Source organism: Chiloscyllium plagiosum, unplaced genomic scaffold (assembly GCF_037043375.1).
Source record: "Chiloscyllium plagiosum isolate Xiang-an unplaced genomic scaffold, Cpla_swu_hap1 HiC_scaffold_39, whole genome shotgun sequence".
Taxonomy (NCBI): Eukaryota; Metazoa; Chordata; class Chondrichthyes; order Orectolobiformes; family Hemiscylliidae; genus Chiloscyllium; species Chiloscyllium plagiosum.
This window is the reverse complement of record NW_028270177.1, coordinates 61,454,552-61,524,714: the sequence shown is the minus strand read 5'-3', so window position 1 is coordinate 61,524,714 and position 70,163 is coordinate 61,454,552. Positions and strand designations below refer to the sequence as shown.

Sequence of the window (70,163 nt, the reverse complement as noted above, 5' to 3'; positions counted from 1 at the left end):
GAATGTGCGGCAATTTGAAGGCGAGGGGGGTGAAGGCGAGGAGAGAAGGCGAAGAGAGAAGGCGAGGTTGGAGAAGAAGGGGATGAGATTGCGGGGGTGAAGGTGGGAGGAGAAGGCGAGGGTGGAGAATGTGGGGAGAGAAGGCGGGAGAGAAGGCGTGGGAGAAGGCAAGGGTGGAGAAGGCGGGGAAGACGGCAAGTGTGGAAAAGGCGGGGGAGAAGGCGAGGGTGGAGAAGGCGAAGGTGGAGAAAGCGGAGGAGAAGGCGAGGGAGAGAAGGTGTGGAGAGAAGGCGAGGGTGGAGAATGCGAGGGAGAGAAGGTGGGGAGAGAAGGCAGGGGGAGAAGTCCGTTGGTGAAGGCGGGCAGTCAAGGCAGGGCATGAAGGCGGAGATGAGAATGTGGCCGAGAAGGCGGTGGGGTTGAAGACAGGGAGTGAAGTCGACGGGAGAGAAGGGGGTGTTAAGGCGAGGGTGGAGAATGCCGTGGAGAGAAGGCGGGGGTGAAAGCGGGGATTGAAGCTGAGGGGGAGAAGGCGGGGTGAGAATTTGGGGAGAGAAGGCGAAGGAGAGAGAAGGCGAGGGGGATGACGGCAGGGAGAGAGAAGGCGAGGCTTGAAGGTGGGTGAGGGAGAAGACGAGGGGGTGTGTGAAGCCGAGAGTATGGTGAGGGCGAGGGGAGTGAAGGCAAGGGTGGTGTCGGCGGGGAAAGATTAAGACAAGGGAGAGAGAAGGCAGGGGAGAGTAGGTGGGATGGAGAAGGCGAGGGGTGAGAAGTCGAGGCCAAAGAAGATTGGGGAGAAGGCGAAGGGAGAGAAGGCAAGAGCGGAGATGGCGAATGGTGTGAAGGAGAGGGGTTGAAGTTGAGGTGGGTGAATGCGCGGGTATTTGAAGGCGAGGGGGTGAAGGCGAGTGGTGAGAAGGCGAGAAGGAAAGGCAAGGGAGCGTGAAGGCCATGGGGTTGAAGACAAGGGGGATTAAGGCGAGGGTGGCTGAAGGCAAGGTGGTGAAGGTGAGGACGTGATTTCGAGGGATGTGATGGCGTGGGGGGTTGAGGGCGAGAGGGTGTAGGCGAGGAGACGGTGAAGGTCAGGGGCAATGAAAGCGAGCGACGGTGAAGGCGAGCGGGATGAAGGTGAGGGGGTGAAGGTGTGGGCGTGAGGATCAGGGGGTGTGAAGGCAAGGGGGTTTAAAGAGGGCGTAAAGGTGAGGGGAGTGATGGCGAGGGGGGCGAAGGCGAGGATGGAGAAGGCGGGGATATAATGCGGAGTAGAAGGTGGGGGAGAAGGCGAGGGTGGGGAAAGCGGGATGAGAAGGCGAGGGTGGAGACTGTGGGGGTGATAATGCAGGGGTGAGGTGGGGGAACAAGGCGAGGGTGAAGAAGGCGTGGAGAGAAGACGGGAGCAAAGGCGGGGAGAGAAGACGAGGTGGGAGAAGGTGGGGGTGAGAAGGCCAGGGTGGAGAACTCGAGGGTAGAGAAGGTGAGGGGGAAGAAATTGGCGGGAGAATGCAGGGAGAGAAGATGAGGGTGGTGAAGCCGAGGGTGTAGATGGCGGGGGAGAAGGCAGGGAGAGAAGGCAATGGTGGAGAAGGCGAGAGTGGAGAAGGCGAGGGGAGAGATGCGAGGGTGGAGAAGGCGATAGAGAGAGAAGGCGAGTGTGGAGAAGACGAGGGGAGGGAAGGCAAGGGTGGAGAAGGAGAGGGGAGGGAAGGCGAGTTGGAGAAGCTGAGGCTGTGAGAAGGCGGTGGTGGAGAAGGCGAGGGTGGAGAAGGCGACGGTGGAGAAGGCGAGGGTGGACAGGCGGGGAGAAGGCGGGGAGTGTAGGCGATGGTGGAGAAGGCTTGGAGGGAATGCGAGAGAGAGAAGGCGGGGGTTGAAGGATTTGCGAGAATCTGGCAGAGAAGGCGGGGTGTGAAGGCGGGAAGTGAAGGAGAGGGGAGAGAAGGAGGTGGTTAAGGTGAGGTTGGAGAGCGCCGGGGAGAGAAGGCGGTGGGTGAAGCAGGGTGAAGCCGAGGGTGGAGAAGGCTGGGGGAGAAAAGGGAGGGAGAGAAGGCGGGGAGAGAAGGCGAGGGGAGAGACGTTTAGGGAAGAAGGCGAGGGGAGAGAAGGCGAGGATTGTGTGAAAGCGATGGGTTGAAGGTGAGGCGGGTGAATGCGAGGGTATTTGAAGGTGAGGGAGTGAAGGCGAGAGGTGTGAAGGCGAGAGGAAAAGGCAAGGGACCATGAAGGCGATGGGTTTGAAGACAAGGGGGATTAAGAGGAGGGTGGCTGAAGGCAATGTGGTGAAGGCGAGAAGGTGATTCCGAGGGGTGTGACGGCGTTGGGGGTTGAGGGCGAGAGGGTGTAGGTGAGGGGCGGTGAAGGTCAGGGGGAGTGAATGCGAGGGACGGTGAAGGTGAGCGGGGTTAAGGTGAGGGGGTGAAGGCGAGGACATGAGGGTCAGGGGGTGTGAAGGCAAGGGGGGTTAAAGAGGGTGTGAAGGTGAGGGGAGTGATGGCGATGGGAGCAAAGGCGAAGATGGAGAAGTTGGGGGTGATAATGGGGGGGAGAAAGTGGGGAAGAAGGCGAGGGTTGAGAAAGCAGGGTGAAAAGGCGAGCTTAGAGAAGGCGGGAGTGATAATGCGGGGGTGAAGGTAGGGGATCAAGGCGAAGGTGGGAGAAGGCGAGGGTGGAGAAGGCGAGTTGGAAGAACGTTGCGGGAGAATGCGGCGAGAGAAAACGAGGGTGGTGAAGCCGAGGGTGGAGGTGGCGGGAGAGAAGGTGGGGAGAGAAAGCAAGAGGGAGAAGGCTGGGGAGAAGGCGAGGGTGGGGAAGGCGAGAGGAGAGAAGGAGGGGGAGAAGGCGAGGGAGAGAAGGCGGGGAGAGAAGGCGAGGGAAAGAAGGCAGGGGGAGAAGTCGACTGGTGAAGGCGGGCAGAGAAGGCGGGGCGTGAAGATAGAGGTGAAAATGTGGCGGAGAAGGCAGTAGGGTTAAAGACAGGGAGTGAAGTCGACGGGAAAGAAGGAGGGGGTTAAGCCGAGGGTGGAGAATGCGGGGGAGAGAAGGAGGGGGTGAAAGCGGGGATTGAAGCCGAGGGGGAGAAGACTGGGAGAGAAGTTTGGGAGCGAATCTGAGAGAGAAGGCGAGGGGGATGACGGCGGGGAGAGAGAAGGCGAGGTGTGAAGGTGAGTGAGGGTGAAGGCGAGGGGGCGTGTAAAAGCGAGAGGATGGTGAGGGCGAGGGGAGTGAAGGCGAAGAAAGGTTAAGATGGGGAGAGAAGGCAGAGGAGAGTAGGTGGGACGGAGAAGGCAAGGGGAGAGAAGTCGAGGGCAAAGAACGTTAGGGGAGAAGACGAGGGGAGAGAAGGCAAGGGCGGAGAAGGTGAGGGGGTGAAGGCGAGGGGTTGAAGGCGAGGCGGGTAAATGCGACGGTATTTGAAGGCGAGGGGGGGTGAAGGAGAGAGGTGTGAAGGCGAGAGGGAAAGGCAAGAGAGCGTGAAGGCGATGGGGTTGAAGACAAGGGGGATTAAGGCGAGGGTGGCTGAAGGCAAGGTGGTGAAGGCGCTGGGGGTGAATTCGCGGGGTGTGATGGCGTGGGTGGTTGAGGGCCAGAGGGTGTAAGCAAGGGCTAGTGAAGGTCAGGGGGAGTGAAGGCGAAGGACGGTGAAGGCGAGCGGGCTGAAGCTGAGGAGGTGAAGGCGAGGGCGTGAGGGTCAGCGGGTGTGAAGACAAGGGGGTTTAAAGAGGGCGTGAAGGTGAGGGGAGGGATGGCGAGGGGAGTGAAAGCGAGGATGGAGAAGGCGGTGGTGATAATGTGGAGGAGAAGGTGGGGGAGAAGGCGAGGGTGGAGAAGGCGGGGGTGATAATGCGTGGGGAGAGGTGGGGGATCAAGGCGAGGGTGGAGAAGGCGGGGAGAGAAGGCAGGAGCAAAGGCGGGGAGAGAAGACGAGGTGGAAGAAAGTGGGGGAGAAGGCCATGGTGGAGAAGGCGAGTGTGGAGAAGGTGAGGGGGAAGAAATTGGCGGGAGAATGCGGGGAGAGACGATGAGGGTGGTGCAGCCGAGGGTGGAGATGGCGGGGGAGAAGACGGGGAGAGAAGACGAGGGTGGAGAAGGCGAGAGGAGAGAAGACGAGGGTGAAGAAGGCGAGGGAAAGAAGGCGAGGGTGGAGAAGGCGAGGGGGATGAAGGCAGGGGACAGAGAAGGCGATGGGTGTAAACGCAGAGCACGGTGAAGGCAAGAGGTCGGTTAAGGCGAGAGGGCAATGAGAATGAGGGGGTGAAGGCAAGGGTGGTGAAGGTGCGGGAGGGTGAATACGAGGGGAGAGAAGGCAGGGGAGAGAAGGTGAGTGGAGAGATGGCGAGGGGGTGTGAAGGCGAGGAGTTAAACGTGAGGGGTGGTGAAGGTGAGGGGGAGCCAAGACGAGGGAGATTGAAGGCGAGCGGGGTGAAGGTGAGGGGGTGAAGGTGAGGGGCTGAGGGTGTGGGGGTGTGAAGTCAAGGTAGGTTGAAGGCGAGGGTGTGAAGGTGAGCGGAGTGATGGCGAGGGGAGCGAAGGTGAGGGTGGAGAAGGCAGGCTGAGAATGCGGGGATGAAAGTGGGGGGAGATGGCAGGGAAAGAAGGCGGGGAGAGAAAGTAAATGGGGTGAAGGCGAGCGTGGAGAAGGCGGGGAGAGCAGGCGGGGAGAGAAGGTGAGGGTGGAGAATGTGGGGAGAAGGCGGGTTGTGAAGACGGGGAGAAGGCAGGGAAGGAAGGCGAGTGGGGTGAAGGCATGGACGGAGAAGGTGACGGGCATGAAAGCAGGGAAGAGAGAAGGCGATAGGTGAAGGAGGGGGAGGGTGAAGGTGAGGGTGTGTCTGAAGCTGAGAGGATGGTGAGGGGGAGTGAGGTGAAAGCGCAGTTGGTGAAGTTGGGGGCCGGTGAAAGCAAGTGGGAGAGAAGGCAGGGGAGAGAAGGCGGGGGAGTAGGTGGGGGTAGAAGGTGAGTGTGGAGAAGGCGGGGAGAAGACGAGGGTGCAGAAGACGAGGGTGGTAAGGGCGAGGGAGAGAGGGCGAGGGGGAGAAGGCGGGGAGAACATGAGGGTGGTGAAGGCTAGGGGGATGAATGCAGGGGAGAGAGAAGGCGATGGGTGTGATGTCACAGGACGGTGAAGGCAAGAGTGTTAAGGCGAGAGTGTGGTGAAAGTGAGAGGGGTGAAGGCGCGGGTGGTGAAGTCGGGGGAGGGTGAATACAAGGGGAGAGAAGGCAGGCGAGAGAAGTTGAGGGTAGAGAAGGTGAGGCTGTGTGAAGGCGAGGAGCTAAAGGCGAGGGGTGGTGAAAGTGAGCGGGACCAAGGCGAGGGAGGGTGAAAGCGAGAGGGGTGAAGGTGGGAGGAGAAGGCGAGGGTGGAGAATGTGGGGAGAGAAGGCGGGAGAGAAGGCGTGGGAGAAGGCAAGGGTGGAGAAGGCGGGGAAGACGGCAAGTGTGGAAAAGGCGGGGGAGAAGGCGAGGGTGGAGAAGGCGAAGGTGGAGAAAGCGGAGGAGAAGGCGAGGGAGAGAAGGTGTGGAGAGAAGGCGAGGGTGGAGAATGCGAGGGAGAGAAGGTGGGGAGAGAAGGCAGGGGGAGAAGTCCGTTGGTGAAGGCGGGCAGTCAAGGCAGGGCATGAAGGCGGAGATGAGAATGTGGCCGAGAAGGCGGTGGGGTTGAAGACAGGGAGTGAAGTCGACGGGAGAGAAGGGGGTGTTAAGGCGAGGGTGGAGAATGCCGTGGAGAGAAGGCGGGGGTGAAAGCGGGGATTGAAGCTGAGGGGGAGAAGGCGGGGTGAGAATTTGGGGAGAGAAGGCGAAGGAGAGAGAAGGCGAGGGGGATGACGGCAGGGAGAGAGAAGGCGAGGCTTGAAGGTGGGTGAGGGAGAAGACGAGGGGGTGTGTGAAGCCGAGAGGATGGTGAGGGCGAGGGGAGTGAAGGCAAGGGTGGTGTCGGCGGGGAAAGATTAAGACAAGGGAGAGAGAAGGCAGGGGAGAGTAGGTGGGATGGAGAAGGCGAGGGGTGAGAAGTCGAGGCCAAAGAAGATTGGGGAGAAGGCGAAGGGAGAGAAGGCAAGAGCGGAGATGGCGAATGGTGTGAAGGAGAGGGGTTGAAGTTGAGGTGGGTGAATGCGCGGGTATTTGAAGGCGAGGGGGTGAAGGCGAGTGGTGAGAAGGCGAGAAGGAAAGGCAAGGGAGCGTGAAGGCCATGGGGTTGAAGACAAGGGGGATTAAGGCGAGGGTGGCTGAAGGCAAGGTGGTGAAGGTGAGGACGTGATTTCGAGGGATGTGATGGCGTGGGGGGTTGAGGGCGAGAGGGTGTAGGCGAGGAGACGGTGAAGGTCAGGGGCAATGAAAGCGAGCGACGGTGAAGGCGAGCGGGATGAAGGTGAGGGGGTGAAGGTGTGGGCGTGAGGATCAGGGGGTGTGAAGGCAAGGGGGTTTAAAGAGGGCGTAAAGGTGAGGGGAGTGATGGCGAGGGGGCGAAGGCGAGGATGGAGAAGGCGGGGATATAATGCGGAGTAGAAGGTGGGGGAGAAGGCGAGGGTGGGGAAAGCGGGATGAGAAGGCGAGGGTGGAGACTGTGGGGGTGATAATGCAGGGGTGAGGTGGGGGAACAAGGCGAGGGTGAAGAAGGCGTGGAGAGAAGACGGGAGCAAAGGCGGGGAGAGAAGACGAGGTGGGAGAAGGTGGGGGTGAGAAGGCCAGGGTGGAGAACTCGAGGGTAGAGAAGGTGAGGGGGAAGAAATTGGCGGGAGAATGCAGGGAGAGAAGATGAGGGTGGTGAAGCCGAGGGTGTAGATGGCGGGGGAGAAGGCAGGGAGAGAAGGCAATGGTGGAGAAGGCGAGAGTGGAGAAGGCGAGGGGAGAGTTGCGAGGGTGGAGAAGGCGATAGAGAGAGAAGGCGAGTGTGGAGAAGACGAGGGGAGGGAAGGCAAGGGTGGAGAAGGAGAGGGGAGGGAAGGCGAGTTGGAGAAGCTGAGGCTGTGAGAAGGCGGTGGTGGAGAAGGCGAGGGTGGAGAAGGCGACGGTGGAGAAGGCGAGGGTGGACAGGCGGGGAGAAGGCGGGGAGTGTAGGCGATGGTGGAGAAGGCTTGGAGGGAATGCGAGAGAGAGAAGGCGGGGGTTGAAGGATTTGCGAGAATCTGGCAGAGAAGGCGGGGTGTGAAGGCGGGAAGTGAAGGAGAGGGGAGAGAAGGAGGTGGTTAAGGTGAGGTTGGAGAGCGCCGGGGAGAGAAGGCGGTGGGTGAAGCAGGGTGAAGCCGAGGGTGGAGAAGGCTGGGGGAGAAAAGGGAGGGAGAGAAGGCGGGGAGAGAAGGCGAGGGGAGAGACGTTTAGGGAAGAAGGCGAGGGGAGAGAAGGCGAGGATTGTGTGAAAGCGATGGGTTGAAGGTGAGGCGGGTGAATGCGAGGGTATTTGAAGGTGAGGGAGTGAAGGCGAGAGGTGTGAAGGCGAGAGGAAAAGGCAAGGGACCATGAAGGCGATGGGTTTGAAGACAAGGGGGATTAAGAGGAGGGTGGCTGAAGGCAATGTGGTGAAGGCGAGAAGGTGATTCCGAGGGGTGTGACGGCGTTGGGGGTTGAGGGCGAGAGGGTGTAGGTGAGGGGCGGTGAAGGTCAGGGGGAGTGAATGCGAGGGACGGTGAAGGTGAGCGGGGTTAAGGTGAGGGGGTGAAGGCGAGGACATGAGGGTCAGGGGGTGTGAAGGCAAGGGGGGTTAAAGAGGGCGTGAAGGTGAGGGGAGTGATGGCGATGGGAGCAAAGGCGAAGATGGAGAAGTTGGGGGTGATAATGGGGGGGAGAAAGTGGGGAAGAAGGCGAGGGTTGAGAAAGCAGGGTGAAAAGGCGAGCTTAGAGAAGGCGGGAGTGATAATGCGGGGGTGAAGGTAGGGGATCAAGGCGAAGGTGGGAGAAGGCGAGGGTGGAGAAGGCGAGTTGGAAGAACGTTGCGGGAGAATGCGGCGAGAGAAAACGAGGGTGGTGAAGCCGAGGGTGGAGGTGGCGGGAGAGAAGGTGGGGAGAGAAAGCAAGAGGGAGAAGGCTGGGGAGAAGGCGAGGGTGGGGAAGGCGAGAGGAGAGAAGGAGGGGGAGAAGGCGAGGGAGAGAAGGCGGGGAGAGAAGGCGAGGGAAAGAAGGCAGGGGGAGAAGTCGACTGGTGAAGGCGGGCAGAGAAGGCGGGGCGTGAAGATAGAGGTGAAAATGTGGCGGAGAAGGCAGTAGGGTTAAAGACAGGGAGTGAAGTCGACGGGAAAGAAGGAGGGGGTTAAGCCGAGGGTGGAGAATGCGGGGGAGAGAAGGAGGGGGTGAAAGCGGGGATTGAAGCCGAGGGGGAGAAGACTGGGAGAGAAGTTTGGGAGCGAATCTGAGAGAGAAGGCGAGGGGGATGACGGCGGGGAGAGAGAAGGCGAGGTGTGAAGGTGAGTGAGGGTGAAGGCGAGGGGGCGTGTAAAAGCGAGAGGATGGTGAGGGCGAGGGGAGTGAAGGCGAAGAAAGGTTAAGATGGGGAGAGAAGGCAGAGGAGAGTAGGTGGGACGGAGAAGGCAAGGGGAGAGAAGTCGAGGGCAAAGAACGTTAGGGGAGAAGACGAGGGGAGAGAAGGCAAGGGCGGAGAAGGTGAGGGGGTGAAGGCGAGGGGTTGAAGGCGAGGCGGGTAAATGCGACGGTATTTGAAGGCGAGGGGGGGTGAAGGAGAGAGGTGTGAAGGCGAGAGGGAAAGGCAAGAGAGCGTGAAGGCGATGGGGTTGAAGACAAGGGGGATTAAGGCGAGGGTGGCTGAAGGCAAGGTGGTGAAGGCGCTGGGGGTGAATTCGCGGGGTGTGATGGCGTGGGTGGTTGAGGGCCAGAGGGTGTAAGCAAGGGCTAGTGAAGGTCAGGGGGAGTGAAGGCGAAGGACGGTGAAGGCGAGCGGGCTGAAGCTGAGGAGGTGAAGGCGAGGGCGTGAGGGTCAGCGGGTGTGAAGACAAGGGGGTTTAAAGAGGGCGTGAAGGTGAGGGGAGGGATGGCGAGGGGAGTGAAAGCGAGGATGGAGAAGGCGGTGGTGATAATGTGGAGGAGAAGGTGGGGGAGAAGGCGAGGGTGGAGAAGGCGGGGGTGATAATGCGTGGGGAGAGGTGGGGGATCAAGGCGAGTGTGGAGAAGGCGGGGAGAGAAGGCAGGAGCAAAGGCGGGGAGAGAAGACGAGGTGGAAGAAAGTGGGGGAGAAGGCCATGGTGGAGAAGGCGAGTGTGGAGAAGGTGAGGGGGAAGAAATTGGCGGGAGAATGCGGGGAGAGACGATGAGGGTGGTGCAGCCGAGGGTGGAGATGGCGGGGGAGAAGACGGGGAGAGAAGACGAGGGTGGAGAAGGCGAGAGGAGAGAAGACGAGGGTGAAGAAGGCGAGGGAAAGAAGGCGAGGGTGGAGAAGGCGAGGGGGATGAAGGCAGGGGACAGAGAAGGCGATGGGTGTAAACGCAGAGCACGGTGAAGGCAAGAGGTCGGTTAAGGCGAGAGGGCAATGAGAATGAGGGGGTGAAGGCAAGGGTGGTGAAGGTGCGGGAGGGTGAATACGAGGGGAGAGAAGGCAGGGGAGAGAAGGTGAGTGGAGAGATGGCGAGGGGGTGTGAAGGCGAGGAGTTAAACGTGAGGGGTGGTGAAGGTGAGGGGGAGCCAAGACGAGGGAGATTGAAGGCGAGCGGGGTGAAGGTGAGGGGGTGAAGGTGAGGGGCTGAGGGTGTGGGGGTGTGAAGTCAAGGTAGGTTGAAGGCGAGGGTGTGAAGGTGAGCGGAGTGATGGCGAGGGGAGCGAAGGTGAGGGTGGAGAAGGCAGGCTGAGAATGCGGGGATGAAAGTGGGGGGAGATGGCAGGGAAAGAAGGCGGGGAGAGAAAGTAAATGGGGTGAAGGCGAGCGTGGAGAAGGCGGGGAGAGCAGGCGGGGAGAGAAGGTGAGGGTGGAGAATGTGGGGAGAAGGCGAGTTGTGAAGACGGGGAGAAGGCAGGGAAGGAAGGCGAGTGGGGTGAAGGCATGGACGGAGAAGGCGACGGGCATGAAAGCAGGGAAGAGAGAAGGCGATAGGTGAAGGAGGGGGAGGGTGAAGGTGAGGGTGTGTCTGAAGCTGAGAGGATGGTGAGGGGGAGTGGGGTGAAAGCGCAGTTGGTGAAGTTGGGGGCCGGTGAAAGCAAGTGGGAGAGACGGCAGGGGAGAGAAGGCGGGGGAGTAGGTGGGGGTAGAAGGTGAGTGTGGAGAAGGCGGGGAGAAGACGAGGGTGCAGAAGACGAGGGTGGTAAGGGCGAGGGAGAGAGGGCGAGGGGGAGAAGGCGGGGAGAACATGAGGGTGGTGAAGGCTAGGGGGATGAATGCAGGGGAGAGAGAAGGCGATGGGTGTGATGTCACAGGACGGTGAAGGCAAGAGTGTTAAGGCGAGAGTGTGGTGAAAGTGAGAGGGGTGAAGGCGCGGGTGGTGAAGTCGGGGGAGGGTGAATACGAGGGGAGAGAAGGCAGGCGAGAGAAGTTGAGGGTAGAGAAGGTGAGGCTGTGTGAAGGCGAGGAGCTAAAGGCGAGGGGTGGTGAAAGTGAGCGGGACCAAGGCGAGGGAGGGTGAAAGCGAGAGGGGTGAAGGTGAGGGGGAGAAGGCGAGGGTGGAGAAGGGAGGGTGAGAATGCGGGGATGCAGGTGAGGAGGGATGGCGGGGCAGGAGGCGGGGAGAGAAGGTGAGTGGAGTGAAGGCAAGGGAGCGAGCAGACGAGGGGGATTAACGCAAAGGTGGAGAAGACAGGGGAGAGAAGGCGGGGAGAGAAGGTGAGGGTGGAGAATATGGGGGAGATGGCGGGGAGGGAAGGCGAGTGGGGTGAAGGCAAGGGAGGGAGAAGGTGAGGGACATGAAGGCAGGGGAGAGAGAAGACGATGAGGTGAAGGAAAGGGAGGGTGGAGGCGAGGGTTTGTGTGAAGCTGAGAGGATGGTGAGGGCGAGAGGGTGAAGGCACAGTTGGTGAAGGCGGGGGCGGGTGAAAGCAAGTGGAAGAGAAGGCTGGGGAGAGATGGCGGGGATGGACAAGGTGGGGACAGAAGGTGGGGAGAGAAGGCGAGGGTGGAGAAGTCGGGGAGAGAAGGCGGGGAGAGAAGGCGAGGGTGGAAAACGCAGGGAAGAGAAGGCGGGGTGGTGAAGGCGGCAAGAAGGCGGAGAGAGATGGTGAGAGTGAAGTAGGCAGAGTGAAGGTGGGGGAGAGAAGATGAGGGGGAGAGAACGTGGGGAGAAGGCGAGGGAGAAAGCGAGTGTGGTGAAGGCGAGGGTGGAGAAGGCGACATTTGATGGGTTGGAAGGGGTTTGAAGGGTTTGAGGAAGGGGAAGGCGAGAGGAATGATGGCGAGGGGAGCGAAGGCGAGGGTGGAGAAGGCGGGGGAGAGGAGGCGAGGGTGGAGAAGGTGGTGGAGAGAAATTGGGGAGAGTAGGCGGGGAGAGATGGCGAGGGTGGAGAAGGTGGGGGAGAGAAATTGGGGAGAGTAGGCGGGGAGAGATGCCGAGGGTGGAGAAGGCGGGGGTGAGAATGCGCAGGTGAAGGTGGGTGGAGAAGTTGAAGGTGGAGAAGGCAAGGGTGCAGAAGGCGTGTGAGAGAAGATGGGGAGAGAAGGGGGTAGAAGCTGGGGAGAGAAGACAAGGGGCGAGAAAGCGAGGGTGGAGAAGGTGAGGGTGGAGAAGGCGGGGAGGGAAGGCGGGGAGAGAAGGCGGGGAGTAGGTGGCGGGTCGAGAGAGTGGGAGAGAAGTTGAGGGTGGAGAAGGCGGGGGAGAAGATGAGAGTGGTGAAGACGAGGGGATGAAGGCAGGGGACAGAGAAGGCGATGGGTGTAAAGGCAGAGCACGGTGAAGGCAAGTGTGTCGGTTAAGGCGAGAGGGCAATGAGAGTGAGGGGGTGAAGGCAAGGGTGGTGAAGGTGCGGGAGGGTGAATACGAGGGGAGAGATGGCAGGGGAGAGAAGGTGAGTGGAGAGATGGCGAGGGGGTGCGAGGAGTTAAACGCGAGGGGTGGTGAAGGTGAGGGGGAACCAAGACGAGGGAGATTGAAGGCGAGCGGGGAGAAGGTGAGGGGGTGGAGGTGAGGGGCTGAGGGTGTGCGGGTGTGAAGTCAAGGTGGGTTGAAGGCGAGGATGTCAAGGTGAGGGGAGTGATGGCGAGGGGAGCGAAGGTGAGGGTGGAGAAGGCAGTGTGAGAATGCGGGGATGAAGGTGGGGGGAGATGGCAGGGGCAGAAGGCGGGGAGAGAAGCTAAGTGGGGTGAAGGCGAGCGTGGAGAAGGCTGGGGAGAGAAGGCGGTGAGAGAAGGTGAGGATGGAGAATGTGGGGGGAGAAGGCGGGGTGTGAAGACGGGGAGAAGGCAGGGAAGGAAGGCGAGTGGGGTAAAGGCATGGAGGGAGAATGCGAGGGGCATGAAGGCAGGGAAGAAAGTAGGCGATAGGTGAAGGAGGGGGAGGGTGAAGGTGAGGGTGTGTCTGAAGCTGAGAGGATGGTGAGGGGGAGTGGGGTGAAAGCGCAGTTGGTGAAGTTGGGGGCCGGTGAAAGCAAGTGGGAGAGAAGGCAGGGGAGAGAAGGCGGGGCAGTAGGTGGGGGGAGAAGGTGAGTGTGGAGAAGGCGGGGAGAAGACGAGGGTGCAGAAGACGAGGGTGGTAAAGGCGAGGGAGAGAAGGCGAGGGGGAGAAGGCGGGGAGAACATGAGGGTGGTGAAGGCTAGGGGGATGAAGGCAGGGGAGAGAGAAGGCGATGGGTGTGATGTCACAGGACGGTGAAGGCAAGAGTGTTAAGGCGAGAGTGTGGTGAAAGTGAGAGGGGTGAAGGCGCGGGTGGTGAAGTCGGGGGAGGGTGAATACGAGGGGAAAGAAGGCAGGCTAGAGAAGTTGAGGGTAGAGAAGGTGAGGCTGTTTGAAGGCGAGGAGTTAAAGGCGAGGGGTGGTGAAAGTGAGCGGGAGCCAAGGCGAGGGAGGGTGAAAGCGAGAGGGGTGAAGGTGAGGGGGAGAAGGCGAGGGTGGAGAAGGGAGGGTGAGAATGCGGGGATGCAGGTGAGGAGGGATGGCGGGGCAGGAGGCGGGGAGAGAAGGTGAGTGGAGTGAAGGCAAGGGAGCGAGCAGACGAGGGGGATTAACGCAAAGGTGGAGAAGACAGGGGAGAGAAGGCGGGGAGAGAAGGTGAGGGTGGAGAATATGGGGGAGACGGCGGGGAGGGAAGGCGAGTGGGGTGAAGGCAAGGGAGGGAGAAGGTGAGGGACATGACGGCAGGGGAGAGAGAAGACGATGAGGTGAAGGAAGGGGAGGGTGGAGGCGAGGGTTTGTGTGAAGCTGAGAGGATGGTGAGGGCGAGAGGGTGAAGGCACAGGTGGTGAAGGCGGGGGCGGGTGAAAGCAAGTGAAAGAGAAGGCTGGGGAGAGATGGCGGGGTGGATAAGGTGGGGACAGAAGGTGGGGAGAGAAGGCGAGGGTGAAGAAGGCGGGGAGAGAAGTCGGGGAGAGAAGGCGGGGAGAGAAGGCGAGGGTGGAAAACGCAGGGAAGAGAAGGCGGGGTGGTGAATGCGGCAAGAAGGCGGAGAGAGATGGTGAGAGTGAAGTAGGCAGAGTGAAGGTGGGGGAGAGAAGATGAGGGGGAGAGAACGTGGGGAGAAGGCGAGGGAGAAAGCGAGTGTGGTGAAGGCGAGGGTGGAGAAGGCGACATTTGAAGGGTTGGAAGGGGTTTGAAGGGTTTGAGGAAGGGGAAGGCGAGGGGAATGATGGCGAGGGGAGCGAAGGCGAGGGTGGAGAAGGCGGGGGAGAGGAGGCGAGGGTGGAGAAGGTGGTGGAGAGAAATTGGGGAGAGTAGGCGGGGAGAGATGGCGAGGGTGGAGAAGGTGGGGGAGAGAAATTGGGGAGAGTAGGCGGGGAGAGATGCCGAGGGTGGAGAAGGCGGGGGTGAGAATGCGCAGGTGAAGGTGGGTGGAGAAGTTGAAGGTGGAGAAGGCAAGGGTGCAGAAGGCGTGTGAGAGAAGATGGGGAGAGAAGGGGGTAGAAGCTGGGGAGAGAAGACAAGGGGCGAGAAAGCGAGGGTGGAGAAGGTGAGGGTGGAGAAGGCAGGGAGGGAAGGCGGGGAGAGAAGGCGGGGAGTAGGTGGCGGGTGGAGAGAGTGGGAGAGAAGATGAGGGTGGAGAATGCGGGGAGAAGATGAGGGTGGTGAAGGCGAGGGGATGAAGGCAGGGGACAGAGAAGGCGATGGGTGTAAAGGCAGAGCACAGTGAAGGCAAGTGGGTCGGTTAAGGCGAGAGGGCAATGAGAGTGAGGGGGTGAAGGCAAGGGTGGTGAAGGTGCGGGAGGGTGAATACGAGGGGAGAGATGGCAGGGGAGAGAAGGTGAGTGGAGAGATGTCGAGTGGGTGTGAAGGCGAGGAGTTAAACGCGAGTGGTGGTGAAGGTGAGGGGGAACCAAGACGAGGGAGATTGAAGGCGAGTGGGGTGAAGGTGAGGGGGTGGAGGTGAGGGGCGGAGGGTGTGCGGTTGTGAAGTCAAGGTGGGTTGAAGGCGAGGGTGTGAAGGTGAGGGGTGTGATGGCGAGCGGAGCGAAGGTGAGGGTGGAGAAGGCAGGGTGAGAATGCAGGGATGAAGGTGGGGGGGAGATGGCAGGGGCAGAAGGCGGGGAGAGAAGCTAAGTGGGGTGAAGGCGAGCGTGGAGAAGGCTGGGGAGAGAAGGCGGTGTGAGAAGGTGAGGGTGGAGAATGTGGGGGGAGAAGGCGGGGTGTGAAGACGGGGAGAAGGCAGGGAAGGAAGGCGAGTGGGGTAAAGGCATGGAGGGAGAAGGCGAGGGGCATGAAGGCAGGGAAGAGAGAAGGCGATAGGTGAAGGAGGGGGAGGGTGAAGGTGAGGGTGTGTGTGAAGCTGAGAGGATGGTGAGGGGGAGTGGGGTGAAAGCGCAGTTGGTGAAGTTGGGGGCCGGTGAAAGCAAGTGGGAGAGAAGGCAGGGGAGAGAAGGCGGGGGAGTAGGTGGGGGGAGAAGGTGAGTGTGGAGAAGGCGGGGAGAAGACGAGGGTGCAGAAGACGAGGGTGGTAAAGGCGAAGGGAGAGTAGGCGAGGGGGAGAAGGCGGGGAGAACATGAGGGTGGTGAAGGCTAGGGGGATGAAGGCAGGGGAGAGAGATGGCGATGGGTGTGCTGACACAGTACGGTGAAGGCAATGGGATGGTTTAAGGCGAGAGTGTGGTTAAAGTGAGAGGGGTGAAGGCGTGGGTGGTGAAGTCGGGGGAGGGTGAATACGAGGGGATAGAAGGCAGGCTAGAGAAGGTGAGGGAAGAGAAGGTGAGGATGTGTGAATGCGAGGAGTTAAAGGCGAGGGGTGGTGAAAGTGAGCGGGAGCCAAGGCGAGGGAGGGTGAAAGCGAGAGGGGTGAAGGTGAGGGGGTGAAGGTGATGGGGTGAGGGTGAGGGGGTGTGAAGTCAAGTTGGGTTTAAGGCGAGAAGGTGAAGGTGAGGGGAATGATGGCGAGGTGAGCGAAGGCGAGGAAGGAGAAGGCAGGGTGAGAATGCGGGGATGAAGGTGGGCAGAGATGGCGGGGCAGAAGGTGGGGAGAAAAGGTGAGTGTAGTGAAGGCAAGGGAGCGAGAAGACGAGAGGGATTAAGGCGAGGGTGGAGAAGGCAGTGGAGAGAAGACGGGGAGAGAAGGTGGGGAGAAGGCGGGGAGAAGGCGAGGGTGGAGAAGGCAGAGTGAGAATGCGGGGATGAAGATGGGGAGGGCTGGCGGGACAGAGGGCGGGGAGAGAAGGTGAGTGGAGTGAAGGCAAGGGAGCGAGAAGGCGAGGGGGATTAACGCAAGGGTGGAGAGACAGGGGAGAGAAGGCGGGGAGAGAAGGTGAGGGTGGAGAATGTGGGGGAGAAGGCGGGGAGGGAAGGCGAGTGGGGTGAAGGCAAGGGAGGGAGAAGGTGAGGGACATGAAGGCAGGGGAGAGAGAAGGCGATGGGGTGAAGGAAGGGGAGGGTGGAGGCGAGGGTTTGGGTGAGGGCGGGGGGGTGAAGGCGGGGGCGGATGAAAGCAAGTGGGAGAGAAGGCAGGGGAGAGAAGGCGGGGGTGGAGAAGATGGGGACAGAAGGTGGGGAGAGAAGGCAAGGATGGAGAAGGCGGGGAGAGAAGGCGGGGAGAGAAGGTGAGGGTGGAAAAGGCAGGGGAGAGAAGGTGGGGTGGTGAAGGCGGCAAGAAGGCGGGGAGAGAAGGCGTGAGTGAAGAAGGCAGAAGGTGGGGAGAGAAGATGAGGGGGAGAGAACGTGGGGAGAAGGCGAGGGAGAAAGCGAGTGCGGTGAAGGCGAGGGTGGAGAAGGCGGCATTTGAAGGGTTGGAAGGGGTTTGAAGGGTTTGAGGAAGGGGAAGGCGAGGGGAATGATGGCGAGGGGAGCGAAAGCGTGGGTGGAGATGGCGGGGAGAGATGGCGAGGGTGGAGAAGGTGGGGAGAGAAATTGGGTAGAGTAGGCGGGGAGAGATGGCGAGGGTGGAGAAGGCGGGGGAGAGAAGGCGAGGGTGGAGAAGGTGGGGGAGAGAAATTGGGGAGAGTAGGCGGGGAGAGATGGCGAGAGTGGAGAAGGCGAGGGAGAGAAGGCAATGGTGGAGAAGGTGGGGGAGAGAAATTGGGGAGAGTAGGCGGGGAGAGATGGCGAAGGTGGAGAAGGTGGGGAGAGAAATTGGGGAGAGTAGGCGGGGAGAGATGGCGAGGGTGGAGAAGGTGGGGGAGGGAAATTGGGGAGAGTAGGCGGGGAGAGATGGCGAGGGTGGAGAAGGTGGGGGAGAGAAATTGGGGAGAGTAGGCGGGGAGCGATGGCGAGGGTGGAGGAGGCGGGGGTGAGAAATTGGGGAGAGTAGGCGGGGATAGATGGCAAGAGTGGAGAAGGCGGGGGTGAGAATGCGCGGGTGATGGTGGGTGGAGAAGTTGAAGGTGGAGAAGGCAAGGGTGCAGAAGGCGTGTGAGAGAAGGTGGGGAGAGAAGGGGGGAGAAGCTGGGGAGAGAGGACAAGGGGCGAGAAGGCGAGGATGGAGAAGGTGAGGCTGGAGAAGGCGGGGAGAGAAGGCAAGAAGAGTAGGCGGGGAGTAGGTGGCGGGTGGAGAGAGTGGGAGAGAAGGCGAGGGTGGAGAATGCACGGAGAGAAGGCGGGGAGAGAAGGTGGGGGAAAAGATGGGGGAGAAGGTGAGTGGGGTGAAGGTAGGGGAGAGAGAAGGAGACGGGGTGTGTGAAGGCGAGAGGATGGTGAGGGCGTGAAGGAGTGAAGGCGAGTGTGGTGAAGGTGTGGGAGGTTGAAGACGAGGGGGAGATGAGGCAGGGGAGAGACGGCGGGCGAGAGAAGGTGAAGGGAGAGAGCCGACGGGAGAGAAGGTTGGGTAGAAGGTGAGGGGCGAGAAGGAAAGGGGAGATGGTGAGGTGGTGAAGGCGAGGTGGTTGAAGGCGAGGCGGGGGAATGAGAGGGGATTTGAAGGCAAGGGAGCGTGAAGGCGATGGGGGAGAAGGCCAGGGGGTTGAAGGCGTGGGGGATTAAGGCGAAGGTGGGTGTAGGCGATGGGGGTTGATGGCGAGTGGGTGCATAGGCAAGGGGGTGTGAAGGCGAGGAGGTGAAGGCGAGGGGTGTGAAAGTGAGGGAGGGTGAAAGCGAGTGGATTTAAGGTGAGGGCATAAAGGCGAGGGGGTGAGGGTAAGAAGAGTGAAGGCAAGATGGATTAAAAGGTAGGGGGTGTAGGCGATGGGAGTGATGGCGAGGGGAGCGAAGGTGAGGGTGGAGAAGGTGGTGGAGAGGAGGCGTGAGTAGGTAAGCGTGGAAAAGGCGGGGGAGAAGGCGAGGGTGGAGGATGCGAGGCAGAAGGCAAGGGTAGAGACGGTGGGCAGAGAAGGCATGGAAAACGTGGGGGAGAAGGCGAGGTTGGAGCAGGCGGAGGAGAAGTCGGGGAGAGAAGCTGAGGGGGAGAACATGGGGGAGAAGTCGAGGAAGGGGAAAGCGAGGATGGAGAAGGCAAGGGTGGAGGATTCGCGGTAGAGAAGGCGAGGGACAGAAGGCGAGGGGGGAGATGTGGGGTAGAAGGTGGTAGAGAAGGCGAGGGGAGAGTAGGCGGGGAGATGGCGAGGGTGGGGAGTGTGGAGGGGAGAAGGCGAGGGTAGAGAAGGTTGGGGAGAAGGCAAGGCGAGAGAAGGCAAGGGGAGAATGCAAGGGGGCTGAAGGCAAGGGATTGAAGGTGAGGCAGGTGAATGCGAAGGGATTTGAAGGCGAGGGAGTGAACGCAAGAGGTGTGAAGGCGAGAGGGATAGGCAAGGCAACGTGAAGGCGATGGAGCTGAAGGCGAGGGGGATTAAGGCAAGAGTGGGTGAAGGCAAGGTGGTGAAGGTGAGGGGGTGAATTCAAGGGGAGTGATGTGTGGGGGGTTGAGGGTGAGTGGGTGTGAAGGCAACGGGGTATGAAGGCGAGGGAGGATGAAGGCGAGCTGGTTGATCGTGAGGGGGTGAAGGCGAGGGTTGAGGGTGAGAGGGTGTGAAGGTAACGCGGGATTACAGGGGAGGGCGTGAAGGCAGGGGAATGATGGCGAGGGGAGCGTAGGTGAGGGTGGAAAAGGCAGAGGAGAGAAGGTGGGTGAAAAGGCAAGGGCGGAGAAGGCGGGGATGGTAATGCGGGGGAGAAGGCGGGGGAGAAAGCGGGGGAGAAGGCTGGGAGAGAAGACAGAGAGAGAGAAGGCGAGGAGAAGGTGTGTGGAGAAGGCAAGGGTGGAGAAGACGGGGAGAGGAGGCGGGGCGAAAAGGCAAGGGTGGAGAAGGCGGGGGTGGTAATGTGGAGAGAAGGCAGAGGAGAAGGCAAGGGTGGAGAAGGCAGGGGAGAGAAGCCGGGGAGAGAAGGCAGGGGAGAGAAGGCGGGGAGAAGGTGGGGGAGAAAGCGATGGTGGAGAAGGCGGGGAGAGGAGGCGGGAGATAAGACGTGGGTAGAGAAGGCGGGGAGAAGGTGGTAGGATAAGGCGAGGGTGGAGAAGGCGGTGGAGAAGTTGGGGAGAGAAGACGAGGTGGGAGAAGGTTGGGGAGAAGGCGAGGGCTGAGAAAGCGATGGCGGAGAAGGCGAGGGTGGAGAAGGCGAGGGTGGAGAAGGCGAGGGTGGAGAAGACGGGGGAGAATGCGGGGAGAGAAGACGAGGGTGGTGAAGACGATGGTGGAGAACGCGAGCGGAGAGAAGGCGAAGATGGAGAAGGTGGGGGGAGAGAAGGCGAAGGTGGAGAAGGTGGGGGAGAAGGCTGGGAGAGAAGGTGAGAGGGAGAAGGTGGGGGAGAAGGCGAGGGGAGAGTAGTTGATGTTGGAGAAGGCGAGGGGAGAGAAGGCGAAGGTGGAGAAGGTGGTGGAGAAGGCGAGGGTGGAGAAGGCGAGGGTGGAGAAGGCGAAGGTGGAGAAGGCGAGGGGAGAGTAGGCGAAGGTGGAGAACGTGGGGGAGAAAGCGAGGGTGGAGAATGCGGTGGAGAAGTCGGCGAGAGAAGACGAGGTGGGAGAAGGCAGGGGAGAAGGCGAGGGCAGCGAAAGCGATGGCGGAGAAGGCGAGGGTGGAGAAGGCAGGGGAGAAGGCGAGGGGTCAGGTGGCGAGGGCGAAGGCGAGGGTGGAGAAGGCGACGGGAGAGAAGGCGAAGGTGGAGAAGGCAGGGGAGAAGGCGATGGGTCAGATGGCGAGGGCGAAGGCGAGGGTGGAGAACGAGAGGAAGGAGAAAGCGAGGGTGGAAAAAGCGAGGGGAGAGAAAGCGAGGGAAGAGAAGGCGAGAGAAGAGAAGACTTTGTGGAGAAGATGGAGTGAGAGAAGGCAAGGGAAGAGAAGGCGAGGGGGAGAGAAGGTGAGGTGGAGAGACGGCAAGGGGAGCGAAGGTGGGGGTAGAGAAGGTGCGGATGGAGTTTGCAGGGGGAGAAGGCGATTGGGGACAATGAGGGGGAGAGAAGGCGAGTGAGGCGAATGCGGCGGAGAGAAGGTGGGGGTGAAGGCATGTGGTAAAAGGTGGGGGTGAAGGCGAGGGAGAGAAGGTGGGGAGAGATGGCGGGAGGGAGAAGGTGGGGAGAGAAGGCAGGGAGAGAAGATGAGGGTGGAGAAAGCAGGGGAGAAGGAGGGGACAGAAGGTGGGGGAGAAGGCGGGGAGAGAAGGCGAGTGGGGTGAAGGCATGGGATAGAGAAGGCAATGCGGGTGAAGGTGGGGTAAGGTGAAGGTGCGAGGGCGGGGTGAAGGCGAGGGTGTGAAGGCAAGGGTGGTGAAGGCATGGGGGAGCGAAGGCGGGGAGAGAAGGCGGGTGAGAGAATGCGAGGGGAGAGAAGGCGATGGCAGAGAAGGTTAGGGGAGAATACGAGGGGAGAGAAGGCGAGTAGGGGTGAAGGCGAGGGATTGAAGGCGAGGCGGGTGAATGTGAGGCAATTTGAAGGCGAGAGGAAAAAAGGCGCGGGAGAGAAGGTGGGCAGAGGGTGAGATTGCGGGGGTGAAGGTGGGGGTGAAGGCGAGGGTGGAGAAGGTTGGGGAAAAGGCAAGGGGAGAGAAGACAAGAGGGGCAAGGCGAGGGGTGGTGAAGGCGAGGAGGGATGAAGGTGAGGATGGGTGAATGTAAGGGGGGAAGGCGAGGGGTGTGAAGTAAATGGGTGTGTAGGAGAGGGGTTTTTAAGGCGAGGGGGTGCTGGTGAGCGGGGGTGAAGGCGAACGGTGGGAAGAAAAGGGAGTTGAAGGCGAGATGGGTTGAAGGCATGTGGGGGTGAAGACGAGGGGGGTTGTAGGCAAGGGGGGCTGAATGTGAGGAGATGAAGGCAATGGTGTGAAGTCATGGGGGTGTGAAGTCGAGGGGGGTGAAGGCTAGGGGTGTGAAGGCGACGGGGTGTGAAGGCGTGGGGGTGAAGGGCAGGGAGGGTGAAGGCGAGGGGAGTGAAGGCGAACGGGGTGAAGGTGAGGGGGAGTGAAGTTGAGGGGGGCAGAAGGCGAGGGGTGTGAAGGCGATGGGGAGAAGGCGAGGGAGAGTGAAGGCGAGGGGAGTGAAGGCAATGGGGAGAAGGCGAGGGAGGGTGAAGGCAAGGGGAGTGAAGGTTAGGGTTTGAAGGTGAGGGGGAGTGAAGGCAAAGGGTGAAGGGGAGGGAGGGTGAAGGTGAGGGGAGTGAAGGCGAGGGGGAAGGTGAGGGGCTGTGAAAGTCAGGGGGTGAAGGCGATGGGGTAAATGTGAGGGGTTGTGACGGCGAGGGGGTGAAGGTGACGGGTGTGAAGCTGAGGTGCTGTGAAGGTGACAGTGGAGAATGTGAGAGGAGAATGCGGGGATGAAAGTGAGGAGGGAGAAGACTGGGGGAGAGACGACGAGGACAAAAAGCGCGGATGGAGAATGCGGGGGAAGAAGTTAGGGAGAGAAGGCGGGGAGAGAAGGCGACAGTGGAGAACGTCGGGGAGAGAATGCGAGGTGGAGAAGATGGGGCAGAGAAGACAAGGACAGAAAGCGAGGGTGAAGAATGCGCGGGGAGAAGTGGGGAGAAAAGGCAGGGAGAGAAGACTCGGGGGAGCAGGCGTGGGAGAACGAAAGGGAGTAAGTGGGGAGAGAAGGCGAGAGTGGAGAAGGCAGAGGAGAGAAGGTGGGGAGAGAAGGAAGGGGAGAAGAGGGGAGAGAAGGCGGGGGAGAACACGAGGGTGGAGAATGCGGGGGAGAGAAACGGGGAGACAAGGCGGGGAAGAAGGCGAGGGAGAGTAGACGAGAGAGAGAAGGCGGAGGGGAGAAGGCAACTGAGAGAACGTGAGGCGGGAAGGCAGGGTGAAAGCGAGGGAGAGAAGGCGAGGGTGGAGAATGTTGGGGAGAAGGAGAGGTGAGAAGCAGGGGAGAGATGGTGCAGGAGAAGGTGGTGAGAGAAGGTGAGAGAAGAGTAGGTGAGGTGGCAGATGACGGGGAGAGAAGGAGCGGGCGAGAAGGTGCGGGAGAAGGCGAGGGGTAGAAGGTGAGGGGAGAGAAGACCAGGGGGATAGAAGGCAAGGGTGGAGAGGGCGGGGAGAAGGCGAGGGAAGAGAATGTGTTAGTCAGAAGGCAGGGTGTGAAGGCGATGAGCGTAGAAGGCTGGAGCGAATTCGAAGTCAGGTTTGCAGATGGGAAAGCAAGCAAGAAAGATCTGTTTTCGTCCGTGTAAAAGGCTGCTCTTGGAGAACAAGGTAGTTTTGGCCAAGATTCAAACTGGCGACCGTTCTTGTATAAGTCCAGCGCGATAACCACTACACTTCAGAAACAAGCTTGGACCAGTGCTGCTGCAGCTGAGTGGCGTCCAGCACTGAAATTTGCAGCCATTCTGAACTTCACCTTTCTGCTTCCAATTGCGCATTGTTGTCCAGCGTAATTGATATCTCGAAAAAGTAAAAAAAAAGGAACGTGAAGTTCGCCGAGCTGGAAGATTTTGTTGAAAACGTTTCGTCCCCGGTCTAGGTGACATCCTCACTGCTTGGGAGACTCCTGTGAAGCGCTTCTGTGGTGTTTCCTACGGCATTTATAGTGGCCTGTCCTTGCCGTTTCCGGTTGTCACCAGAGAGGAAGAAAAGGACTACCAACTCCCATTCCTAGACGTGATGGTACAGAGAACACCAAACGGAGAATTCACCACAAAGGTATACAGGAAAGCCACACACACAGACCAAGTCCTGAATTATGAGAGCAACCACCCCAAAATACACAAACGAAGTTGCATCAAGACACTATTCAAAAGGGCCACAACACACTGCAGCACACCAGAACAGCAAAAAGAGGAAGACGAACACCTATGCAAGGTATTCGCCAAAAACGGATATCCTCGCAATTTTATCAACAGATGCCTAAGGGATTGACCACGGAACGAGGATATGCCACAACCCAAAGGACTAGCCACACTACCATACATCAAGAGCATTTCCGAACCGACAGCCAGACTACTGCGATCACTGGGACTCATAACAGCACACAAACCAACAGCCACACTCAGACAACAGCTCACGAGAACTAAGGATCCGATACCCAACATGAGCAAACTAATGTAGTATACAAAATCCCATGCAAGGACTGCACAAAACACTATATAGGACAAACAGGAAGACAGCTAGCGATCCGCAACCATGAACACCAACTCGCCACGAAACGACACGAACAGCTATCCTCAGTAGCCACACACGCAGACGACAAGCAACATGAATTCGACTGGGACAACACTACTGTTATAGGGCAAGCCAAACAAAGAACAGCCAGGGAATTCCTAGAAGCATGGCACTCATCCACAAACTCCATCAACAAACACATCGACTTGGACCCAGTATACCGGCCACTACAGCGGACAGCTGAAACTGACAACCGGAAGCGACAAGGACAGGCCACGATAAATGCCGGAGGAAACACCACAGAAGCGCTTCACAGGAGGCTCCCAAGCACTGCGGATGTCACCGAGACAGGGGACGAAACGTTTGCAACAAAAACTCCCAGCTCGGCGAACAGAACCACAACAACGAGCACCCGAGCTACAAATCTACACACAAACTTTGAATAGGAACGTGGAATTGATGACAAAATATAGACAAGGATGTTTGGGCCACAGGGCAAGGTGGAATAGACTGGGGCAATATTCCCTGCAGCTTCACGGCTGCGACATGATCTTATGGAAGGGTTAAAACAGAGTATTTACTTGTTTTACTCAAGTTGGGGCGAGTTGAAAACTCGAGAGCATAGGTTTATGGTGAGTGGGCTGAAATTGACAAAGGACCTGAGGCACCATTTCCCACACAGAAGGTTGTGCGTGCATGGAATGAGCTACCGGAGGGAGTGGAGTAGGCTAGTACACTCAGTAAATTGCAAAGGTAACTGGATGAGTGTCTGGATTGGAAGGGTTTAGAGAGATCGGGGCAAAATGTTTGAAATGGGATTTTGTTTCATAATGGCTTTGTGGTGAGCATGGATGAGATACACTGAAGTATCTGTTTCCACGTGGTGTACCCCAATAACGTTGTGTTGCTTACACCGGCTTTAAAGGATTACTTTTTAGCGGAGCTTGCCGTCGCAGTCTGTGGCACAATCATTTAGTCTTTTCGACTGCTCACGGGAAAGGTAGTATTGTGAAACACTGCAGAAACGAACGACTTCCTTACTTTTGACCCGACTGACTACACTCCGTGAAATATTCCCAGATTCTCAGTTGAGGATTTTCCTGCTGGAGGTTAACACAGACACCCTGTTAACTCGGATTGTATTGAGCGAATCACAAAACAGAACACAATTAACACGAAACACGAACGAAACTGGCAAACCAAATGCATTTTCAGACACAGCGAAGCATGAATGCTAAATGTGAGACAATCCGAGGGCATGAGCTATAAAATAATCACACAACTAACAACAGGCAATTCCAAACTATTCTTTCAAACATACTGCATTCTTAGTATACCACCACTTCCCAGACAATGCTGAAAAGAGAGAAAGAAAGGACGGAATAAGAATGGGCCATAAAAAGTGAATTTCACCAATCACAGTCTCGATTAGATTACCTTTCCCTTCCGATGTCTCCAGGACGGAAATGAAGGAAATGAGAGAAATTCAAAAACATATCACATCGAAATTCATTGGAACGATTTTCCCATTTGCCGGCAAACCAAATAACGACGAGTCGAGTCACGGTAGGACTTTGTTTCACAACAGTGATGAAAGAACAGTCTCCATTCTGTTCCAGTAAAAACTCAACTTGTCTGGAACAGCAGAGCTGTTTTCAATTTTCTGCGCGGGTGGCGAAAATGACCATGATAGCAGAGACACTTGGAAATATGTGGCACTTGCGCACACCACAGTTAATTGCCGGGAAGCAAAACCATTTTGCTTTTGTTTTCAACATCGATACAACAGGGACCGAAACAGCATTTTAACAAGCTGCAGCGTCGGAGTTGATCAATACAAATGGCAGTGGTGGGATTCGAACCCACGACACTTTCGAGACGGCAATCTGGATCCAGCGCCTTCGACCGCTCGGCCACACGACCTGCTGGCTGGTCGCACCCATTTACTTGCATTTTCTATTGTGCTCCTGCATAACAACAGATGCAAAGTCACATGAAAAATATTCCATGATCCCTCTCCGACTCGCACAGCTGCTGGGATGTGCCCGGCTGCAATGTCATTTTCTCAAAAGATAATGACAGCCCATCAATCCAGACAAAAATCAATGGTAAGCTGTGTCTATCTTCTCAGACTCTTTTCAGCTACAAATGCATCTGTGAGTGCGTGAGAATATATGTTCGCTTGTGCTTTGGTAAAGTAAACATGAGCTGCTTGACGTTACTGCAATTTCGATTCTTGCTTTGCTAAATGATTTCACACATTGCTCGAAACAGGACGACTTTCACGTTTACACCGAACACGAAGCACACCGGACTACAGAGAAAATGCACAAAGCTGATCAGGCCGTGTTCCACATTATACCGTGCAGCATAGTTTCAGTCACTGTGTCTGTTTTGCAGAATAAGAGTCCCAAAGAATGTTCTCCACCCTAAAACCGGAGGTAGCATTACATTCCGAGAACGACAGATCACACTGTGAGGATGCTCTGACCTCGGAGCCAGTTCGAGATGCCACTTTCCTTGCCTTTTACCTGAATTGTGCAATTTGCTGCAGAGATGTTCACTCCTGGACATGAGGCACATGGATACCAACTGAGTTGGAAACCTGAGTGGGAATCGACGAGAAGAGACTCAATAAATTTTGCTAAATTCCATGGTGCTTATTAGAAATGCAGTTTCTGTTCACCTCAATCTAAAAGGCAGTTTCTGAACATAGTAACAGAAGTCAACTGTCCTTGAGTGCTTTTTGTTCTCGATGTGAAGAGCTCTCATGTCTGAGTCACCTTTACGTCTCTTGCAGCTGAGTGAATCACAAAGAAGGAGTTTCACCAGAGCTGCAACTGCCTCACTCGCCCTCCTCGTTTACATTTTCCTGCTCGTCAGTGATTTAAAGAAAACCAAATGGATGCGATGTCATTCTGTAGCCTCTCTGTCGATTCCTACGTTTCAGTTCCAACATGACTTAGATCTCGGGGCGCACTTTAATACTAGCGACGCTATGAAAGCACAAGTCCAAAGGTTCATCTGAGAGTGTAATTTCTTTCGTTGCTGTTGCTGATTGAATGAGCCATTAACGAGCGAACTTCCCCAAAACATGATTCAGGATCTCTGGTGCCAATTCTCGCACATTGAATAACGACAGACAGCTTCGAAATTAGATCTTTCAAAGACGACCTTGGGGTACATTGGACAGACAGACTAGTTCAGGAATCCGTGGTGGGCTGTGATAACAGCGCATCAGCTTCTTCTCTGTCTTTGAACCGGGCCGCCTGCGCAAGAAATGCAAATGCGGTACTGCTTTTCGTGGAAGGTTCAGAAGGCGGTAACTACACTCTCAAACAGAATGGCATATGATCAGAACCAGTTTGGAGAAAAACTTTACAATGCTTTGCACAGTAATTAAATGGAATGGCATTACATTTCACTCCGAGAGCAGATTTACTCAAGCGAATTCGAAAGCAAGTTTGCAGATGGGAAAGCAAGCAAGACAGCTCCGTTCTTGTCCATGTAAAATACTGCAGTTGAAGAACAAAGCATTTTCTGCCCAGTTTCGAACTGGGGACTTTTCGCGCACAAGGCGGACGCGATGACCACCACACTACAGAAACAAGCCTCAGTCGGCCCTGCTGCGGCTCAGTGGCATACAGCACTGAAAGTTGAAGCAATTCAAACTTTCACCTTTCTGTTTCCAATAGCTCGTTGTTTAATGGGACGTGTTTAATTTTGGCTATCTGGTGAGCAAGGAGGAGAGACACCGAAGTATCTGTTTCCACGCGGTGTACCCCAATAACGTTGTGTTGCTTACACCGGCTTTAAAGGATTACTTTTTAGCAGAGCTTGCCGTCGCAGTCTGTGGCACAATCATTTAGTCTGTTCGACTGCTCACGGGAAAGGTCGTATTGTGAAACACTGCAGAAACGAACGACTTCCTTACTTTTGCTCCGACTGACCAGACTCAGTGAAATTTTCCCAGATTCTCAGTTGAGGATTTTTGCAGCTGTAAGTTACCTCAGAGACCCTGTTAATTCGTAATGTATTGAGCGAATCGCAGAACAGGAAGCATTTAACGCGGAACACAAACAAAACTGGCAAACCAAATGCATTTTCAGACACAGCGAGCATGAATGCTAAATGTGAGACAGTCCGGGGGCATGAGCCATAAAGGAATTTTCTTGCACTTCCAATTGTGCTCCTGCATAACAACACATGCAAAGTCACGTGAAAAGGGTTCCATGTCCCCTCTCCGACTCGCACAGCTGCTGGGATGTGCCCGTCTACAATATCAATTTCGCAGCAGATAATGATAGCCCATCAATCCAGACAAAAATCAATGGTATGCTGAGTCTATCTTCTCAGACTCTTTTCAGCTACAAATGTATCTGTGAGTGCGTGAGAACATATGATCGGTTATGATATTGGTCAAATTACCATGAGCTGCTTGACATTACTGCAATTTCGATTCTTGCTTTGCTAAATGATTTCACCCATTGCTCGAAACAGGACACCTTTCACGTTTACACCGAACACGAAACACACCGGACTACAGGGAAAATGCACAAAGCTGAGCAGGCCGTGTTCCACATCATACCGTGCAGCATAGTTACAGTCACTGTGTCTGTTTTGCAAAATAAGAGTCCCAAAGAATGTTCTCCACCCTAAAACCGGAGGTAGCATTACATTCCGAGAACGACAGAACACATTGTGAGGATGCTCTGACCTCGGAGTCAGTTCGAGATGCCACTTTCCTTGCCTTTTACCTTAACCGTGCAATTTGCTGCAGAGATGTTAATTCCTGGACATGAGCCACATGGATACCAACTGTGTAGGAAACCTGTGTGGGATTCGAGGAGAAGCGACTCAATAAATTTTGCTAAATTCCATGGTGCTTATTAGAAATGCAGTTTCTGTTCACGTCAATCTAATAGGCAGTTTCTGAACATAGTAACAGAAGTCAAAAGATAATTGCCTCACCCCACCCCCACTCCGGAAGAGGTGCTAACTGCCCTTGAGTGATTTTCGTTCTCGATGTGAAGAGTTCTCACGCCTGAGTCACCTTCACGTCTCTGGTTGCTGAGTGAATCACAAAGAAGGAATTTCACCAGAGCTGCAACTGCCTCACTTCCCCACTCGCCCTCCCCGTGTACATTTTCCTGCTCGTCAGTGATTTAAAGAAAACCAAATGGATGCGATGTCATTCTGTAGCCTCTCTGTCGATTCCTCCGTTTCAGTTCCGACGTGGCTTAGATCTCGGGGCGCACTTAATACTAGCGACGCTATGAAAGCACAGGTCCAGAGGTTCCTCTGAGTGTGTAATTTCTTTCGTTGCTGTTGCTGATTGAATGAGCCACTAACGTGCGAACTGCTCCAAAACATGCTTCAGGACCTCTGGTGCCAACTCTCGCACGTTGAAAAGCGACAGACAGCTTCCAAATGAGTTCTTTCAGAGACGGCTTTGGGGTACATTTGACAGACAGACTAGTTCAGGAATCCGTGGTGCGCTGTGACACCAGCGCATCAGCTTCTTCCTTGTCTTTGAACCGGGCCGCCTGCGCAAGGAATGCAAATGCGGTACTGCTCTTCGTGAAAGGATCAGAAGGCGGTAACTACACTCTCAAACGGAATGGCATATGAACAGAACCAGGTTGGAGAAAAACTTTACAATGCTTTGCACAGTAATTAAATGGAGTTGCATTGCATTTCACTACGAGAGCACATTTGTTCAAGCAAATTCGAAGGCAGGTTTGCAGATGGGAAAGCAAGCAAGAAAACTCCGTTCTTGACCATGTAAAAGGCCGCAGTTGAAGAACAAAGCAGTTTCTGCGCACTTTCGAAATGGGCACCTTTCGCATGTAAGGCGAGCGTGATGACCACTACACTACAGAAACTAGCCTCAGCCAGCCGTGCTGCAGCTCAGTGGCATCCAGCACTGACAGTTGAAGCCATTCTACCTTTCACCTTTCTGTTTCCAATAGCTCGTTGTTTCATGGGACTTGTTTAATTTTGGCTATGTGGTGAGCATGGACGAGATACACCGAAGTATCTGTTTCCACGCGGTGTACCCCAATAACGTTGTGTTGCTTACATCGGCTTTAAAGGATTACTTTTTAGCGGAACTTGCCGTCGCAGTCTGTGGCACAATCATTTAGTCTGTTCGACTGCTCACGGGAAAGGTCGTATTGTGAAACACTGCAGAAACGAACGACTTCCTTACTTTTGCTCCGACTGACCATACTCAGTGAAATTTTCCCAGATTCTCAGTTGAGGACTTTTGCAGCTGTAAGTTACCTCAGAAACCCTGTTAATTCGTAATGTATTGAGCGAATCGCAAAACAGGAAGCATTTAACGCGGAACACAAACAAAACTGGCAAACCAAATGCATTTTCAGACACAGCGAGCATGAATGCTAAATGTGAGACAATCCGGGGGCATGAGCCATAAAGGAATCTCACAACTAACAACAGGGCAATTCCAAACTTCTCTTTCAAACATACTGGAGACTGAGTGCACCACCACTTCCGAGACAATGCTGAAAAGAGAGAAAGAAAGAACATAACAAGAGTGGTCCATAAAAAGTGAATTCACCAATCACAGTCTCGATTAGATTACCTTTCCCTTCCGATGTCTCCAGGACGGAGATGAAGTAAATGGGAGAAATTCAATAACAAATGACATCGAAATTCATTGGAACGATTTTCTCATTGGCCCGAAAACCAAATAACGACGAGTCGAGTCACCGTATGACTTTGTTTCACAACAGCGATGAAATAACAGTCTCCATTCGGTTCCAGTAAAAATTCAACTTGCGTGGAACGTAAAGCAACAGCAGAGCTGCTTGCGATTTTCCGCGCGGGAGGCGAACACGATCATGACAGCACAGACACTTCGGAAAATTCGGCACTTTACCACACCACAGTTAATTCCACGGGAAGCAAACTCATTTTTCTTCTGTTTCAAACAGAAATGCAGCAGGGGTCGAAACCGCATTGGAACAAGCGGCGTCGTTGGAGTTGATCAGCAGAAATGGCAGCGGTGGGATTCGAACCCACGCCTCTGTCGAGACTGGAGCCTTAATCCAGCGCCTTAAACCGCTCGGCCACACTACCAGCCGCCCGCGGCCGCTCATTTTCTTGCACTTCCAATTGTGCTCCTGCATAACAACACATGCAAAGTCACGTGAAAAGGGTTCCATTTCCCCTCTCCGACTCGCACAGCTGCTGGGATGTGCCCGTCTACAATATCAATTTCGCAGCAGATAATGATAGCCCATCAATCCAGACAAAAATCAATGGTATGCTGAGTCTATCTTCTCAGACTCTTTTCAGCTACAAATGTATCTGTGAGTGCGTGAGAACATATGATCGGTTATGATATTGGTCAAATTACCATGAGCTGCTTGACATTACTGCAATTTCGATTCTTGCTTTGCTAAATGATTTCACCCATTGCTCGAAACAGGACACCTTTCACGTTTACACCGAACACGAAACACACCGGACTACAGGGAAAATGCACAAAGCTGAGCAGGCCGTGTTCCACATCATACTGTGCAGCATAGTTACAGTCACTGTGTCTGTTTTGCAAAATAAGAGTCCCAAAGAATGTTCTCCACCCTAAAACCGGAGGTAGCATTACATTCCGAGAACGACAGAACACATTGTGAGGATGCTCTGACCTCGGAGCCAGTTCGAGATGCCACTTTCCTTGCCTTTTACCTTAACCGTGCAATTTGCTGCAGAGATGTTAATTCCTGGACATGAGCCACATGGATACCAACTGAGTAGGAAACCTGTGTGGGATTCGAGGAGAAGCGACTCAATAAATTTTGCTAAACTCCACGGTGCTTATTAGAAATGCAGTCTCTGTTCACATCAATCTAAAAGGCACTTTCTGAACATCGTAACAGAAGTCATAAGGTAATTAGCTCACACACACCCCGCTCCGGAAGAGGTGCTAACTGCCCTTGAGTGCTTTTTTGTTCTCGATGTGAAGAGCTCTCACGCCTGAGTCACCTTCACGTCTCTGGTTGCTGAGTGAATCACAAAGAAGGAATTTCACCAGAGCTGCAACTGCCTCACTTCCCCACTCGCCCTCCCAGTTTACATTTTCCTGCTCGTCAGTGATTTAAAGAAAACCAAATGGATGCGATGTCATTCTGTAGCCTCTCTGTCGATTCCTCCGTTTCAGTTCCGACGTGGCTTAGATCTCGGGGCGCACTTAAAACTAGCGACGCTATGAAAGCACAGGTCCAGAGGTTCCTCTGAGAGTGTAATTTCTTTCGTTGCTGTTGCTGATTGAATGAGCCACTAACGTGCGAACTGCTCCAAAACATGGTTCAGGACCTCTGGTGCCAACTCTCGCACGTTGAATAACGACAGACAGCTTCCAAATGAGGTCTTTCAGAGACGGCTTTGGGGTACATTTGACAGACAGACTAGTTCAGGAATCCGTGGTGCGCTGTGACACCAGCGCATCAGCTTCTTCCTTGTCTTTGAACCGGGCCGCCTGCGCAAGGAATGCAAATGCGGTACTGCTCTTCGTGAAAGGATCAGAAGGCGGTAACTACACTCTCAAACGGAATGGCATATGAACAGAACCAGGTTGGAGAAAAACTTTACAATGCTTTGCACAGTAATTAAATGGAGTTGCATTGCATTTCACTACGAGAGCACATTTGTTCAAGCAAATTCGAAGGCAGGTTTGCAGATGGGAAAGCAAGCAAGAAAACTCCGTTCTTGACCATGTAAAAGGCCGCAGTTGAAGAACAAAGCAGTTTCTGCGCACTTTCGAAATGGGCACCTTTCGCATGTAAGGCGAGCGTGATGACCACTACACTACAGAAACTAGCCTCAGCCAGCCGTGCTGCAGCTCAGTGGCATCCAGCACTGACAGTTGAAGCCATTCTACCTTTCACCTTTCTGTTTCCAATAGCTCGTTGTTTCATGGGACTTGTTTAATTTTGGCTATGTGGTGAGCATGGACGAGATACACCGAAGTATCTGTTTCCACGCGGTGTACCCCAATAACGTTGTGTTGCTTACATCGGCTTTAAAGGATTACTTTTTAGCGGAACTTGCCGTCGCAGTCTGTGGCACAATCATTTAGTCTGTTCGACTGCTCACGGGAAAGGTCGTATTGTGAAACACTGCAGAAACGAACGACTTCCTTACTTTTGCTCCGACTGACCATACTCAGTGAAATTTTCCCAGATTCTCAGTTGAGGACTTTTGCAGCTGTCAGTTACCTCAGAAACCCTGTTAATTCGTAATGTATTGAGCGAATCGCAAAACAGGAAGCATTTAACGCGGAACACAAACAAAACTGGCAAACCAAATGCATTTTCAGACACAGCGAGCATGAATGCTAAATGTGAGACAATCCGGGGGCATGAGCCATAAAGGAATCTCACAACTAACAACAGGGCAATTCCAAACTTCTCTTTCAAACATACTGGAGACTGAGTGCACCACCACTTCCGAGACAATGCTGAAAAGAGAGAAAGAAAGAACATAACAAGAGTGGTCCATAAAAAGTGAATTCACCAATCACAGTCTCGATTAGATTACCTTTCCCTTCCGATGTCTCCAGGACGGAGATGAAGTAAATGGGAGAAATTCAATAACAAATGACATCGAAATTCATTGGAACGATTTTCTCATTGGCCCGAAAACCAAATAACGACGAGTCGAGTCACCGTATGACTTTGTTTCACAACAGCGATGAAATAACAGTCTCCATTCGGTTCCAGTAAAAATTCAACTTGCGTGGAACGTAAAGCAACAGCAGAGCTGCTTGCGATTTTCCGCGCGGGAGGCGAACACGATCATGACAGCACAGACACTTCGGAAAATTCGGCACTTTACCACACCACAGTTAATTCCACGGGAAGCAAACTCATTTTTCTTCTGTTTCAAACAGAAATGCAGCAGGGGTCGAAACCGCATTGGAACAAGCGGCGTCGTTGGAGTTGATCAGCAGAAATGGCAGCGGTGGGATTCGAACCCACGCCTCTGTCGAGACTGGAGCCTTAATCCAGCGCCTTAAACCGCTCGGCCACACTACCAGCCGCCCGCGGCCGCTCATTTTCTTGCACTTCCAATTGTGCTCCTGCATAACAACACATGCAAAGTCACGTGAAAAGGGTTCCATTTCCCCTCTCCGACTCGCACAGCTGCTGGGATGTGCCCGTCTACAATATCAATTTCGCAGCAGATAATGATAGCCCATCAATCCAGACAAAAATCAATGGTATGCTGAGTCTATCTTCTCAGACTCTTTTCAGCTACAAATGTATCTGTGAGTGCGTGAGAACATATGATCGGTTATGATATTGGTCAAATTACCATGAGCTGCTTGACATTACTGCAATTTCGATTCTTGCTTTGCTAAATGATTTCACCCATTGCTCGAAACAGGACACCTTTCACGTTTACACCGAACACGAAACACACCGGACTACAGGGAAAATGCACAAAGCTGAGCAGGCCGTGTTCCACATCATACTGTGCAGCATAGTTACAGTCACTGTGTCTGTTTTGCAAAATAAGAGTCCCAAAGAATGTTCTCCACCCTAAAACCGGAGGTAGCATTACATTCCGAGAACGACAGAACACATTGTGAGGATGCTCTGACCTCGGAGCCAGTTCGAGATGCCACTTTCCTTGCCTTTTACCTTAACCGTGCAATTTGCTGCAGAGATGTTAATTCCTGGACATGAGCCACATGGATACCAACTGAGTAGGAAACCTGTGTGGGATTCGAGGAGAAGCGACTCAATAAATTTTGCTAAACTCCACGGTGCTTATTAGAAATGCAGTCTCTGTTCACATCAATCTAAAAGGCACTTTCTGAACATCGTAACAGAAGTCATAAGGTAATTAGCTCACACACACCCCGCTCCGGAAGAGGTGCTAACTGCCCTTGAGTGCTTTTTTGTTCTCGATGTGAAGAGCTCTCACGCCTGAGTCACCTTCACGTCTCTGGTTGCTGAGTGAATCACAAAGAAGGAATTTCACCAGAGCTGCAACTGCCTCACTTCCCCACTCGCCCTCCCAGTTTACATTTTCCTGCTCGTCAGTGATTTAAAGAAAACCAAATGGATGCGATGTCATTCTGTAGCCTCTCTGTCGATTCCTCCGTTTCAGTTCCGACGTGGCTTAGATCTCGGGGCGCACTTAAAACTAGCGACGCTATGAAAGCACAGGTCCAGAGGTTCCTCTGAGAGTGTAATTTCTTTCGTTGCTGTTGCTGATTGAATGAGCCACTAACGTGCGAACTGCTCCAAAACATGGTTCAGGACCTCTGGTGCCAACTCTCGCACGTTGAATAACGACAGACAGCTTCCAAATGAGGTCTTTCAGAGACGGCTTTGGGGTACATTTGACAGACAGACTAGTTCAGGAATCCGTGGTGCGCTGTGACACCAGCGCATCAGCTTCTTCCTTGTCTTTGAACCGGGCCGCCTGCGCAAGGAATGCAAATGCGGTACTGCTCTTCGTGAAAGGATCAGAAGGCGGTAACTACACTCTCAAACGGAATGGCATATGAACAGAACCAGGTTGGAGAAAAACTTTACAATGCTTTGCACAGTAATTAAATGGAGTTGCATTGCATTTCACTACGAGAGCACATTTGTTCAAGCAAATTCGAAGGCAGGTTTGCAGATGGGAAAGCAAGCAAGAAAACTCCGTTCTTGACCATGTAAAAGGCCGCAGTTGAAGAACAAAGCAGTTTCTGCGCACTTTCGAAATGGGCACCTTTCGCATGTAAGGCGAGCGTGATGACCACTACACTACAGAAACTAGCCTCAGCCAGCCGTGCTGCAGCTCAGTGGCATCCAGCACTGACAGTTGAAGCCATTCTACCTTTCACCTTTCTGTTTCCAATAGCTCGTTGTTTCATGGGACTTGTTTAATTTTGGCTATGTGGTGAGCATGGACGAGATACACCGAAGTATCTGTTTCCACGCGGTGTACCCCAATAACGTTGTGTTGCTTACATCGGCTTTAAAGGATTACTTTTTAGCGGAACTTGCCGTCGCAGTCTGTGGCACAATCATTTAGTCTGTTCGACTGCTCACGGGAAAGGTCGTATTGTGAAACACTGCAGAAACGAACGACTTCCTTACTTTTGCTCCGACTGACCATACTCAGTGAAATTTTCCCAGATTCTCAGTTGAGGACTTTTGCAGCTGTCAGTTACCTCAGAAACCCTGTTAATTCGTAATGTATTGAGCGAATCGCAAAACAGGAAGCATTTAACGCGGAACACAAACAAAACTGGCAAACCAAATGCATTTTCAGACACAGCGAGCATGAATGCTAAATGTGAGACAATCCGGGGGCATGAGCCATAAAGGAATCTCACAACTAACAACAGGGCAATTCCAAACTTCTCTTTCAAACATACTGGAGACTGAGTGCACCACCACTTCCGAGACAATGCTGAAAAGAGAGAAAGAAAGAACATAACAAGAGTGGTCCATAAAAAGTGAATTCACCAATCACAGTCTCGATTAGATTACCTTTCCCTTCCGATGTCTCCAGGACGGAGATGAAGTAAATGGGAGAAATTCAATAACAAATGACATCGAAATTCATTGGAACGATTTTCTCATTGGCCCGAAAACCAAATAACGACGAGTCGAGTCACCGTATGACTTTGTTTCACAACAGCGATGAAATAACAGTCTCCATTCGGTTCCAGTAAAAATTCAACTTGCGTGGAACGTAAAGCAACAGCAGAGCTGCTTGCGATTTTCCGCGCGGGAGGCGAACACGATCATGACAGCACAGACACTTCGGAAAATTCGGCACTTTACCACACCACAGTTAATTCCACGGGAAGCAAACTCATTTTTCTTCTGTTTCAAACAGAAATGCAGCAGGGGTCGAAACCGCATTGGAACAAGCGGCGTCGTTGGAGTTGATCAGCAGAAATGGCAGCGGTGGGATTCGAACCCACGCCTCTGTCGAGACTGGAGCCTTAATCCAGCGCCTTAAACCGCTCGGCCACACTACCAGCCGCCCGCGGCCGCTCATTTTCTTGCACTTCCAATTGTGCTCCTGCATAACAACACATGCAAAGTCACGTGAAAAGGGTTCCATTTCCCCTCTCCGACTCGCACAGCTGCTGGGATGTGCCCGTCTACAATATCAATTTCGCAGCAGATAATGATAGCCCATCAATCCAGACAAAAATCAATGGTATGCTGAGTCTATCTTCTCAGACTCTTTTCAGCTACAAATGTATCTGTGAGTGCGTGAGAACATATGATCGGTTATGATATTGGTCAAATTACCATGAGCTGCTTGACATTACTGCAATTTCGATTCTTGCTTTGCTAAATGATTTCACCCATTGCTCGAAACAGGACACCTTTCACGTTTACACCGAACACGAAACACACCGGACTACAGGGAAAATGCACAAAGCTGAGCAGGCCGTGTTCCACATCATACTGTGCAGCATAGTTACAGTCACTGTGTCTGTTTTGCAAAATAAGAGTCCCAAAGAATGTTCTCCACCCTAAAACCGGAGGTAGCATTACATTCCGAGAACGACAGAACACATTGTGAGGATGCTCTGACCTCGGAGCCAGTTCGAGATGCCACTTTCCTTGCCTTTTACCTTAACCGTGCAATTTGCTGCAGAGATGTTAATTCCTGGACATGAGCCACATGGATACCAACTGAGTAGGAAACCTGTGTGGGATTCGAGGAGAAGCGACTCAATAAATTTTGCTAAACTCCACGGTGCTTATTAGAAATGCAGTCTCTGTTCACATCAATCTAAAAGGCACTTTCTGAACATCGTAACAGAAGTCATAAGGTAATTAGCTCACACACACCCCGCTCCGGAAGAGGTGCTAACTGCCCTTGAGTGCTTTTTTGTTCTCGATGTGAAGAGCTCTCACGCCTGAGTCACCTTCACGTCTCTGGTTGCTGAGTGAATCACAAAGAAGGAATTTCACCAGAGCTGCAACTGCCTCACTTCCCCACTCGCCCTCCCAGTTTACATTTTCCTGCTCGTCAGTGATTTAAAGAAAACCAAATGGATGCGATGTCATTCTGTAGCCTCTCTGTCGATTCCTACGTTTCAGTTCCGACGTGGCTTAGATCTCGGGGCGCACTTAAAACTAGCGACGCTATGAAAGCACAGGTCCAGAGGTTCCTCTGAGAGTGTAATTTCTTTCGTTGCTGTTGCTGATTGAATGAGCCACTAACGTGCGAACTGCTCCAAAACATGCTTCAGGACCTCTGGTGCCAACTCTCGCACGTTGAATAACGACAGACAGCTTCCAAATGAGGTCTTTCAGAGACGGCTTTGGGGTACATTTGACAGACAGACTAGTTCAGGTATCCGTGGTGCGCTGTGACACGGGCGCATCAGCTTCTTCCCTGTCTTTGAACCGGGCCGCCTGCGCAAGGAATGCAAATGCGGAACTGCTCTTCGTGAAAGGATCAGAAGGCGGTAACTACACTCTCAAACGGAATGGCATATGAACAGAACCAGGTTGGAGAAAAACTTTACAATGCTTTGCACAGTAATTAAATGGATTTGCATTACATTTCACTACGAGAGCACATTTGTTCAAGCAAATTCGAAGGCAGGTTTGCAGATGGGAAAGCAAGCAAGAAAACTCCGTTCTTGACCATGTAAAAGGCCGCAGTTGAAGAACAAAGCAGTTTCTGCGCACTTTCGAAATGGGCACCTTTCGCGTGCAAGGCGAGCGTGATGACCACTACACTACAGAAACTAGCCTCAGCCAGCCGTGCTGCGGCTCAGTGGCATCCAGCACTGACAGTTGAAGCCATTTTACCTTTCACCTTTCTGTTTCCAATAGCTCGTTGTTTCATGGGACTTGTTTAATTTTGGCGATGTGGTGAGCATGGACGAGATACACCGAAGTATCTGTTTCCACGCGGTGTACCCCAATAACGTTGTGTTGCTTACACCGGCTTTAAAGGATTACTTTTTAGCGGAGCTTGCCGTCGCAGTCTGTGGCACAACCATTTAGTCTGTTCGACTGCTCACGGGAAAGGTCGTATTGTGAAACACTGCAGAAACGAACGACTTCCTTACTTTTGCTCCGACTGACCATACTCAGTGAAATGTTCCCAGATTCTCAGTTGAGGACTTTTGCAGCTGTAAGTTACCTCAGAAACCCTGTTAATTCGTAATGTATTGAGCGAATCGCAAAACAGGAAGCATTTAACGCGGAACACAAACAAAACTGGCAAACCAAATGCATTTTCAGACACAGCGAGCATGAATGCTAAATGTGAGACAATCCGGGGGCATGAGCCATAAAGGAATCTCACAACTAACAACAGGGCAATTCCAAACTTCTCTTTCAAACATACTGGAGACTGAGTGCACCACCACTTCCGAGACAATGCTGAAAAGAGAGAAAGAAAGAACATAACAAGAGTGGTCCATAAAAAGTGAATTCACCAATCACAGTCTCGATTAGATTACCTTTCCCTTCCGATGTCTCCAGGACGGAGATGAAGTAAATGGGAGAAATTCAATAACAAATGACATCGAAATTCATTGGAACGATTTTCTCATTGGCCCGAAAACCAAATAACGACGAGTCGAGTCACCGTATGACTTTGTTTCACAACAGCGATGAAATAACAGTCTCCATTCGGTTCCTGTAAAAATTCAACTTGCGTGGAACGTAAAGCAACAGCAGAGCTGCTTGCGATTTTCCGCGCGGGAGGCGAACACGATCATGACAGCACAGACACTTCGGAAAATTCGGCACTTTACCACACCACAGTTAATTCCACGGGAAGCAAACTCATTTTTCTTCTGTTTCAAACAGAAATGCAGCAGGGGTCGAAACCGCATTGGAACAAGCGGCGTCGTTGGAGTTGATCAGCAGAAATGGCAGCGGTGGGATTCGAACCCACGCCTCTGTCGAGACTGGAGCCTTAATCCAGCGCCTTAAACCGCTCGGCCACACTACCAGCCGCCCGCGGTCGCTCATTTTCTTGCACTTCCAATTGTGCTCCTGCATAACAACACATGCAAAGTCACGTGAAAAGGGTTCCATTTCCCCTCTCCGACTCGCACAGCTGCTGGGATGTGCCCGTCTACAATATCAATTTCGCAGCAGATAATGATAGCCCATCAATCCAGACAAAAATCAATGGTATGCTGAGTCTATCTTCTCAGACTCTTTTCAGCTACAAATGTATCTGTGAGTGCGTGAGAACATATGATCGGTTATGATATTGGTCAAATTACCATGAGCTGCTTGACATTACTGCAATTTCGATTCTTGCTTTGCTAAATGATTTCACCCATTGCTCGAAACAGGACACCTTTCACGTTTACACCGAACACGAAACACACCGGACTACAGGGAAAATGCACAAAGCTGAGCAGGCCGTGTTCCACATCATACTGTGCAGCATAGTTACAGTCACTGTGTCTGTTTTGCAAAATAAGAGTCCCAAAGAATGTTCTCCACCCTAAAACCGGAGGTAGCATTACATTCCGAGAACGACAGAACACATTGTGAGGATGCTCTGACCTCGGAGCCAGTTCGAGATGCCACTTTCCTTGCCTTTTACCTTAACCGTGCAATTTGCTGCAGAGATGTTAATTCCTGGACATGAGCCACATGGATACCAACTGAGTAGGAAACCTGCGTGGGATTCGAGGAGAAGCGACTCAATAAATTTTGCTAAACTCCACGGTGCTTATTAGAAATGCAGTCTCTGTTCACATCAATCTAAAAGGCACTTTCTGAACATCGTAACAGAAGTCATAAGGTAATTAGCTCACACACACCCCGCTCCGGAAGAGGTGCTAACTGCCCTTGAGTGCTTTTTTGTTCTCGATGTGAAGAGCTCTCACGCCTGAGTCACCTTCACGTCTCTGGTTGCTGAGTGAATCACAAAGAAGGAATTTCACCAGAGCTGCAACTGCCTCACTTCCCCACTCGCCCTCCCAGTTTACATTTTCCTGCTCGTCAGTGATTTAAAGAAAACCAAATGGATGCGATGTCATTCTGTAGCCTCTCTGTCGATTCCTCCGTTTCAGTTCCGACGTGGCTTAGATCTCGGGGCGCACTTAAAACTAGCGACGCTATGAAAGCACAGGTCCAGAGGTTCCTCTGAGAGTGTAATTTCTTTCGTTGCTGTTGCTGATTGAATGAGCCACTAACGTGCGAACTGCTCCAAAACATGCTTCAGGACCTCTGGTGCCAACTCTCGCACGTTGAATAACGACAGACAGCTTCCAAATGAGGTCTTTCAGAGACGGCTTTGGGGTACATTTGACAGACAGACTAGTTCAGGAATCCGTGGTGCGCTGTGACACCAGCGCATCAGCTTCTTCCCTGTCTTTGAACCGGGCCGCCTGCGCAAGGAATGCAAATGCGGAACTGCTCTTCGTGAAAGGATCAGAAGGCGGTAACTACACTCTCAAACGGAATGGCATATGAACAGAACCAGGTTGGAGAAAAACTTTACAATGCTTTGCACAGTAATTAAATGGATTTGCATTACATTTCACTACGAGAGCACATTTGTTCAAGCAAATTCGAAGGCAGGTTTGCAGATGGGAAAGCAAGCAAGAAAACTCCGTTCTTGACCATGTAAAAGGCCGCAGTTGAAGAACAAAGCAGTTTCTGCGCACTTTCGAAATGGGCACCTTTCGCGTGCAAGGCGAGCGTGATGACCACTACACTACAGAAACTAGCCTCAGCCAGCCGTGCTGCGGCTCAGTGGCATCCAGCACTGACAGTTGAAGCCATTTTACCTTTCACCTTTCTGTTTCCAATAGCTCGTTGTTTCATGGGACTTGTTTAATTTTGGCGATGTGGTGAGCATGGACGAGATACACCGAAGTATCTGTTTCCACGCGGTGTACCCCAATAACGTTGTGTTGCTTACACCGGCTTTAAAGGATTACTTTTTAGCGGAGCTTGCCGTCGCAGTCTGTGGCACAACCATTTAGTCTGTTCGATTGCTCACGGGAAAGGTCGTATTGTGAAACACTGCAGAAACGAACGACTTCCTTACTTTTGCTCCGACTGACCATACTCAGTGAAATTTTCCCAGATTCTCAGTTGAGGACTTTTGCAGCTGTAAGTTACCTCAGAAACCCTGTTAATTCGTAATGTATTGAGCGAATCGCAAAACAGGAAGCATTTAACGCGGAACACAAACAAAACTGGCAAACCAAATGCATTTTCAGACACAGCGAGCATGAATGCTAAATGTGAGACAATCCGGGGGCATGAGCCATAAAGGAATCTCACAACTAACAACAGGGCAATTCCAAACTTCTCTTTCAAACATACTGGAGACTGAGTGCACCACCACTTCCGAGACAATGCTGAAAAGAGAGAAAGAAAGAACATAACAAGAGTGGTCCATAAAAAGTGAATTCACCAATCACAGTCTCGATTAGATTACCTTTCCCTTCCGATGTCTCCAGGACGGAGATGAAGTAAATGGGAGAAATTCAATAACAAATGACATCGAAATTCATTGGAACGATTTTCTCATTGGCCCGAAAACCAAATAACGACGAGTCGAGTCACCGTATGACTTTGTTTCACAACAGCGATGAAATAACAGTCTCCATTCGGTTCCTGTAAAAATTCAACTTGCGTGGAACGTAAAGCAACAGCAGAGCTGCTTGCGATTTTCCGCGCGGGAGGCGAACACGATCATGACAGCACAGACACTTCGGAAAATTCGGCACTTTACCACACCACAGTTAATTCCACGGGAAGCAAACTCATTTTTCTTCTGTTTCAAACAGAAATGCAGCAGGGGTCGAAACCGCATTGGAACAAGCGGCGTCGTTGGAGTTGATCAGCAGAAATGGCAGCGGTGGGATTCGAACCCACGCCTCTGTCGAGACTGGAGCCTTAATCCAGCGCCTTAAACCGCTCGGCCACACTACCAGCCGCCCGCGGTCGCTCATTTTCTTGCACTTCCAATTGTGCTCCTGCATAACAACACATGCAAAGTCACGTGAAAAGGGTTCCATTTCCCCTCTCCGACTCGCACAGCTGCTGGGATGTGCCCGTCTACAATATCAATTTCGCAGCAGATAATGATAGCCCATCAATCCAGACAAAAATCAATGGTATGCTGAGTCTATCTTCTCAGACTCTTTTCAGCTACAAATGTATCTGTGAGTGCGTGAGAACATATGATCGGTTATGATATTGGTCAAATTACCATGAGCTGCTTGACATTACTGCAATTTCGATTCTTGCTTTGCTAAATGATTTCACCCATTGCTCGAAACAGGACACCTTTCACGTTTACACCGAACACGAAACACACCGGACTACAGGGAAAATGCACAAAGCTGAGCAGGCCGTGTTCCACATCATACTGTGCAGCATAGTTACAGTCACTGTGTCTGTTTTGCAAAATAAGAGTCCCAAAGAATGTTCTCCACCCTAAAACCGGAGGTAGCATTACATTCCGAGAACGACAGAACACATTGTGAGGATGCTCTGACCTCGGAGCCAGTTCGAGATGCCACTTTCCTTGCCTTTTACCTTAACCGTGCAATTTGCTGCAGAGATGTTAATTCCTGGACATGAGCCACATGGATACCAACTGAGTAGGAAACCTGTGTGGGATTCGAGGAGAAGCGACTCAATAAATTTTGCTAAACTCCACGGTGCTTATTAGAAATGCAGTCTCTGTTCACATCAATCTAAAAGGCACTTTCTGAACATCGTAACAGAAGTCATAAGGTAATTAGCTCACACACACCCCGCTCCGGAAGAGGTGCTAACTGCCCTTGAGTGCTTTTTTGTTCTCGATGTGAAGAGCTCTCACGCCTGAGTCACCTTCACGTCTCTGGTTGCTGAGTGAATCACAAAGAAGGAATTTCACCAGAGCTGCAACTGCCTCACTTCCCCACTCGCCCTCCCAGTTTACATTTTCCTGCTCGTCAGTGATTTAAAGAAAACCAAATGGATGCGATGTCATTCTGTAGCCTCTCTGTCGATTCCTCCGTTTCAGTTCCGACGTGGCTTAGATCTCGGGGCGCACTTAAAACTAGCGACGCTATGAAAGCACAGGTCCAGAGGTTCCTCTGAGAGTGTAATTTCTTTCGTTGCTGTTGCTGATTGAATGAGCCACTAACGTGCGAACTGCTCCAAAACATGCTTCAGGACCTCTGGTGCCAACTCTCGCACGTTGAATAACGACAGACAGCTTCCAAATGAGGTCTTTCAGAGACGGCTTTGGGGTACATTTGACAGACAGACTAGTTCAGGAATCCGTGGTGCGCTGTGACACCAGCGCATCAGCTTCTTCCCTGTCTTTGAACCGGGCCGCCTGCGCAAGGAATGCAAATGCGGAACTGCTCTTCGTGAAAGGATCAGAAGGCGGTAACTACACTCTCAAACGGAATGGCATATGAACAGAACCAGGTTGGAGAAAAACTTTACAATGCTTTGCACAGTAATTAAATGGATTTGCATTACATTTCACTACGAGAGCACATTTGTTCAAGCAAATTCGAAGGCAGGTTTGCAGATGGGAAAGCAAGCAAGAAAACTCCGTTCTTGACCATGTAAAAGGCCGCAGTTGAAGAACAAAGCAGTTTCTGCGCACTTTCGAAATGGGCACCTTTCGCGTGCAAGGCGAGCGTGATGACCACTACACTACAGAAACTAGCCTCAGCCAGCCGTGCTGCGGCTCAGTGGCATCCAGCACTGACAGTTGAAGCCATTTTACCTTTCACCTTTCTGTTTCCAATAGCTCGTTGTTTCATGGGACTTGTTTAATTTTGGCGATGTGGTGAGCATGGACGAGATACACCGAAGTATCTGTTTCCACGCGGTGTACCCCAATAACGTTGTGTTGCTTACACCGGCTTTAAAGGATTACTTTTTAGCGGAGCTTGCCGTCGCAGTCTGTGGCACAACCATTTAGTCTGTTCGACTGCTCACGGGAAAGGTCGTATTGTGAAACACTGCAGAAACGAACGACTTCCTTACTTTTGCTCCGACTGACCATACTCAGTGAAATTTTCCCAGATTCTCAGTTGAGGACTTTTGCAGCTGTAAGTTACCTCAGAAACCCTGTTAATTCGTAATGTATTGAGCGAATCGCAAAACAGGAAGCATTTAACGCGGAACACAAACAAAACTGGCAAACCAAATGCATTTTCAGACACAGCGAGCATGAATGCTAAATGTGAGACAATCCGGGGGCATGAGCCATAAAGGAATCTCACAACTAACAACAGGGCAATTCCAAACTTCTCTTTCAAACATACTGGAGACTGAGTGCACCACCACTTCCGAGACAATGCTGAAAAGAGAGAAAGAAAGAACATAACAAGAGTGGTCCATAAAAAGTGAATTCACCAATCACAGTCTCGATTAGATTACCTTTCCCTTCCGATGTCTCCAGGACGGAGATGAAGTAAATGGGAGAAATTCAATAACAAATGACATCGAAATTCATTGGAACGATTTTCTCATTGGCCCGAAAACCAAATAACGACGAGTCGAGTCACCGTATGACTTTGTTTCACAACAGCGATGAAATAACAGTCTCCATTCGGTTCCAGTAAAAATTCAACTTGCGTGGAACGTAAAGCAACAGCAGAGCTGCTTGCGATTTTCCGCGCGGGAGGCGAACACGATCATGACAGCACAGACACTTCGGAAAATTCGGCACTTTACCACACCACAGTTAATTCCACGGGAAGCAAACTCATTTTTCTTCTGTTTCAAACAGAAATGCAGCAGGGGTCGAAACCGCATTGGAACAAGCGGCGTCGTTGGAGTTGATCAGCAGAAATGGCAGCCGTGGGATTCGAACCCACGCCTCTGTCGAGACTGGAGCCTTAATCCAGCGCCTTAAACCGCTCGGCCACACTACCAGCCGCCCGCGGTCGCTCATTTTCTTGCACTTCCAATTGTGCTCCTGCATAACAACACATGCAAAGTCACGTGAAAAGGGTTCCATTTCCCCTCTCCGACTCGCACAGCTGCTGGGATGTGCCCGTCTACAATATCAATTTCGCAGCAGATAATGATAGCCCATCAATCCAGACAAAAATCAATGGTATGCTGAGTCTATCTTCTCAGACTCTTTTCAGCTACAAATGTATCTGTGAGTGCGTGAGAACATATGATCGGTTATGATATTGGTCAAATTACCATGAGCTGCTTGACATTACTGCAATTTCGATTCTTGCTTTGCTAAATGATTTCACCCATTGCTCGAAACAGGACACCTTTCACGTTTACACCGAACACGAAACACACCGGACTACAGGGAAAATGCACAAAGCTGAGCAGGCCGTGTTCCACATCATACTGTGCAGCATAGTTACAGTCACTGTGTCTGTTTTGCAAAATAAGAGTCCCAAAGAATGTTCTCCACCCTAAAACCGGAGGTAGCATTACATTCCGAGAACGACAGAACACATTGTGAGGATGCTCTGACCTCGGAGCCAGTTCGAGATGCCACTTTCCTTGCCATTTACCTTAACCGTGCAATTTGCTGCAGAGATGTTAATTCCTGGACATGAGCCACATGGATACCAACTGAGTAGGAAACCTGTGTGGGATTCGAGGAGAAGCGACTCAATAAATTTTGCTAAACTCCACGGTGCTTATTAGAAATGCAGTCTCTGTTCACATCAATCTAAAAGGCACTTTCTGAACATCGTAACAGAAGTCATAAGGTAATTAGCTCACACACACCCCGCTCCGGAAGAGGTGCTAACTGCCCTTGAGTGCTTTTTTGTTTTCGATGTGAAGAGCTCTCACGCCTGACTCACCTTCACGTCTCTGGTTGCTGAGTGAATCACAAAGAAGGAATTTCACCAGAGCTGCAACTGCCTCACTTCCCCACTCGCCCTCCCAGTTTACATTTTCCTGCTCGTCAGTGATTTAAAGAAAACCAAATGGATGCGGTGTCATTCTGTAGCCTCTCTGTCGATTCCTCCGTTTCAGTTCCGACGTAGCTTAGATCTCGGGGCGCACTTAAAACTAGCGACGCTATGAAAGCACAGGTCCAGAGGTTCCTCTGAGAGTGTAATTTCTTTCGTTGCTGTTGCTGATTGAATGAGCCACTAACGTGCGAACTGCTCCAAAACATGGTTCAGGACCTCTGGTGCCAACTCTCGCACGTTGAATAACGACAGACAGCTTCCAAATGAGGTCTTTCAGAGACGGCTTTGGGGTACATTTGACAGACAGACTAGTTCAGGTATCCGTGGTGCGCTGTGACACCGGCGCATCAGCTTCTTCCCTGTCTTTGAACCGGGCCGCCTGCGCAAGGAATGCAAATGCGGAACTGCTCTTCGTGAAAGGATCAGAAGGCGGTAACTACACTCTCAAACGGAATGGCATATGAACAGAACCAGGTTGGAGAAAAACTTTACAATGCTTTGCACAGTAATTAAATGGATTTGCATTACATTTCACTACGAGAGCACATTTGTTCAAGCAAATTCGAAGGCAGGTTTGCAGATGGGAAAGCAAGCAAGAAAACTCCGTTCTTGACCATGTAAAAGGCCGCAGTTGAAGAACAAAGCAGTTTCTGCGCACTTTCGAAATGGGCACCTTTCGCGTGCAAGGCGAGCGTGATGACCACTACACTACAGAAACTAGCCTCAGCCAGCCGTGCTGCGGCTCAGTGGCATCCAGCACTGACAGTTGAAGCCATTTTACCTTTCACCTTTCTGTTTCCAATAGCTCGTTGTTTCATGGGACTTGTTTAATTTTGGCGATGTGGTGAGCATGGACGAGATACACCGAAGTATCTGTTTCCACGCGGTGTACCCCAATAACGTTGTGTTGCTTACACCGGCTTTAAAGGATTACTTTTTAGCGGAGCTTGCCGTCGCAGTCTGTGGCACAACCATTTAGTCTGTTCGACTGCTCACGGGAAAGGTCGTATTGTGAAACACTGCAGAAACGAACGACTTCCTTACTTTTGCTCCGACTGACCATACTCAGTGAAATTTTCCCAGATTCTCAGTTGAGGACTTTTGCAGCTGTAAGTTACCTCAGAAACCCTGTTAATTCGTAATGTATTGAGCGAATCGCAAAACAGGAAGCATTTAACGCGGAACACAAACAAAACTGGCAAACCAAATGCATTTTCAGACACAGCGAGCATGAATGCTAAATGTGAGACAATCCGGGGGCATGAGCCATAAAGGAATCTCACAACTAACAACAGGGCAATTCCAAACTTCTCTTTCAAACATACTGGAGACTGAGTGCACCACCACTTCCGAGACAATGCTGAAAAGAGAGAAAGAAAGAACATAACAAGAGTGGTCCATAAAAAGTGAATTCACCAATCACAGTCTCGATTAGATTACCTTTCCCTTCCGATGTCTCCAGGACGGAGATGAAGTAAATGGGAGAAATTCAATAACAAATGACATCGAAATTCATTGGAACGATTTTCTCATTGGCCCGAAAACCAAATAACGACGAGTCGAGTCACCGTATGACTTTGTTTCACAACAGCGATGAAATAACAGTCTCCATTCGGTTCCTGTAAAAATTCAACTTGCGTGGAACGTAAAGCAACAGCAGAGCTGCTTGCGATTTTCCGCGCGGGAGGCGAACACGATCATGACAGCACAGACACTTCGGAAAATTCGGCACTTTACCACACCACAGTTAATTCCACGGGAAGCAAACTCATTTTTCTTCTGTTTCAAACAGAAATGCAGCAGGGGTCGAAACCGCATTGGAACAAGCGGCGTCGTTGGAGTTGATCAGCAGAAATGGCAGCGGTGGGATTCGAACCCACGCCTCTGTCGAGACTGGAGCCTTAATGCAGCGCCTTAAACCGCTCGGCCACACTACCAGCCGCCCGCGGTCGCTCATTTTCTTGCACTTCCAATTGTGCTCCTGCATAACAACACATGCAAAGTCACGTGAAAAGGGTTCCATTTCCCCTCTCCGACTCGCACAGCTGCTGGGATGTGCCCGTCTACAATATCAATTTCGCAGCAGATAATGATAGCCCATCAATCCAGACAAAAATCAATGGTATGCTGAGTCTATCTTCTCAGACTCTTTTCAGCTACAAATGTATCTGTGAGTGCGTGAGAACATATGATCGGTTATGATATTGGTCAAATTACCATGAGCTGCTTGACATTACTGCAATTTCGATTCTTGCTTTGCTAAATGATTTCACCCATTGCTCGAAACAGGACACCTTTCACGTTTACACCGAACACGAAACACACCGGACTACAGGGAAAATGCACAAAGCTGAGCAGGCCGTGTTCCACATCATACTGTGCAGCATAGTTACAGTCACTGTGTCTGTTTTGCAAAATAAGAGTCCCAAAGAATGTTCTCCACCCTAAAACCGGAGGTAGCATTACATTCCGAGAACGACAGAACACATTGTGAGGATGCTCTGACCTCGGAGCCAGTTCGAGATGCCACTTTCCTTGCCTTTTACCTTAACCGTGCAATTTGCTGCAGAGATGTTAATTCCTGGACATGAGCCACATGGATACCAACTGAGTAGGAAACCTGTGTGGGATTCGAGGAGAAGCGACTCAATAAATTTTGCTAAACTCCACGGTGCTTATTAGAAATGCAGTCTCTGTTCACATCAATCTAAAAGGCACTTTCTGAACATCGTAACAGAAGTCATAAGGTAATTAGCTCACACACACCCCGCTCCGGAAGAGGTGCTAACTGCCCTTGAGTGCTTTTTTGTTCTCGATGTGAAGAGCTCTCACGCCTGAGTCACCTTCACGTCTCTGGTTGCTGAGTGAATCACAAAGAAGGAATTTCACCAGAGCTGCAACTGCCTCACTTCCCCACTCGCCCTCCCAGTTTACATTTTCCTGCTCGTCAGTGATTTAAAGAAAACCAAATGGATGCGATGTCATTCTGTAGCCTCTCTGTCGATTCCTCCGTTTCAGTTCCGACGTGGCTTAGATCTCGGGGCGCACTTAAAACTAGCGACGCTATGAAAGCACAGGTCCAGAGGTTCCTCTGAGAGTGTAATTTCTTTCGTTGCTGTTGCTGATTGAATGAGCCACTAACGTGCGAACTGCTCCAAAACATGCTTCAGGACCTCTGGTGCCAACTCTCGCACGTTGAATAACGACAGACAGCTTCCAAATGAGGTCTTTCAGAGACGGCTTTGGGGTACATTTGACAGACAGACTAGTTCAGGAATCCGTGGTGCGCTGTGACACCAGCGCATCAGCTTCTTCCCTGTCTTTGAACCGGGCCCCCTGCGCAAGGAATGCAAATGCGGAACTGCTCTTCGTGAAAGGATCAGAAGGCGGTAACTACACTCTCAAACGGAATGGCATATGAACAGAACCAGGTTGGAGAAAAACTTTACAATGCTTTGCACAGTAATTAAATGGATTTGCATTACATTTCACTACGAGAGCACATTTGTTCAAGCAAATTCGAAGGCAGGTTTGCAGATGGGAAAGCAAGCAAGAAAACTCCGTTCTTGACCATGTAAAAGGCCGCAGTTGAAGAACAAAGCAGTTTCTGCGCACTTTCGAAATGGGCACCTTTCGCGTGCAAGGCGAGCGTGATGACCACTACACTACAGAAACTAGCCTCAGCCAGCCGTGCTGCGGCTCAGTGGCATCCAGCACTGACAGTTGAAGCCATTTTACCTTTCACCTTTCTGTTTCCAATAGCTCGTTGTTTCATGGGACTTGTTTAATTTTGGCGATGTGGTGAGCATGGACGAGATACACCGAAGTATCTGTTTCCACGCGGTGTACCCCAATAACGTTGTGTTGCTTACACCGGCTTTAAAGGATTACTTTTTAGCGGAGCTTGCCGTCGCAGTCTGTGGCACAACCATTTAGTCTGTTCGACTGCTCACGGGAAAGGTCGTATTGTGAAACACTGCAGAAACGAACGACTTCCTTACTTTTGCTCCGACTGACCATACTCAGTGAAATTTTCCCAGATTCTCAGTTGAGGACTTTTGCAGCTGTAAGTTACCTCAGAAACCCTGTTAATTCGTAATGTATTGAGCGAATCGCAAAACAGGAAGCATTTAACGCGGAACACAAACAAAACTGGCAAACCAAATGCATTTTCAGACACAGCGAGCATGAATGCTAAATGTGAGACAATCCGGGGGCATGAGCCATAAAGGAATCTCACAACTAACAACAGGGCAATTCCAAACTTCTCTTTCAAACATACTGGAGACTGAGTGCACCACCACTTCCGAGACAATGCTGAAAAGAGAGAAAGAAAGAACATAACAAGAGTGGTCCATAAAAAGTGAATTCACCAATCACAGTCTCGATTAGATTACCTTTCCCTTCCGATGTCTCCAGGACGGAGATGAAGTAAATGGGAGAAATTCAATAACAAATGACATCGAAATTCATTGGAACGATTTTCTCATTGGCCCGAAAACCAAATAACGACGAGTCGAGTCACCGTATGACTTTGTTTCACAACAGCGATGAAATAACAGTCTCCATTCGGTTCCAGTAAAAATTCAACTTGCGTGGAACGTAAAGCAACAGCAGAGCTGCTTGCGATTTTCCGCGCGGGAGGCGAACACGATCATGACAGCACAGACACTTCGGAAAATTCGGCACTTTACCACACCACAGTTAATTCCACGGGAAGCAAACTCATTTTTCTTCTGTTTCAAACAGAAATGCAGCAGGGGTCGAAACCGCATTGGAACAAGCGGCGTCGTTGGAGTTGATCAGCAGAAATGGCAGCCGTGGGATTCGAACCCACGCCTCTGTCGAGACTGGAGCCTTAATCCAGCGCCTTAAACCGCTCGGCCACACTACCAGCCGCCCGCGGTCGCTCATTTTCTTGCACTTCCAATTGTGCTCCTGCATAACAACACATGCAAAGTCACGTGAAAAGGGTTCCATTTCCCCTCTCCGACTCCCACAGCTGCTGGGATGTGCCCGTCTACAATATCAATTTCGCAGCAGATAATGATAGCCCATCAATCCAGACAAAAATCAATGGTATGCTGAGTCTATCTTCTCAGACTCTTTTCAGCTACAAATGTATCTGTGAGTGCGTGAGAACATATGATCGGTTATGATATTGGTCAAATTACCATGAGCTGCTTGACATTACTGCAATTTCGATTCTTGCTTTGCTAAATGATTTCACCCATTGCTCGAAACAGGACACCTTTCACGTTTACACCGAACACGAAACACACCGGACTACAGGGAAAATGCACAAAGCTGAGCAGGCCGTGTTCCACATCATACTGTGCAGCATAGTTACAGTCACTGTGTCTGTTTTGCAAAATAAGAGTCCCAAAGAATGTTCTCCACCCTAAAACCGGAGGTAGCATTACATTCCGAGAACGACAGAACACATTGTGAGGATGCTCTGACCTCGGAGCCAGTTCGAGATGCCACTTTCCTTGCCATTTACCTTAACCGTGCAATTTGCTGCAGAGATGTTAATTCCTGGACATGAGCCACATGGATACCAACTGAGTAGGAAACCTGTGTGGGATTCGAGGAGAAGCGACTCAATAAATTTTGCTAAACTCCACGGTGCTTATTAGAAATGCAGTCTCTGTTCACATCAATCTAAAAGGCACTTTCTGAACATCGTAACAGAAGTCATAAGGTAATTAGCTCACACACACCCCGCTCCGGAAGAGGTGCTAACTGCCCTTGAGTGCTTTTTTGTTTTCGATGTGAAGAGCTCTCACGCCTGAGTCACCTTCACGTCTCTGGTTGCTGAGTGAATCACAAAGAAGGAATTTCACCAGAGCTGCAACTGCCTCACTTCCCCACTCGCCCTCCCAGTTTACATTTTCCTGCTCGTCAGTGATTTAAAGAAAACCAAATGGATGCGGTGTCATTCTGTAGCCTCTCTGTCGATTCCTCCGTTTCAGTTCCGACGTAGCTTAGATCTCGGGGCGCACTTAAAACTAGCGACGCTATGAAAGCACAGGTCCAGAGGTTCCTCTGAGAGTGTAATTTCTTTCGTTGCTGTTGCTGATTGAATGAGCCACTAACGTGCGAACTGCTCCAAAACATGGTTCAGGACCTCTGGTGCCAACTCTCGCACGTTGAATAACGACAGACAGCTTCCAAATGAGGTCTTTCAGAGACGGCTTTGGGGTACATTTGACAGACAGACTAGTTCAGGTATCCGTGGTGCGCTGTGACACCGGCGCATCAGCTTCTTCCCTGTCTTTGAACCGGGCCGCCTGCGCAAGGAATGCAAATGCGGAACTGCTCTTCGTGAAAGGATCAGAAGGCGGTAACTACACTCTCAAACGGAATGGCATATGAACAGAACCAGGTTGGAGAAAAACTTTACAATGCTTTGCACAGTAATTAAATGGATTTGCATTACATTTCACTACGAGAGCACATTTGTTCAAGCAAATTCGAAGGCAGGTTTGCAGATGGGAAAGCAAGCAAGAAAACTCCGTTCTTGACCATGTAAAAGGCCGCAGTTGAAGAACAAAGCAGTTTCTGCGCACTTTCGAAATGGGCACCTTTCGCGTGCAAGGCGAGCGTGATGACCACTACACTACAGAAACTAGCCTCAGCCAGCCGTGCTGCGGCTCAGTGGCATCCAGCACTGACAGTTGAAGCCATTTTACCTTTCACCTTTCTGTTTCCAATAGCTCGTTGTTTCATGGGACTTGTTTAATTTTGGCGATGTGGTGAGCATGGACGAGATACACCGAAGTATCTGTTTCCACGCGGTGTACCCCAATAACGTTGTGTTGCTTACACCGGCTTTAAAGGATTACTTTTTAGCGGAGCTTGCCGTCGCAGTCTGTGGCACAACCATTTAGTCTGTTCGACTGCTCACGGGAAAGGTCGTATTGTGAAACACTGCAGAAACGAACGACTTCCTTACTTTTGCTCCGACTGACCATACTCAGTGAAATTTTCCCAGATTCTCAGTTGAGGACTTTTGCAGCTGTAAGTTACCTCAGAAACCCTGTTAATTCGTAATGTATTGAGCGAATCGCAAAACAGGAAGCATTTAACGCGGAACACAAACAAAACTGGCAAACCAAATGCATTTTCAGACACAGCGAGCATGAATGCTAAATGTGAGACAATCCGGGGGCATGAGCCATAAAGGAATCTCACAACTAACAACAGGGCAATTCCAAACTTCTCTTTCAAACATACTGGAGACTGAGTGCACCACCACTTCCGAGACAATGCTGAAAAGAGAGAAAGAAAGAACATAACAAGAGTGGTCCATAAAAAGTGAATTCACCAATCACAGTCTCGATTAGATTACCTTTCCCTTCCGATGTCTCCAGGACGGAGATGAAGTAAATGGGAGAAATTCAATAACAAATGACATCGAAATTCATTGGAACGATTTTCTCATTGGCCCGAAAACCAAATAACGACGAGTCGAGTCACCGTATGACTTTGTTTCACAACAGCGATGAAATAACAGTCTCCATTCGGTTCCTGTAAAAATTCAACTTGCGTGGAACGTAAAGCAACAGCAGAGCTGCTTGCGATTTTCCGCGCGGGAGGCGAACACGATCATGACAGCACAGACACTTCGGAAAATTCGGCACTTTACCACACCACAGTTAATTCCACGGGAAGCAAACTCATTTTTCTTCTGTTTCAAACAGAAATGCAGCAGGGGTCGAAACCGCATTGGAACAAGCGGCGTCGTTGGAGTTGATCAGCAGAAATGGCAGCCGTGGGATTCGAACCCACGCCTCTGTCGAGACTGGAGCCTTAATCCAGCGCCTTAAACCGCTCGGCCACACTACCAGCCGCCCGCGGTCGCTCATTTTCTTGCACTTCCAATTGTGCTCCTGCATAACAACACATGCAAAGTCACGTGAAAAGGGTTCCATTTCCCCTCTCCGACTCGCACAGCTGCTGGGATGTGCCCGTCTACAATATCAATTTCGCAGCAGATAATGATAGCCCATCAATCCAGACAAAAATCAATGGTATGCTGAGTCTATCTTCTCAGACTCTTTTCAGCTACAAATGTATCTGTGAGTGCGTGAGAACATATGATCGGTTATGATATTGGTCAAATTACCATGAGCTGCTTGACATTACTGCAATTTCGATTCTTGCTTTGCTAAATGATTTCACCCATTGCTCGAAACAGGACACCTTTCACGTTTACACCGAACACGAAACACACCGGACTACAGGGAAAATGCACAAAGCTGAGCAGGCCGTGTTCCACATCATACTGTGCAGCATAGTTACAGTCACTGTGTCTGTTTTGCAAAATAAGAGTCCCAAAGAATGTTCTCCACCCTAAAACCGGAGGTAGCATTACATTCCGAGAACGACAGAACACATTGTGAGGATGCTCTGACCTCGGAGCCAGTTCGAGATGCCACTTTCCTTGCCATTTACCTTAACCGTGCAATTTGCTGCAGAGATGTTAATTCCTGGACATGAGCCACATGGATACCAACTGAGTAGGAAACCTGTGTGGGATTCGAGGAGAAGCGACTCAATAAATTTTGCTAAACTCCACGGTGCTTATTAGAAATGCAGTCTCTGTTCACATCAATCTAAAAGGCACTTTCTGAACATCGTAACAGAAGTCATAAGGTAATTAGCTCACACACACCCCGCTCCGGAAGAGGTGCTAACTGCCCTTGAGTGCTTTTTTGTTTTCGATGTGAAGAGCTCTCACGCCTGACTCACCTTCACGTCTCTGGTTGCTGAGTGAATCACAAAGAAGGAATTTCACCAGAGCTGCAACTGCCTCACTTCCCCACTCGCCCTCCCAGTTTACATTTTCCTGCTCGTCAGTGATTTAAAGAAAACCAAATGGATGCGGTGTCATTCTGTAGCCTCTCTGTCGATTCCTCCGTTTCAGTTCCGACGTAGCTTAGATCTCGGGGCGCACTTAAAACTAGCGACGCTATGAAAGCACAGGTCCAGAGGTTCCTCTGAGAGTGTAATTTCTTTCGTTGCTGTTGCTGATTGAATGAGCCACTAACGTGCGAACTGCTCCAAAACATGGTTCAGGACCTCTGGTGCCAACTCTCGCACGTTGAATAACGACAGACAGCTTCCAAATGAGGTCTTTCAGAGACGGCTTTGGGGTACATTTGACAGACAGACTAGTTCAGGTATCCGTGGTGCGCTGTGACACCGGCGCATCAGCTTCTTCCCTGTCTTTGAACCGGGCCGCCTGCGCAAGGAATGCAAATGCGGAACTGCTCTTCGTGAAAGGATCAGAAGGCGGTAACTACACTCTCAAACGGAATGGCATATGAACAGAACCAGGTTGGAGAAAAACTTTACAATGCTTTGCACAGTAATTAAATGGATTTGCATTACATTTCACTACGAGAGCACATTTGTTCAAGCAAATTCGAAGGCAGGTTTGCAGATGGGAAAGCAAGCAAGAAAACTCCGTTCTTGACCATGTAAAAGGCCGCAGTTGAAGAACAAAGCAGTTTCTGCGCACTTTCGAAATGGGCACCTTTCGCGTGCAAGGCGAGCGTGATGACCACTACACTACAGAAACTAGCCTCAGCCAGCCGTGCTGCGGCTCAGTGGCATCCAGCACTGACAGTTGAAGCCATTTTACCTTTCACCTTTCTGTTTCCAATAGCTCGTTGTTTCATGGGACTTGTTTAATTTTGGCGATGTGGTGAGCATGGACGAGATACACCGAAGTATCTGTTTCCACGCGGTGTACCCCAATAACGTTGTGTTGCTTACACCGGCTTTAAAGGATTACTTTTTAGCGGAGCTTGCCGTCGCAGTCTGTGGCACAACCATTTAGTCTGTTCGACTGCTCACGGGAAAGGTCGTATTGTGAAACACTGCAGAAACGAACGACTTCCTTACTTTTGCTCCGACTGACCATACTCAGTGAAATTTTCCCAGATTCTCAGTTGAGGACTTTTGCAGCTGTAAGTTACCTCAGAAACCCTGTTAATTCGTAATGTATTGAGCGAATCGCAAAACAGGAAGCATTTAACGCGGAACACAAACAAAACTGGCAAACCAAATGCATTTTCAGACACAGCGAGCATGAATGCTAAATGTGAGACAATCCGGGGGCATGAGCCATAAAGGAATCTCACAACTAACAACAGGGCAATTCCAAACTTCTCTTTCAAACATACTGGAGACTGAGTGCACCACCACTTCCGAGACAATGCTGAAAAGAGAGAAAGAAAGAACATAACAAGAGTGGTCCATAAAAAGTGAATTCACCAATCACAGTCTCGATTAGATTACCTTTCCCTTCCGATGTCTCCAGGACGGAGATGAAGTAAATGGGAGAAATTCAATAACAAATGACATCGAAATTCATTGGAACGATTTTCTCATTGGCCCGAAAACCAAATAACGACGAGTCGAGTCACCGTATGACTTTGTTTCACAACAGCGATGAAATAACAGTCTCCATTCGGTTCCTGTAAAAATTCAACTTGCGTGGAACGTAAAGCAACAGCAGAGCTGCTTGCGATTTTCCGCGCGGGAGGCGAACACGATCATGACAGCACAGACACTTCGGAAAATTCGGCACTTTACCACACCACAGTTAATTCCACGGGAAGCAAACTCATTTTTCTTCTGTTTCAAACAGAAATGCAGCAGGGGTCGAAACCGCATTGGAACAAGCGGCGTCGTTGGAGTTGATCAGCAGAAATGGCAGCGGTGGGATTCGAACCCACGCCTCTGTCGAGACTGGAGCCTTAATCCAGCGCCTTAAACCGCTCGGCCACACTACCAGCCGCCCGCGGTCGCTCATTTTCTTGCACTTCCAATTGTGCTCCTGCATAACAACACATGCAAAGTCACGTGAAAAGGGTTCCATTTCCCCTCTCCGACTCGCACAGCTGCTGGGATGTGCCCGTCTACAATATCAATTTTGCAGCAGATAATGATAGCCCATCAATCCAGACAAAAATCAATGGTATGCTGAGTCTATCTTCTCAGACTCTTTTCAGCTACAAATGTATCTGTGAGTGCGTGAGAACATATGATCGGTTATGATATTGGTCAAATTACCATGAGCTGCTTGACATTACTGCAATTTCGATTCTTGCTTTGCTAAATGATTTCACCCATTGCTCGAAACAGGACACCTTTCACGTTTACACCGAACACGAAACACACCGGACTACAGGGAAAATGCACAAAGCTGAGCAGGCCGTGTTCCACATCATACTGTGCAGCATAGTTACAGTCACTGTGTCTGTTTTGCAAAATAAGAGTCCCAAAGAATGTTCTCCACCCTAAAACCGGAGGTAGCATTACATTCCGAGAACGACAGAACACATTGTGAGGATGCTCTGACCTCGGAGCCAGTTCGAGATGCCACTTTCCTTGCCTTTTACCTTAACCGTGCAATTTGCTGCAGAGATGTTAATTCCTGGACATGAGCCACATGGATACCAACTGAGTAGGAAACCTGTGTGGGATTCGAGGAGAAGCGACTCAATAAATTTTGCTAAACTCCACGGTGCTTATTAGAAATGCAGTCTCTGTTCACATCAATCTAAAAGGCACTTTCTGAACATCGTAACAGAAGTCATAAGGTAATTAGCTCACACACACCCCGCTCCGGAAGAGGTGCTAACTGCCCTTGAGTGCTTTTTTGTTCTCGATGTGAAGAGCTCTCACGCCTGAGTCACCTTCACGTCTCTGGTTGCTGAGTGAATCACAAAGAAGGAATTTCACCAGAGCTGCAACTGCCTCACTTCCCCACTCGCCCTCCCAGTTTACATTTTCCTGCTCGTCAGTGATTTAAAGAAAACCAAATGGATGCGATGTCATTCTGTAGCCTCTCTGTCGATTCCTCCGTTTCAGTTCCGACGTGGCTTAGATCTCGGGGCGCACTTAAAACTAGCGACGCTATGAAAGCACAGGTCCAGAGGTTCCTCTGAGAGTGTAATTTCTTTCGTTGCTGTTGCTGATTGAATGAGCCACTAACGTGCGAACTGCTCCAAAACATGCTTCAGGACCTCTGGTGCCAACTCTCGCACGTTGAATAACGACAGACAGCTTCCAAATGAGGTCTTTCAGAGACGGCTTTGGGGTACATTTGACAGACAGACTAGTTCAGGAATCCGTGGTGCGCTGTGACACCAGCGCATCAGCTTCTTCCCTGTCTTTGAACCGGGCCCCCTGCGCAAGGAATGCAAATGCGGAACTGCTCTTCGTGAAAGGATCAGAAGGCGGTAACTACACTCTCAAACGGAATGGCATATGAACAGAACCAGGTTGGAGAAAAACTTTACAATGCTTTGCACAGTAATTAAATGGATTTGCATTACATTTCACTACGAGAGCACATTTGTTCAAGCAAATTCGAAGGCAGGTTTGCAGATGGGAAAGCAAGCAAGAAAACTCCGTTCTTGACCATGTAAAAGGCCGCAGTTGAAGAACAAAGCAGTTTCTGCGCACTTTCGAAATGGGCACCTTTCGCGTGCAAGGCGAGCGTGATGACCACTACACTACAGAAACTAGCCTCAGCCAGCCGTGCTGCGGCTCAGTGGCATCCAGCACTGACAGTTGAAGCCATTTTACCTTTCACCTTTCTGTTTCCAATAGCTCGTTGTTTCATGGGACTTGTTTAATTTTGGCGATGTGGTGAGCATGGACGAGATGCACCGAAGTATCTGTTTCCACGCGGTGTACCCCAATAACGTTGTGTTGCTTACACCGGCTTTAAAGGATTACTTTTTAGCGGAGCTTGCCGTCGCAGTCTGTGGCACAACCATTTAGTCTGTTCGACTGCTCACGGGAAAGGTCGTATTGTGAAACACTGCAGAAACGAACGACTTCCTTACTTTTGCTCCGACTGACCATACTCAGTGAAATTTTCCCAGATTCTCAGTTGAGGACTTTTGCAGCTGTAAGTTACCTCAGAAACCCTGTTAATTCGTAATGTATTGAGCGAATCGCAAAACAGGAAGCATTTAACGCGGAACACAAACAAAACTGGCAAACCAAATGCATTTTCAGACACAGCGAGCATGAATGCTAAATGTGAGACAATCCGGGGGCATGAGCCATAAAGGAATCTCACAACTAACAACAGGGCAATTCCAAACTTCTCTTTCAAACATACTGGAGACTGAGTGCACCACCACTTCCGAGACAATGCTGAAAAGAGAGAAAGAAAGAACATAACAAGAGTGGTCCATAAAAAGTGAATTCACCAATCACAGTCTCGATTAGATTACCTTTCCCTTCCGATGTCTCCAGGACGGAGATGAAGTAAATGGGAGAAATTCAATAACAAATGACATCGAAATTCATTGGAACGATTTTCTCATTGGCCCGAAAACCAAATAACGACGAGTCGAGTCACCGTATGACTTTGTTTCACAACAGCGATGAAATAACAGTCTCCATTCGGTTCCAGTAAAAATTCAACTTGCGTGGAACGTAAAGCAACAGCAGAGCTGCTTGCGATTTTCCACGCGGGAGGCGAACACGATCATGACAGCACAGACACTTCGGAAAATTCGGCACTTTACCACACCACAGTTAATTCCACGGGAAGCAAACTCATTTTTCTTCTGTTTCAAACAGAAATGCAGCAGGGGTCGAAACCGCATTGGAACAAGCGGCGTCGTTGGAGTTGATCAGCAGAAATGGCAGCCGTGGGATTCGAACCCACGCCTCTGTCGAGACTGGAGCCTTAATCCAGCGCCTTAAACCGCTCGGCCACACTACCAGCCGCCCGCGGTCGCTCATTTTCTTGCACTTCCAATTGTGCTCCTGCATAACAACACATGCAAAGTCACGTGAAAAGGGTTCCATTTCCCCTCTCCGACTCCCACAGCTGCTGGGATGTGCCCGTCTACAATATCAATTTCGCAGCAGATAATGATAGCCCATCAATCCAGACAAAAATCAATGGTATGCTGAGTCTATCTTCTCAGACTCTTTTCAGCTACAAATGTATCTGTGAGTGCGTGAGAACATATGATCGGTTATGATATTGGTCAAATTACCATGAGCTGCTTGACATTACTGCAATTTCGATTCTTGCTTTGCTAAATGATTTCACCCATTGCTCGAAACAGGACACCTTTCACGTTTACACCGAACACGAAACACACCGGACTACAGGGAAAATGCACAAAGCTGAGCAGGCCGTGTTCCACATCATACTGTGCAGCATAGTTACAGTCACTGTGTCTGTTTTGCAAAATAAGAGTCCCAAAGAATGTTCTCCACCCTAAAACCGGAGGTAGCATTACATTCCGAGAACGACAGAACACATTGTGAGGATGCTCTGACCTCGGAGCCAGTTCGAGATGCCACTTTCCTTGCCATTTACCTTAACCGTGCAATTTGCTGCAGAGATGTTAATTCCTGGACATGAGCCACATGGATACCAACTGAGTAGGAAACCTGTGTGGGATTCGAGGAGAAGCGACTCAATAAATTTTGCTAAACTCCACGGTGCTTATTAGAAATGCAGTCTCTGTTCACATCAATCTAAAAGGCACTTTCTGAACATCGTAACAGAAGTCATAAGGTAATTAGCTCACACACACCCCGCTCCGGAAGAGGTGCTAACTGCCCTTGAGTGCTTTTTTGTTTTCGATGTGAAGAGCTCTCACGCCTGAGTCACCTTCACGTCTCTGGTTGCTGAGTGAATCACAAAGAAGGAATTTCACCAGAGCTGCAACTGCCTCACTTCCCCACTCGCCCTCCCAGTTTACATTTTCCTGCTCGTCAGTGATTTAAAGAAAACCAAATGGATGCGGTGTCATTCTGTAGCCTCTCTGTCGATTCCTCCGTTTCAGTTCCGACGTAGCTTAGATCTCGGGGCGCACTTAAAACTAGCGACGCTATGAAAGCACAGGTCCAGAGGTTCCTCTGAGAGTGTAATTTCTTTCGTTGCTGTTGCTGATTGAATGAGCCACTAACGTGCGAACTGCTCCAAAACATGGTTCAGGACCTCTGGTGCCAACTCTCGCACGTTGAATAACGACAGACAGCTTCCAAATGAGGTCTTTCAGAGACGGCTTTGGGGTACATTTGACAGACAGACTAGTTCAGGTATCCGTGGTGCGCTGTGACACCGGCGCATCAGCTTCTTCCCTGTCTTTGAACCGGGCCGCCTGCGCAAGGAATGCAAATGCGGAACTGCTCTTCGTGAAAGGATCAGAAGGCGGTAACTACACTCTCAAACGGAATGGCATATGAACAGAACCAGGTTGGAGAAAAACTTTACAATGCTTTGCACAGTAATTAAATGGATTTGCATTACATTTCACTACGAGAGCACATTTGTTCAAGCAAATTCGAAGGCAGGTTTGCAGATGGGAAAGCAAGCAAGAAAACTCCGTTCTTGACCATGTAAAAGGCCGCAGTTGAAGAACAAAGCAGTTTCTGCGCACTTTCGAAATGGGCACCTTTCGCGTGCAAGGCGAGCGTGATGACCACTACACTACAGAAACTAGCCTCAGCCAGCCGTGCTGCGGCTCAGTGGCATCCAGCACTGACAGTTGAAGCCATTTTACCTTTCACCTTTCTGTTTCCAATAGCTCGTTGTTTCATGGGACTTGTTTAATTTTGGCGATGTGGTGAGCATGGACGAGATACACCGAAGTATCTGTTTCCACGCGGTGTACCCCAATAACGTTGTGTTGCTTACACCGGCTTTAAAGGATTACTTTTTAGCGGAGCTTGCCGTCGCAGTCTGTGGCACAACCATTTAGTCTGTTCGACTGCTCACGGGAAAGGTCGTATTGTGAAACACTGCAGAAACGAACGACTTCCTTACTTTTGCTCCGACTGACCATACTCAGTGAAATTTTCCCAGATTCTCAGTTGAGGACTTTTGCAGCTGTAAGTTACCTCAGAAACCCTGTTAATTCGTAATGTATTGAGCGAATCGCAAAACAGGAAGCATTTAACGCGGAACACAAACAAAACTGGCAAACCAAATGCATTTTCAGACACAGCGAGCATGAATGCTAAATGTGAGACAATCCGGGGGCATGAGCCATAAAGGAATCTCACAACTAACAACAGGGCAATTCCAAACTTCTCTTTCAAACATACTGGAGACTGAGTGCACCACCACTTCCGAGACAATGCTGAAAAGAGAGAAAGAAAGAACATAACAAGAGTGGTCCATAAAAAGTGAATTCACCAATCACAGTCTCGATTAGATTACCTTTCCCTTCCGATGTCTCCAGGACGGAGATGAAGTAAATGGGAGAAATTCAATAACAAATGACATCGAAATTCATTGGAACGATTTTCTCATTGGCCCGAAAACCAAATAACGACGAGTCGAGTCACCGTATGACTTTGTTTCACAACAGCGATGAAATAACAGTCTCCATTCGGTTCCTGTAAAAATTCAACTTGCGTGGAACGTAAAGCAACAGCAGAGCTGCTTGCGATTTTCCGCGCGGGAGGCGAACACGATCATGACAGCACAGACACTTCGGAAAATTCGGCACTTTACCACACCACAGTTAATTCCACGGGAAGCAAACTCATTTTTCTTGTGTTTCAAACAGAAATGCAGCAGGGGTCGAAACCGCATTGGAACAAGCGGCGTCGTTGGAGTTGATCAGCAGAAATGGCAGCCGTGGGATTCGAACCCACGCCTCTGTCGAGACTGGAGCCTTAATCCAGCGCCTTAAACCGCTCGGCCACACTACCAGCCGCCCGCGGTCGCTCATTTTCTTGCACTTCCAATTGTGCTCCTGCATAACAACACATGCAAAGTCACGTGAAAAGGGTTCCATTTCCCCTCTCCGACTCGCACAGCTGCTGGGATGTGCCCGTCTACAATATCAATTTCGCAGCAGATAATGATAGCCCATCAATCCAGACAAAAATCAATGGTATGCTGAGTCTATCTTCTCAGACTCTTTTCAGCTACAAATGTATCTGTGAGTGCGTGAGAACATATGATCGGTTATGATATTGGTCAAATTACCATGAGCTGCTTGACATTACTGCAATTTCGATTCTTGCTTTGCTAAATGATTTCACCCATTGCTCGAAACAGGACACCTTTCACGTTTACACCGAACACGAAACACACCGGACTACAGGGAAAATGCACAAAGCTGAGCAGGCCGTGTTCCACATCATACTGTGCAGCATAGTTACAGTCACTGTGTCTGTTTTGCAAAATAAGAGTCCCAAAGAATGTTCTCCACCCTAAAACCGGAGGTAGCATTACATTCCGAGAACGACAGAACACATTGTGAGGATGCTCTGACCTCGGAGCCAGTTCGAGATGCCACTTTCCTTGCCATTTACCTTAACCGTGCAATTTGCTGCAGAGATGTTAATTCCTGGACATGAGCCACATGGATACCAACTGAGTAGGAAACCTGTGTGGGATTCGAGGAGAAGCGACTCAATAAATTTTGCTAAACTCCACGGTGCTTATTAGAAATGCAGTCTCTGTTCACATCAATCTAAAAGGCACTTTCTGAACATCGTAACAGAAGTCATAAGGTAATTAGCTCACACACACCCCGCTCCGGAAGAGGTGCTAACTGCCCTTGAGTGCTTTTTTGTTTTCGATGTGAAGAGCTCTCACGCCTGAGTCACCTTCACGTCTCTGGTTGCTGAGTGAATCACAAAGAAGGAATTTCACCAGAGCTGCAACTGCCTCACTTCCCCACTCGCCCTCCCAGTTTACATTTTCCTGCTCGTCAGTGATTTAAAGAAAACCAAATGGATGCGGTGTCATTCTGTAGCCTCTCTGTCGATTCCTCCGTTTCAGTTCCGACGTAGCTTAGATCTCGGGGCGCACTTAAAACTAGCGACGCTATGAAAGCACAGGTCCAGAGGTTCCTCTGAGAGTGTAATTTCTTTCGTTGCTGTTGCTGATTGAATGAGCCACTAACGTGCGAACTGCTCCAAAACATGGTTCAGGACCTCTGGTGCCAACTCTCGCACGTTGAATAACGACAGACAGCTTCCAAATGAGGTCTTTCAGAGACGGCTTTGGGGTACATTTGACAGACAGACTAGTTCAGGTATCCGTGGTGCGCTGTGACACCGGCGCATCAGCTTCTTCCCTGTCTTTGAACCGGGCCGCCTGCGCAAGGAATGCAAATGCGGAACTGCTCTTCGTGAAAGGATCAGAAGGCGGTAACTACACTCTCAAACGGAATGGCATATGAACAGAACCAGGTTGGAGAAAAACTTTACAATGCTTTGCACAGTAATTAAATGGATTTGCATTACATTTCACTACGAGAGCACATTTGTTCAAGCAAATTCGAAGGCAGGTTTGCAGATGGGAAAGCAAGCAAGAAAACTCCGTTCTTGACCATGTAAAAGGCCGCAGTTGAAGAACAAAGCAGTTTCTGCGCACTTTCGAAATGGGCACCTTTCGCGTGCAAGGCGAGCGTGATGACCACTACACTACAGAAACTAGCCTCAGCCAGCCGTGCTGCGGCTCAGTGGCATCCAGCACTGACAGTTGAAGCCATTTTACCTTTCACCTTTCTGTTTCCAATAGCTCGTTGTTTCATGGGACTTGTTTAATTTTGGCGATGTGGTGAGCATGGACGAGATACACCGAAGTATCTGTTTCCACGCGGTGTACCCCAATAACGTTGTGTTGCTTACACCGGCTTTAAAGGATTACTTTTTAGCGGAGCTTGCCGTCGCAGTCTGTGGCACAACCATTTAGTCTGTTCGACTGCTCACGGGAAAGGTCGTATTGTGAAACACTGCAGAAACGAACGACTTCCTTACTTTTGCTCCGACTGACCATACTCAGTGAAATTTTCCCAGATTCTCAGTTGAGGACTTTTGCAGCTGTAAGTTACCTCAGAAACCCTGTTAATTCGTAATGTATTGAGCGAATCGCAAAACAGGAAGCATTTAACGCGGAACACAAACAAAACTGGCAAACCAAATGCATTTTCAGACACAGCGAGCATGAATGCTAAATGTGAGACAATCCGGGGGCATGAGCCATAAAGGAATCTCACAACTAACAACAGGGCAATTCCAAACTTCTCTTTCAAACATACTGGAGACTGAGTGCACCACCACTTCCGAGACAATGCTGAAAAGAGAGAAAGAAAGAACATAACAAGAGTGGTCCATAAAAAGTGAATTCACCAATCACAGTCTCGATTAGATTACCTTTCCCTTCCGATGTCTCCAGGACGGAGATGAAGTAAATGGGAGAAATTCAATAACAAATGACATCGAAATTCATTGGAACGATTTTCTCATTGGCCCGAAAACCAAATAACGACGAGTCGAGTCACCGTATGACTTTGTTTCACAACAGCGATGAAATAACAGTCTCCATTCGGTTCCTGTAAAAATTCAACTTGCGTGGAACGTAAAGCAACAGCAGAGCTGCTTGCGATTTTCCGCGCGGGAGGCGAACACGATCATGACAGCACAGACACTTCGGAAAATTCGGCACTTTACCACACCACAGTTAATTCCACGGGAAGCAAACTCATTTTTCTTCTGTTTCAAACAGAAATGCAGCAGGGGTCGAAACCGCATTGGAACAAGCGGCGTCGTTGGAGTTGATCAGCAGAAATGGCAGCGGTGGGATTCGAACCCACGCCTCTGTCGAGACTGGAGCCTTAATCCAGCGCCTTAAACCGCTCGGCCACACTACCAGCCGCCCGCAGCCGCTCATTTTCTTGCACTTCCAATTGTGCTCCTGCATAACAACACATGCAAAGTCGCGTGAAAAGGGTTCCATTTCCCCTCTCCGACTCGCACAGCTGCTGGGATGTGCCCGTCTACAATATCAATTTCGCAGCAGATAATGATAGCCCATCAATCCAGACAAAAATCAATGGTATGCTGAGTCTATCTTCTCAGACTCTTTTCAGCTACAAATGTATCTGTGAGTGCGTGAGAACATATGATCGGTTATGATATTGGTCAAATTACCATGAGCTGCTTGACATTACTGCAATTTCGATTCTTGCTTTGCTAAATGATTTCACCCATTGCTCGAAACAGGACACCTTTCACGTTTACACCGAACACGAAACACACCGGACTACAGGGAAAATGCACAAAGCTGAGCAGGCCGTGTTCCACATCATACTGTGCAGCATAGTTACAGTCACTGTGTCTGTTTTGCAAAATAAGAGTCCCAAAGAATGTTCTCCACCCTAAAACCGGAGGTAGCATTACATTCCGAGAACGACAGAACACATTGTGAGGATGCTCTGACCTCGGAGCCAGTTCGAGATGCCACTTTCCTTGCCATTTACCTTAACCGTGCAATTTGCTGCAGAGATGTTAATTCCTGGACATGAGCCACATGGATACCAACTGAGTAGGAAACCTGTGTGGGATTCGAGGAGAAGCGACTCAATAAATTTTGCTAAACTCCACGGTGCTTATTAGAAATGCAGTCTCTGTTCACATCAATCTAAAAGGCACTTTCTGAACATCGTAACAGAAGTCATAAGGTAATTAGCTCACACACACCCCGCTCCGGAAGAGGTGCTAACTGCCCTTGAGTGCTTTTTTGTTTTCGATGTGAAGAGCTCTCACGCCTGAGTCACCTTCACGTCTCTGGTTGCTGAGTGAATCACAAAGAAGGAATTTCACCAGAGCTGCAACTGCCTCACTTCCCCACTCGCCCTCCCAGTTTACATTTTCCTGCTCGTCAGTGATTTAAAGAAAACCAAATGGATGCGGTGTCATTCTGTAGCCTCTCTGTCGATTCCTCCGTTTCAGTTCCGACGTAGCTTAGATCTCGGGGCGCACTTAAAACTAGCGACGCTATGAAAGCACAGGTCCAGAGGTTCCTCTGAGAGTGTAATTTCTTTCGTTGCTGTTGCTGATTGAATGAGCCACTAACGTGCGAACTGCTCCAAAACATGGTTCAGGACCTCTGGTGCCAACTCTCGCACGTTGAATAACGACAGACAGCTTCCAAATGAGGTCTTTCAGAGACGGCTTTGGGGTACATTTGACAGACAGACTAGTTCAGGTATCCGTGGTGCGCTGTGACACCGGCGCATCAGCTTCTTCCCTGTCTTTGAACCGGGCCGCCTGCGCAAGGAATGCAAATGCGGAACTGCTCTTCGTGAAAGGATCAGAAGGCGGTAACTACACTCTCAAACGGAATGGCATATGAACAGAACCAGGTTGGAGAAAAACTTTACAATGCTTTGCACAGTAATTAAATGGATTTGCATTACATTTCACTACGAGAGCACATTTGTTCAAGCAAATTCGAAGGCAGGTTTGCAGATGGGAAAGCAAGCAAGAAAACTCCGTTCTTGACCATGTAAAAGGCCGCAGTTGAAGAACAAAGCAGTTTCTGCGCACTTTCGAAATGGGCACCTTTCGCGTGCAAGGCGAGCGTGATGACCACTACACTACAGAAACTAGCCTCAGCCAGCCGTGCTGCGGCTCAGTGGCATCCAGCACTGACAGTTGAAGCCATTTTACCTTTCACCTTTCTGTTTCCAATAGCTCGTTGTTTCATGGGACTTGTTTAATTTTGGCGATGTGGTGAGCATGGACGAGATACACCGAAGTATCTGTTTCCACGCGGTGTACCCCAATAACGTTGTGTTGCTTACACCGGCTTTAAAGGATTACTTTTTAGCGGAGCTTGCCGTCGCAGTCTGTGGCACAACCATTTAGTCTGTTCGACTGCTCACGGGAAAGGTCGTATTGTGAAACACTGCAGAAACGAACGACTTCCTTACTTTTGCTCCGACTGACCATACTCAGTGAAATTTTCCCAGATTCTCAGTTGAGGACTTTTGCAGCTGTAAGTTACCTCAGAAACCCTGTTAATTCGTAATGTATTGAGCGAATCGCAAAACAGGAAGCATTTAACGCGGAACACAAACAAAACTGGCAAACCAAATGCATTTTCAGACACAGCGAGCATGAATGCTAAATGTGAGACAATCCGGGGGCATGAGCCATAAAGGAATCTCACAACTAACAACAGGGCAATTCCAAACTTCTCTTTCAAACATACTGGAGACTGAGTGCACCACCACTTCCGAGACAATGCTGAAAAGAGAGAAAGAAAGAACATAACAAGAGTGGTCCATAAAAAGTGAATTCACCAATCACAGTCTCGATTAGATTACCTTTCCCTTCCGATGTCTCCAGGACGGAGATGAAGTAAATGGGAGAAATTCAATAACAAATGACATCGAAATTCATTGGAACGATTTTCTCATTGGCCCGAAAACCAAATAACGACGAGTCGAGTCACCGTATGACTTTGTTTCACAACAGCGATGAAATAACAGTCTCCATTCGGTTCCTGTAAAAATTCAACTTGCGTGGAACGTAAAGCAACAGCAGAGCTGCTTGCGATTTTCCGCGCGGGAGGCGAACACGATCATGACAGCACAGACACTTCGGAAAATTCGGCACTTTACCACACCACAGTTAATTCCACGGGAAGCAAACTCATTTTTCTTCTGTTTCAAACAGAAATGCAGCAGGGGTCGAAACCGCATTGGAACAAGCGGCGTCGTTGGAGTTGATCAGCAGAAATGGCAGCGGTGGGATTCGAACCCACGCCTCTGTCGAGACTGGAGCCTTAATCCAGCGCCTTAAACCGCTCGGCCACACTACCAGCCGCCCGCAGCCGCTCATTTTCTTGCACTTCCAATTGTGCTCCTGCATAACAACACATGCAAAGTCGCGTGAAAAGGGTTCCATTTCCCCTCTCCGACTCGCACAGCTGCTGGGATGTGCCCGTCTACAATATCAATTTCGCAGCAGATAATGATAGCCCATCAATCCAGACAAAAATCAATGGTATGCTGAGTCTATCTTCTCAGACTCTTTTCAGCTACAAATGTATCTGTGAGTGCGTGAGAACATATGATCGGTTATGATATTGGTCAAATTACCATGAGCTGCTTGACATTACTGCAATTTCGATTCTTGCTTTGCTAAATGATTTCACCCATTGCTCGAAACAGGACACCTTTCACGTTTACACCGAACACGAAACACACCGGACTACAGGGAAAATGCACAAAGCTGAGCAGGCCGTGTTACACATCATACTGTGCAGCATAGTTACAGTCACTGTGTCTGTTTTGCAAAATAAGAGTCCCAAAGAATGTTCTCCACCCTAAAACCGGAGGTAGCATTACATTCCGAGAACGACAGAACACATTGTGAGGATGCTCTGACCTCGGAGCCAGTTCGAGATGCCACTTTCCTTGCCTTTTACCTTAACCGTGCAATTTGCTGCAGAGATGTTAATTCCTGGACATGAGCCACATGGATACCAACTGAGTAGGAAACCTGTGTGGGATTCGAGGAGAAGCGACTCAATAAATTTTGCTAAACTCCACGGTGCTTATTAGAAATGCAGTCTCTGTTCACATCAATCTAAAAGGCACTTTCTGAACATCGTAACAGAAGTCATAAGGTAATTAGCTCACACACACCCCGCTCCGGAAGAGGTGCTAACTGCCCTTGAGTGCTTTTTTGTTCTCGATGTGAAGAGCTCTCACGCCTGAGTCACCTTCACGTCTCTGGTTGCTGAGTGAATCACAAAGAAGGAATTTCACCAGAGCTGCAACTGCCTCACTTCCCCACTCGCCCTCCCAGTTTACATTTTCCTGCTCGTCAGTGATTTAAAGAAAACCAAATGGATGCGATGTCATTCTGTAGCCTCTCTGTCGATTCCTCCGTTTCAGTTCCGACGTGGCTTAGATCTCGGGGCGCACTTAAAACTAGCGACGCTATGAAAGCACAGGTCCAGAGGTTCCTCTGAGAGTGTAATTTCTTTCGTTGCTGTTGCTGATTGAATGAGCCACTAATGTGCGAACTGCTCCAAAACATGCTTCAGGACCTCTGGTGCCAACTCTCGCACGTTGAATAACGACAGACAGCTTCCAAATGAGGTCTTTCAGAGACGGCTTTGGGGTACATTTGACAGAAAGACTAGTTCAGGTATCCGTGGTGCGCTGTGACACCAGCGCATCAGCTTCTTCCCTGTCTTTGAACCGGGCCGCCTGCGCAAGGAATGCAAATGCGGAACTGCTCTTCGTGAAAGGATCAGAAGGCGGTAACTACACTCTCAAACGGAATGGCATATGAACAGAACCAGGTTGGAGAAAAACTTTACAATGCTTTGCACAGTAATTAAATGGATTTGCATTACATTTCACTACGAGAGCACATTTGTTCAAGCAAATTCGAAGGCAGGTTTGCAGATGGGAAAGCAAGCAAGAAA

At 50.8% G+C, this 70,163-nt stretch overlaps 8 non-coding genes across 8 annotated transcripts; all 8 read right to left on the bottom strand.

The window, feature by feature from the left end:
- Positions 1–30,020: 30,020 nt before the first annotated feature.
- trnal-aag (transfer RNA leucine (anticodon AAG)) lies at positions 30,021–30,102 on the bottom strand. The gene has a single exon. It is a non-coding gene; the product is annotated as a tRNA-Leu (tRNA).
- A 2,875-nt stretch (positions 30,103–32,977) lies between these two features.
- On the bottom strand, positions 32,978–33,059 carry trnal-aag (transfer RNA leucine (anticodon AAG)). The gene has a single exon. It is a non-coding gene; the product is annotated as a tRNA-Leu (tRNA).
- Positions 33,060–35,934: 2,875 nt separating this feature from the next.
- trnal-aag (transfer RNA leucine (anticodon AAG)) lies at positions 35,935–36,016 on the bottom strand. The gene has a single exon. It is a non-coding gene; the product is annotated as a tRNA-Leu (tRNA).
- Positions 36,017–38,891: 2,875 nt separating this feature from the next.
- Positions 38,892–38,973, bottom strand: trnal-aag (transfer RNA leucine (anticodon AAG)). Its single transcript has one exon. It is a non-coding gene; the product is annotated as a tRNA-Leu (tRNA).
- A 2,875-nt stretch (positions 38,974–41,848) lies between these two features.
- trnal-aag (transfer RNA leucine (anticodon AAG)) lies at positions 41,849–41,930 on the bottom strand. The gene has a single exon. It is a non-coding gene; the product is annotated as a tRNA-Leu (tRNA).
- A 14,703-nt stretch (positions 41,931–56,633) lies between these two features.
- Positions 56,634–56,715, bottom strand: trnal-aag (transfer RNA leucine (anticodon AAG)). Its single transcript has one exon. It is a non-coding gene; the product is annotated as a tRNA-Leu (tRNA).
- Positions 56,716–65,504: 8,789 nt separating this feature from the next.
- Positions 65,505–65,586, bottom strand: trnal-aag (transfer RNA leucine (anticodon AAG)). Its single transcript has one exon. It is a non-coding gene; the product is annotated as a tRNA-Leu (tRNA).
- A 2,875-nt stretch (positions 65,587–68,461) lies between these two features.
- On the bottom strand, positions 68,462–68,543 carry trnal-aag (transfer RNA leucine (anticodon AAG)). Its single transcript has one exon. It is a non-coding gene; the product is annotated as a tRNA-Leu (tRNA).
- Between the last annotated feature and the right edge of the window lie 1,620 nt (positions 68,544–70,163).